Source organism: Myotis yumanensis, unplaced genomic scaffold (genome assembly GCF_028538775.1).
Source record: "Myotis yumanensis isolate MYYU_CA2020_CCGP unplaced genomic scaffold, mMyoYum1.0.hap1 SCAF_1, whole genome shotgun sequence".
Lineage (NCBI taxonomy): Eukaryota > Metazoa > Chordata > Mammalia > Chiroptera > Vespertilionidae > Myotis > Myotis yumanensis.
The window spans coordinates 8,758,783-8,828,388 of record NW_027223752.1 but is presented as its reverse complement, the minus strand read 5'-3'; the positions used below and the strand labels follow the sequence as shown (position 1 = coordinate 8,828,388).

At 55.6% G+C, this 69,606-nt stretch overlaps 2 protein-coding genes across 5 annotated transcripts; one reads left to right on the top strand and one right to left on the bottom strand.

Moving 5' to 3' along the window:
* Positions 1-29,113: 29,113 nt before the first annotated feature.
* Positions 29,114-31,393, top strand: LOC139001639 (protein FAM181A-like). The gene is made up of 2 exons (XM_070403152.1): positions 29,114-29,289; positions 30,007-31,393. Exon 2 carries the CDS (start codon positions 30,093-30,095, stop codon positions 30,969-30,971), a length of 879 nt encoding a protein of 292 aa, XP_070259253.1. The 5' UTR covers positions 29,114-29,289; positions 30,007-30,092; the 3' UTR covers positions 30,972-31,393.
* A 2,257-nt stretch (positions 31,394-33,650) lies between these two features.
* Positions 33,651-68,827, bottom strand: LOC139009234 (ankyrin repeat and SOCS box protein 2). Of its 4 annotated transcripts, none has more exons than XM_070413385.1 (10): positions 68,497-68,827; positions 60,141-60,418; positions 53,032-53,124; positions 49,810-49,976; positions 48,823-48,978; positions 46,270-46,515; positions 42,977-43,148; positions 37,989-38,553; positions 37,014-37,167; positions 33,651-34,277 (listed from the first exon to the last, which is right to left on the bottom strand). In XM_070413385.1, the coding sequence occupies exons 2-10, from the start codon at positions 60,344-60,346 to the stop codon at positions 34,141-34,143; spliced, it is 1,896 nt and encodes a 631-aa protein (XP_070269486.1). In that variant the 5' UTR covers positions 60,347-60,418; positions 68,497-68,827; the 3' UTR covers positions 33,651-34,140. The 4 variants fall into 4 exon arrangements, with proteins under 4 accessions (XP_070269486.1, XP_070269504.1, XP_070269495.1 ...); XM_070413403.1 differs by having other exon boundaries at positions 60,141-60,382; XM_070413394.1 differs by lacking the exon at positions 68,497-68,827 and adding an exon at positions 68,170-68,449.
* Between the last annotated feature and the right edge of the window lie 779 nt (positions 68,828-69,606).

Here is a 69,606-nt window from a genome sequence, read left to right as displayed (position 1 = left end):
ACAGCCACTGGCTTCATGGGAGCCGATCCCCAGGGTGTGGGCTCCGACCCAGAAACCAAACAAGCCCGATAGCTCCTTGGGCAATTCAAAGTGGCAGGAGGAACCGGGGGCCTTTAGTAAAGGGACAGGAAGGAAAATCTCTTGCATTTAAGCACCTCCTCTTCTTCTCGTCCCTAAGGCCACAACTGAGAAATTAAAATAAGACTTTGTTATTTTCTGAGATGGGGGATGGCAGAAGAAACTTGGGCTCCCCCATCAAAAATAAGTAAAAAGGAAGAAGTAGTGAACCGGATCTGTTGGTTCCAGCAGGTAATGGCTCAGAGGGAGCTGCCTGGATTTGTTTTCCAGAAGACAGGACCAGGGCGAAGGGTTAGAATCAGGAGGGAGGCTTCGGTCCGCCCACAAAAGAACATTCTAGCAAGAACTCCCAAAGGCGGGTAGGGCTGCCTTGACTGGTAGTGAGCTCCTTGTCACTGGAGCATGCAAGCAGGAGAAGGGTGGCCACCTGTCAATGATGCCGTGGAAGGAATTCTTGCTCTGAGAGGGAAAATGAACTGAAATGAACCACTCCTCTGACTCTTTCATCTGGGCCTGAGCATTAATCACCTTTTATATGTTCAAAACTCCCCAATTTAAAATTCCAGCCCAGATCACTCCCCGTAGCTCCACACCCTGCCAGTCTTCTCCAGTGAATATCCAGGATTTACAGCATCTAGCACAGTGGTTCTCAACCTTGGCTGCACATTAGAATCACCTGGGAATCTTTTTAAAATCCTGATCTCTGGGCCTCATCCTCTGGAAATGCCCAGAAATCAGGATTTTAAAGATTCCCAGGTGATTCTAATGTGCAGCCAAAGTTGAGAACCACTGATCTAGCACAGAGTTGATGTTCAGTAGATATTTCTGAGCAATTGGATGAACCCCAGCCCCCTCACGTCTCTTCTCCTTTGGTTCTGTACAATCACCACTTCGGGGATGCAGCCCGCCTCCAGCCAAGCGTGACCCACCAACCTCACACCAGCGGAGCCATCTTCCCTCTCCTCCACTCCTTACCTCCACCCAACGCTGGGACTCCCCGGGGTCAGTCTATGCTGCTTACCCTTGCGCAGCAGCCCGTCACTGTGCGTGTCCTGTCCCCTTGTGTGTCTGCCTCCCCCTGAGACTGGGAGTTGCTGGAGGTAGTGGTTCTCCCTGAGTCATTCTTGTGTACCCAGCGCCCAGCCCAGGCACCAGCATAAAGCAGGCGCTCAGAACCCGAGTTTTGCATCCAATTGGGACATTCCCAGGTGGGCTGGGCTGGCTGGCCCCCCTCACGCTCCCGCCAGTAGAGCATGCATTAATTTAATGAACTAGCTCCTCCAGTGCTAGGAAATCTATTTCACGTTAATGAAATCCAATTAGTGCCTTCACTGTGGAGCCCTGGGCCCTTTCAGACTAAAGATGTTGAATGAGGTGACACCTCTTCCTGTAACCCAGAGGTGCCTCCCCGCCTCCATCTTCCTTCCAGGAACAGCACTGCCAACAACTATTTTGCAACTTCTTTTATCTCCAAATGCACATCTGTTTCCAACATTTCCCCGCCTCAGGATTCTTCGAGTGTCCTCGGCAGAGTAACACAGGGAGGGTATTCTTTCTCTATGCATCACTCACCCATCTTCCCATTCTTCCACTTACTCATCCTCCTATCTACCCACGTGCCCATCCACTCACCCATCCTTCCACTGAACACTCATTCATTTACCTACCTGCTCTCCCAAAGACACATCCACCCAATTATTCATCCACCCGTCAATCCATCCTCTCCTCCATCCATCTATCCAACCATCCACCCTTCAAACCACCCAGCTGTCCACTCATTCATCCACTTACCCATCAACTTATCATCCATCCATCCATCCATCCACCCACCCATCCATCCATCTGTCCATCCATCCATCCATCCATCCATCCATCCATCGATTAATCCATGAGAACACACCCAATAAACATTTTCTTGAAAGCCTACTTTATGTGAAGTCCTTCACCTGGTTCTAGGGAAACAAAGCTGACCAAGATTCAGTTTCTCTCCTGGGAAACCGCCAGTCTAGCAAGAAAAATCTGACACACAATGAAGATCTGGGGTGAAATCCCACCACTTAGTAGCTCAAGAACATGGGAAAATTGCTAACTTCTCTGTGCCTCAGTTTCCTCGTCGCAAGGAGTGCCCACCTTTAGAGTAATTGTGACAACTAAGCGATATATTCATATAAACTGCTTAGTCTGAATCCTGGTATATATTAATTGATCAATAATATTACTTATAGAATGGTTACCATATCATGATCCATGCCCTCATACGGGATTTGATTATTCATGCATGTAATGGTTAGTTCATACACTCAATGAATATTTATAGAGTATTTACAACGTATCTGAGCTTGTGCCTCAGGAGTTTAGAATCTCGTTGTATAGACAAGACAGATACACTTGACAGAGGCAGGTGGGAATAGTGTGCTGGAGTCCCAGGTGCTGGAGGTTCCAGCAAAGCCCAGAAGCTCAGGTGGAAGGAGGTGCCCTTCAGGTGGCGGAAGGCAGGTCAAGGGCAAGTGCAGGTGCTTTGTGTCGGATCCATCAGGCTCCTTCTGGGTTCCAGGCCTTGGAGGAATCTGTTGGAACGTAAGCACCGACCCCTCCTCCCCGGGAGACGTGCCCAAGGCTGGTCTCCTTGGGACCTTCCTCCAGGACAACTAGTTGGAGCAAGTGACAGAGTGTGGTTGGGACCTGGGAGCTGACTGCAAATGCCACCCTGGGCCCACGTGGCATCTGTGGCCGGACCCCCGCCGCCCGGAAGCCTTTCCCCCACCCCCCGGCTTTGTAAGTAGCAGGCTGGGGTATTTCAGATCCAGCACTTGCTTCTGCGGGTGAGTGATGAGGTCGCCCCAACAAGAGGGCTGTCTCGGGTGGGCATGACCAGGGTCAGGTGACAGCTGAGTGATGAAAATTCCTCGTCAGTGCGCCTGTCACTGTCACTGTCACTGTCACTGTGAGTGAACAGCTCAGAGACCTGCTGCCGCTCCTGTGGCCTGTTCATGGCCTTTTTATGAAGACTGTGACCTTGGAGGGTGAGGGCAGCACTTGACAGGTCTCTGGCTCAGCAAGAACACCGTGTCACCATCGTGGCGGTCTGAAGTTTGTTCAGGGACATAGAGCCACCGCAGGTGGCATGGGACCAAGGGCTGCATTACAGGAGGGAGGCTTGCTGAGTGAGGGAGCAGCTGGGGACAAAGAGGACGGGAGACAGAGTCACCCTGCCTGAGCCCCAGGCCCCAGCCCCAGGGAGCGACTGGGGAGGCCCTGGAGTCCAGGGCAGTTGGGGAGGGCCCCATGTCTAGGTGCCTGGGAGACCCTCCAGTGGGTGCTCATGGGGCCGGCTGAGCAGCCCTACTTGTGAGTGAATGGTTGGCCCCAATGCTCAGGGCCCCTCAAGAATAATGGTCAGCCTCCAGTCTCATGGTGATGTCTAACAGGAAGTGCACTGGTTCCCTGGGCTGTTGGACAGCACCACAGACCAGGGAGCTTACACAACAGAAATGTGTTCTCTCACAGTTCTGGAGGTTGGAAGTCCGAGATCAAGGTGTGGGCAGAGCTCGCTCTTCTGAGGCTGTGAGGGCGAACTGGCCACTCCCTGAGCTTCTGGGCTTTGCTGGAGCCCCTGCAGAAGCATCACCCTCATCTCTGCCTTCATCCCATTATGGTGCTCTTTCTCCCAGTGTGTGCATGTCTGGGCCCAATGTCCCTTTGTATAAGGACATCGGTCGTATTAGATTAGGGGCCCACCCTACTCCAGTGTGAACCTCATCTTAACAAATTACATCTGCAAGGACCCTATTCCCAAATACAGTAACATCCTGAGGGCTAGGACTTCAACATATGAATTTTGGAGGGACACGATTTAACCCAGCGGTTCTCAACCTGTGGGTCGAGACCCCTTTGGGGGTCGAACGACCCTTTCACAGGGGTCGCCTAAGATCATCGGAAAACACATATATAATTACATATTGTTTTTGTGATTAATCACTATGCTTTAATTATGTTCAATTTGTAACAATGAAAATACATCCTGCATATCAGATATTTACATTACGATTCATAACAGTAGCAAAATTAGTTATGAAGCAGCAACGAAAATAATTTTATGGTTGGGGGTCACAACATGAGGAACTATATTAAAGGGTCGCGGCATTAGGAAGGTTGAGAACCACTGGTTGAACCCATAACAGTTGGGGCTTCTAGCAAGAAAAATTCCCAGCTGTAGACAGATGTGCTGATGCCAATATGACAACAGACAGCTAGCACAGAGCGGGAAGACGTTCCTCCCCATTCTTTCATTCATCCATCCATCCATCCATCCATCCATCTATTCATCCATTCATTCATTCCATCCATCCATTCCATCCATTCATCCATCCATCTATTCATCCATTCATTCATCCATCCATCCATTCATTCCATCCATCCATTCCATCCATTCATCCATCCATCTATTCATCCATTCATCTGTTCATAAGATGTTTACTGAGTGCCTACTATGTGCCAGGTTCTGTGTTTGTATTAGAGACACAAAGGTGAGTTAGGTCTTCTCCCTGCATTTGTCCTGAGTGTGAACTGACAAATAACCAATAAATTATAATTTATGACAGAGGAGAATAAAGATGAGCAGTGGCTTCCCTGAAGAAGAGCCTTGCAAAGGAGGAGGCAGAGTTGGGGGGAGAAGGGAAGGAAAAAAGGGTGTTCCAGGTGAGTCACCAGCCAGTCCCAGCAGGTTAGGAGAGGCGCAGGTAGAGCGGGGTCTCTGGAAGACAGAGTCCTGCATACGGTTGGCGGTCCTGGGCAGAGGTCCGGGGTGGGGGGAGTGGGGACATGTGTACCACACCCCTCAGCCTGGATTACCCCATCCATCTCAGCTGGAGGCTAAGACCAACAAGTCATAATTACGCAAGAAGCCCTTTAGAAGGCTAATGGACTTTGATATTCAGCAGGGCTGAAAATCAGCATAATATTGCTCTGGCAGAGGAAGCCAGGTGTCCAGCGTCCTGAAGACGATGGTCAGTGCTGGGGGCCAGGCAGGTGGGCCAGGGCTCCGCGTGGTGGGGTGGGGCTGGGGAAGAAGCCAGGTGTCTGGACCGGGCTTTTTTCTTTTTATTGATCTCAGAGAGGAAAGGAGAGGGAGAGAGGTAGAGAGAAACATCAATGATGAGAGAGAATCATTGATTGGCTGCCTCCTGCATGCCTCCTACTGGGGGCTGAGCCCACAACCGGGGCATGTGCCCTGACCAGGAATTGAACTGTGACCTCCTGGTTCATAGGTTGACGCTCAACCACTGAACCACGCGGGCCGGGCTTTTTGATGAATGTTTTTTTCATAACAGAATCCCAGCCGGCGACAGGAAAGGACATGGGCGATGGGCGGGCCAAGGAGATGGCTCAGGAGGAAAACAGGAGGCGCAGGCTCTGGAGGAGGCACTGGGGACTGTTCCTGGTGGTCGCTGTTCCTGTTACTGGAGCGGAAGGGGGCTCAGAGCAGGTGGCAGTGAATGTATTTAAATGTATATGCAAATGAGTCTGGCCTGGAGCAAACTTTTCGCAACAGGAAGGAGGTGGGTGTCAGGGGAAGCCTGATGATGTTCACTGGAGTTCGGATGGCGCTAAATGCGCGGCTTGGGGAGGCAGCCGCGCAGTCATCTTATTGAAAGTGAGTTGTCATTCTCCAGAGAATGGGAGCCAGGCACCTCACTGGAGAGAAATGGGACGCCTGGGCTGGCCCAGCAGGGCCGGCTGAGCGCCTCCACGCCTTGTGCCCAATGTGTCCCTGGGCTGATCCATACCCGGGGGACGTGGGATGTAGGCCGGGCCCTGGGGGAGCGGATGGGACCCTAGCCCGGTGCTGGGTCCCTGGGACAAACCAGAATCTCTGCCCCGGGTGCTGTGAGGAGGGTTTGTGGGAACGCCCCTCCCTGCCCAATTCTATCAGAAGATGACCAGGTTGAACGGAACCCAGTCATGGGGGGTGGGGGGCCCTCATGGACAGTAAAGAAGGCAAACCCCAACAGTGCGATTTGGAAAAGGCTGGTGGGCAGGAACCATGATGGGTAAGGTTAGAGACTGACCTCTTCCAGGGGACCCCCAATCACCCTCAGGCTTGGCCTGGGACCCTCTATCCTGGGAGCCTGTGTGATGCTTCAGGGGTGCACATGCCCCGTCTCTTCTGTTCCTGCGAGGGTGAGAGCGAGCCCCTGACTGTGCAGTCGGCAGAGACTGCCCTGGGAGGTCCCAACTCAGAATTCCGCGAGCTGAGCTGGCAGGCTGGAGGGGGCCTCTGAGAGCTCCCCCAAACTCTGGGTGTCTCTGGGAGTGATAGAAACCTCCATTCCCGTGTCTGGTCCAGACAAGCCAGCCAGAGCAGCAGGGGGCCTAGGACAGCTCAGGGCCTTTGGAGGCCCCTGCCCTGGACATGACCGTCTGATTGTTTCTCCCTTTTCGTGTGGGAGCCGCTGGGAAAGCAGTGTTGGGCGGGGAGTGGCGAAGGGTCCTCTGTGGGCGGCAACCAGATGCAGGTCACCGCAGCATGCTTTGAGCACCAGTCCCTGGTGGGAACAGTACTTTCTATGCTGTGGTTGGAGCCCAGAGGAGCCCTGATGCAGCCTGGAGGCGGGGCTCAGGATGGGGTCGGCCCCCAACTGGGGCCCAGAGCATCCCAACAGGGTCCCAGCAGAGGCTGCTGCCTGGGCAGCTGAGAGCGCACCCCCCCCCCCTCCCCCGGGCACTGGTGCCCAGGACAGACTCAGCTGAAGTTTGCTGAGCGATTCTGTCCTGTAGAATGATCCCCACCACCTGTCCTTCCAGAGCTACGTATTGTTGCATCGTGACGAGCTCAGCGCAAAGGAATGAATCCCTAACGGGGGAAATCCCGGGTCCCAGGCCAGCCCGCCCTTCCCTCACTCTGTGGTCTGAGCCTGTTTCCCAAGTCAGCCGAGAGAGTGGAACTAGCGGAGCCCGCTCAAGCCTTTAAAGAAAAGTGTTCCTGAAACCCAGGCCTGTTTGCCTCTTCCAGGCCCCTGGGGGTTCATTTGCATTCTTGGAATGAAAATGTTGACTGTACATTTAAAGGCTTTTTTGAGGTTTATTTTGGAGAAGTAGCTCTCAGGAATGCTGGCAGGACGGGCACCACTGCCTCCCTCTGGAGAGGCAATCAGCCCCCCACCGCCCTCCATCCAATGAGCGCCTCACCCCAGGGGCTGTCTGGAGGCTGTGGGGAAATGTCTCATTTTTATACGTAAATAAATTCTTTCTAGAGAGCGCTCTGCTCACAGCAGGCTGCTGCTGAAACGTTTTAAGTGGCTCCTTGGACACCGTAAACTTTGTTAAGCATTATTCTCAAGTTTGGTTCTGTTTTCCTCTGCTGATTTCATGGGATCATCCACTCTGGGCTTTGCTCAGCCTGTCCTGCCGCTGCACCCACTGCATACCTCTGGGGGCAGAGCGCTCCCCCTCTGCAGGCCACCCCCTCTAGCTGGACACCACTGACCGGCAGAAAGGGCTCCGTCAGTGAGCTGGAGTAGAAATTCCCAGAGCTGTCATCCAGCTGCCCCTTGCTGTGGCTTCACAGACCAGCTCTCTCCCCCTTCCCTCAGCCGCCCTCTGAGGACTGGATCGGGGCTCTGACCTCCCTGCTAAGGTTGGTAACATCCTGCATCACCTGGCCCTGGCCCCTTCCTCGCTCTCATCTGTTCTCCCCCTTACGCACTGTGCTCCCTTGGGCACCTGTCCCTTTGAGAAGGCTAAAAGGCTAATTCCAATGTGACCCTGATATTTGGGGGGGAGGGGCAGGGCTAGCAATCTGAATCTGTGCCAGCAAGCCCAGTGTACATTCCTGATAACCTATAAGTCATTGCCCCTTTCGCCACAAACTGGTCTTGCAACACCTGTTACCTAAATGCTCACATTTTACAGAGGCCATAAACCATGACACAGCTCCCGGAGCGGGGTTATCAGGCCAGGCCCTTGGGTATGGTCTCAAGACCCCCAACACCTGGGGATTTTTGCAAAATCCACGAAAGGTCCAGAAGTATAATCCATATTTGGGGAACAAAGACACCAAAAGGGGATAAAAGAGGGGCTTCCACTATATTGGTTTGCTCAGAATTTGAGAGGCAACCTCCACTGAATCTGCCGGTGTAATAAAGCTGTATAACTCCATTTCTCTAAGCATTGCTTGGTTTTTCTCCGGTCTTCTTATAACACCTCAAACTCACAAAATGCAGGCTCCTCTCGGGGCCTTTGCACGTGCTGTTCCTGCTGCCACAATGCTCTTCCTGCAGATTTCCTTCGGAGGATCCAGCTCTGACGTCACCTCCTCTGAGAGGCCCGCCTTGGCCATCCTAGGCAAAACGGCCCCTAATTCCCACCACTCTTTACTGTATGTTCCTATGTCATTACCTTCAGGACATGGGATATTATTTGACTATTGTTAGAAAACAAAACAAAATTCAGTTGAGTAAATGTTAAGACCTTATTGGCTTTATTCGGTGATTCACCAGTTGTGCAGCATCCAATCTAGCAGATAGAAAGGAGCTCCAAGAAGCTGTAGAGAATGGAGAAGTTTTACAGCCACAAGGGAGCAGACCAAGGAGTCACACCAGGCAAGAGCACGTAGGCTGCTGCAAGGCCACTTTCCCCGTAGAGGATGTCAGGGGCCTATCAGGCTGGTGACCTGCTAGTGCTGATCAGGCGATTCCTGATCGACGAGGTGGCGACTGCATCCTGGAAGAGCCGAGACGGTAGTTAAGTCTCAGTTTAGTGATGTGGGGCTTAGCATGAGCGACTCCAGTTGGGGGCTTGTTGTCTTGCTGTCAATAATGCGGTGCAATATCTCTTACTTACATGTTGCCATCTGCCCCATTAGGATGTGAGCGCCTGAGGGCGGGTCTTTGTCTTGTTCTGCTGCTGCCCAGGTCTAGCACACAGATGCCCAATAAATGCCTGTCCTAGGAGCGTGGTGCTCATGTCTGTAGAGTCTCCTTGTTGCTGGCTCCTCGATGGTCTCTTGCAAAAAGTGGGTTCAAGGTGCTCACATCCACAGCCTTCAGTCTGGACTTACTTCCCTCCGTTCACATCAAGAATGTCCCGACTCATCAGCAGCAGCAGCAGCAGCAGCAGCAGCAGCAGCAGCACTCCCATGGACTCACCTAACTGCTCCCCAAACAGAACCTGAGCAGCAGCCCAAGATGTGGAACAGGTGACCAGGAAGGTAATCTGGCTGAAGTGGGGGAAGGAGAGCAGGGTCCCCTCACCCTTTGGTCCCCTGGCTCTGAGTGTGGTCCCTCAGGCACCTGCAGAGATGTCGGTTTTCAGCACCTGATTTTCCCCTGAGGACCCCACCCCCCACCTCCCTCACCAATTCTCAGGCGGGGATTCCATCCACCAGACCTGGCCAATCTGCCCGTGCCACACCCTAGCCCAGTGGTCGGCAAACTCATTAGTCAACAGAGCCAAATATCAACAGTACAACGATAGAAATTTCTTTGGAGAGCCAAATTTTTAAACTTAAACTATATAGGTAGGTACATTGTTATTAACTTAACTAGAGGCTCGGTGCACAAATTTGTGCACGGGTGTAGTCCCTCGGCCTGGCTGGCAATTGGGGCCAATCGGGGCTGACGGCCAGGGGGAGGGACCGCGGGAGATGGCAGGCCATGGGAGGTTGGCTGTGGGAGCACACTGAGCACCAGGGGGCAGCTCCTGCATTGAGCGTCTGCCCCTGGTGGTAGGTGCACATCATAGCGACCAGTCGACCAGTCGTTCAGTCTCTTAGGTTTTTATATATATAGATTAGGGTACTCCTAAGCTGGCCTTTGCTAAAAACGTCCTCATTTTATAATAATAAAGCCTCCAACACAAAAGAATTACAATTCTTAAATTGATGACAAAAATACCTGTAGAATTTGCAGCTGGTTGGAAAAATACAGGTAACTTTATGCTTCGAGTAGGTACTTTTGTCACCCGCGCACAATTTGCGGACGCGACTAGCACTAACCACTGTACAATGAGACTGCTGACTGACTGGCTCACTCAACTCGTGCATGAATCACGCGCGCCTCCCCCGAGCTGCGTAACCCGTGGCCCGCCTGTGCCGCGTCTCCGTCGCCTGACCAACTGACACCCCCAACTTCTTCTAACGCCACTTCTTCAAAATAGACTCGCCCGGGCCGAAAACCGACTTCTGCGCATGGGCCACAAAGTTTCAATCGCACTGTACGTGCACGCCCGCATGTGGTATTTTATGGAAGAGCCGCACTCAAGGGGCCAAAGAGCCACATGTGGCTCGAGAGCCGAGGTTTGCCGACCCCTGTCCTGGACACACTGAATAGAAGTTTGCTCTTGGTGCTGGGGTTGCTGGGCAGGTTGAGTGTGAGCCAGGATCTGTGGGCATCTGCCGGGGAGAGCCTTCCCCGTAACAAAGCCAAACAGGACACAGGCTCAAGAGATGGAGAGGAAGTGAGCAAGTCCGAGTGACCTTGTTTGGACGCCTGTACCGGCAAGCCCTGGGCTTTACGGTTACCTGAGCCAGCGGTTCCTACTTTGCTTAAACCTGTTTGAACTGAGCATTCTCTCACTTATAACGGAAAGAATCCTGACTGCTTCATTAGGGCCCATGGAACATGATTTAAGAACCACTGTTCTATGGCATCCGTAAAGCCAGGCAGCGTGCATTTGACGCTTTAATTCCTGCTAGCTTGTTTTCATGGGTAATTAATAATTATAATGGAAATGACAGAAATGCCTCTGCAAGAGTTTTCAGGTGTGACAAACATCACAGAAATGGATTAATATTCTAATTACATAAAGAGCTCACATACATGGGTAAACAAAACAAATAAAAAACAGTCCTCCAGTACATAAATGAGCAATAGAGAGCTGACAAGAGAAATGATTCAGGAAATAAATAATGGGAAAATATTCAGGCTCCCTAGTAACCTAAGAAATTCACATCGAAACAAGAAGATGCCATGCTTCTCATCTTTAAAAACGAGCAAAGATTCAAACAAAAACAAACCTCAACTGCTCATCTGCCTGTGGAAAGATCGACACGCTTCCGTGACAATGCTTTTGAAAAGAGTTGGTCAAAAGCATGTCCAGAACAGGGCTTGGCAAATATTTTCCTGAAAAGGGGCAGAGAATAAATATTTTCAGCTTATTGAACCCCATGGTCTCTGTTGAAATTACTCAATCTACCATTGTAGTTTGAAACCAGCCATAGATGATGTGTAAATTCACGGGCATGGCTGTGTTCCAATAAAACTTTATTTTTAAAAACAGGAGATGGACTGCATTTTCCCTGCAGGCCATGGTTTGCCAACCTCTAGTTTTAAACATTTATTATTAGATTATTATTAAAATGACTAGAGGCCTGTTGCACGAAAAGATTCGTGCAATAGGCCTTCCCTCCCCCTGGCTGCCAGCACCGGTTTTCCTCCGGCACCCGGGACCCAGCCCTTCGCTCTGGCCAGAGCCGCCTTCAGTCTTCTCGCCTACGTATGCAAATTAACCGCCATCTTTGCATATCTCGCTGATTAGCCAATGGAAGGCATAGCAAAGGTATAGTCAATTATCATGTTTGTCTATTATTAGTTGTCTATTATTAGATATGTTGTAAAAACATATACTTACATGGAAACACATTTTGGATATAAAGTTAAGTGAAAAATACCTGGCTACCCAATTTCATATAATCATAGCTATGCAAACAAGACCCATAAACAAATATAAGAGCAAATGTACCTGAATTAGTTAGCTATGGCTACTTATATAAAAACCTTAATTTTAGGAGCTTAAACAACCAATATTCTTTCTGGCAAGACTATGGGTTGGCTGGGCTGTTGTGTTGGTCTGTGCCAGTCCTGGAGTGGCTGGGACAGGCTGGTCTGAAATGGCCTCAGCAGGATGGCTCATCTCCATGGCACTCGGTCACCCACCCTCCAGCAGGCCAGCCTGGGCACACTCTCCTAGGGGTGCAGACAGTGGTCCGATAGAGGCACTGCTGCTTCTGGGTCAGCGTTCTCAGACCCCTGGGCCCCTGGAGGGGCTCCTTCCAATGGGCTGCCCACCCGGAGGCGCACGTGTGCCTGCTCCACTTTAGTGGCCTCTCGGGGGCACTAAACCTCAGTGTCCCTCCCAGAGTTTAGAGATTTCCTGTGTGTTCACATGGCTTCCCCTCTTGTTACGGTCTTGCGTTGGTGTGGTCCATTTGCTAGGCCTGATGAGCCAATCTTGAAACCTATTATTAACTAAAGTCCATCGTTTACATTGAGGTTCACACTGTGGTACATTCTGTGGGTTTTGGTAAGCGCATAATGTGGTGTATCCACCATTACAGTACCGTGCAGAATACTGTCACTTCCCTAACCCCCCTACTCCATTCACTCATCCCTCCTCCTTCCCCCGAACCCCTGATAGCCACTGATCTTTTTTAGGGTCTCTCTAGCTTTGCCTTTTCCAGAATGTCATATAGATAGAATTCTGTAGTATGTAGCCTTTCAGATGGGCTTCTTTCACAGGGCAGCATGCATGTAGGGGTCCTCGCGGCTTAATAGCTTCTTTCTTTCTTTCTTTCTTTCTTTCTTTCTTTCTTTCTTTCTTTCTTTTTACTCATTTCTTTTTATTATTGAACATCTCATTGAATGGATGTACCACAATGTATCTACTTACCTTTTAAAAAACATTATGATTTCTTCTAGTTTGGGTGACTTAGGAATAAAGTTGCTATAAAAAATTTTCGTGGGTTTTTGTGTAGACATACATTTTCAACTCCTTTGGGTAAATACCAAGGAGCACAGTTGCTGGGTCATATGGGAAGAGTATGTTTAGTTTTGTAAGAAACCACCAAACCGCCTTCGGAAGTGGCAGTGGGGGACAGTTCCTGCTTCTCCGGTCCTCGCCAGCATGTAGTGTTGTCTGCGTGATGGCTCTGGCCTTTCTGACAGGTGTGAAGTGGAACCTCGCTGCTATTCCAATTTGCATTGCCTGATGATGACATACGCTGTTGAACATCTTTCACGTGCCTATTTGCTATCTTTTTATGTGTTTTGCGGAAATGTGTTTTCAGATCCTTTGCCCATTTTAAACTGGGTCCTTTGTTTTCTTATTGTTGAGTTTCAGGAGAATATGGGTCTTTCATCGGGTAAATGTTTTGCGATTATTTTCAGTCTGCATCTTGTTTTCATCCCCTTAACAGGGTTCTTTTTCACAGAGCAGGAGCGTTTCATTTTAATGACGTCCAATTTATCAGTCTATTCTGGCACGCAACACATACTTTTGGCGTCCTATCTAAAAAGTTATCACCAAACCCAAGGTCATCCTTGCTACCTCTAGAAGTTTTATACGTTGGTTTTACATTAAGTCCATGATCCCCCCCCCCCCCCCCCCCCCCCGCAAATGTGGATGTCGAGTTGTCCCAGAACCATTTGTTGAAAAGAACTGTCTTTTCTCCATTGTATTGCTTCTGTTTCTTTGTCGAAGATCAGTTGACTATATATGTAGGGGTCCATTTCTTGGCTCTGGTTTTTGTGCCTTTGACCTACTTATCTCTTTTCTCACCAATAAAAACTGTCTTGGTGGTTACAGCTTTATAGAAAGTCTTGATGTTGGATAGTGTCAGTGCCCTGATGGTTCTTCTTCAGTGTTGTGTTTACTGTTATGGGTCTTTCCTCTTTCCAAATCAACCTTAGAACCAGTGTGTCATTATCCAGAAAAGAACTTGCTGGGATTTTGACTGGGATTCTATCGAACCTATAGATCAAGTTGGGTAAATGTACCTTTTTGCAAATGAAACCAGGAAGGCCCAGAGAGGCAAACTGACTTGTCTAAGGTCAACATAATTAAGACTCTTATTTTATTGATTCTGATGCACATGTTTACCATCTGTGAAACAAGTCTTCCAGTTGATGCTGACAAGTGACAGTCAGAGTTGTCATTGCCCGCACACGCACATGAAACCTTGCAGACTGTGAGCAGTGGCTTGGAAACAATCTTGGAGACGACAGTGGAGCCCTCTTTTAGAGCCGGTGCCCACAGTGGCCAGAGCTGACCTGCGTGTGTGGGCAGCGCGCACATGGGCGATTCCGAGGCAGACTGGCCCCCGAGTGTGAGGACTGGGAACACCTCCATTGACTTCTTTTGCTTATGTTCTCCTTTTAACGTACGCACAAGGGTGATACATGATTTTAACAAGACTCCAGGTCTAAACAAGCCTCACAGTTTTTTTATAAATATGAAATTAAAAAATTTTAAATGAAAGGCAAGTGTCATCATTTATGGGTCTCATTTGTGCCATCATTGGGGCAGAGGCTTATTCTTTCTTAATGGGACATAGAAATAAGAGTGCAGCTTACAGTGGATGTCCCTGCAGTGTGTGACCTACAGTAAAAGTTGCATCCGTCGGTAGCACACGACATACGTGAAAGAGGTCGTGAGTTTGATTAAGGGGATATTTGTGAAGTTGTGGGCAGGGCGAAGGGGAATCAATGAGGGATGGTGCAGGGTCTCAGGGCTGGCCAACCCGGGAGATGCTGCCACCTCCAAGCCTGAGGGCAAGAAGGGAGCAGCTCCCCAGACCTGGGGAGAGGCTGTAAGAGAGGGCAGCCGGATGGGAGGTGCCACCCTTGGTAGGAAAGGAGCCAAAGGAATGAACACCTAACTTCACTCCGTTCCCCCGATCCTGTGCCAATGCCCATCCCTGTGGGAGACACTGGGAAACTGAGGTCAAGAAGGCGCTGAATGCACCCAGTGGTCACCCTCCTGGGACCCCAAAGAGCGCGGAGGGTGGGGCTGGCTCTGGGGGGCACATTCCAGTGTGCCTATAGCTCTACCGCCCATGGGCCTAAGCTCCGCACTTGGGCCCATGGGCAGTGCCGGTTGACCAGATGGACCTTGAATGCCCTTGCTGTTGAGGGGCCCACTCATTTCGCTCCACCGTTTGTGGGCTGTCGCTGCCCCCGCCCCCGCCCCCAGTGCTGTCTGCTGTGTGGCCAGGCCTGGCTGTGGACAGCGCCTTCCCCCTCCCTGCCCAGCACCTGCTTGGTGGGGAGATGAACATCTGCTTCGAGGCTGACACTTGGCTCCGGGATGCAGACGTCAGCCAACAGGCCGATGATGGGCAGTGGGAACTTGGATCGCGGTGGTTTACAGCTTATAAGGGTGAGTTGTGTGTGTTTCGTTTTTCAGACGTGGCCCAGATGCCTGCTTGCCCTGTTGGCTTGTCAGGAGGGGTCTTGTCTGAGTTAAAGCTCTGGATCTGCCAACTGGATATTCGCAGCTAACTCTTGTTTGCCAAATCTCCCGCAGAGACGGGATCTAAGGCTCCGTGCCCATCAGAGCTGGGTCACCGCTCGGGCTCTCTCTCTCTGTACAGACCAGGAAACTGAGGCCCAGAAAGGGAAGGTGCTGGCCCCAGGCCACAGCACCTGGGGTGGAGCAAAGGGCCTGGGGGTTTGGAGGTTGTTGCCTGCATTCGGGGCTTAGCTTGGCCTTTCGCTGTGGGATGTTGGATAACATCTTCCTGTCCTCAGTTTCCTACTCTGAAAAATGGGGGTAAGAACGAAGCCCATTTCACAGGGTGGTTGTGAGAATCCAATGAGCTATGAGCCAGGCGGGCTGTGAGCAATTCTGAGTAATTCCTGGAGCTGCCCCGCCTCTGAGCGCTCGCCCCCGGTTGGCCTCAGTGTTTGTTGAATGACCTAAGGAGCGCAGAAAGGGAGTCAGAGTCTGCCAAGTGCGGAGAACATGCTACTCATTATGTTAATTAGTGCTCTGAGGGGGCTGGGCTTCTGCAAAGCAATCCGTCTCGCCATCCTTGTCTGTGGGCTGGAAAGTCCTCCCCTTGCAGGTGCCTGCTCTACTCCGTCTGCACCTGTCCCTCCAGAGCCCCGGACTGTGCCCCAGGCTGGGCTGCACAGGCTCCCAGGGAGTCTGGCTTGGGGTTTGGGATTTGGCAACTTCTGGCCACCATTCCCACTGGGCTTCTCACCCATTATCATCATGATAACTCGGAGGCAGGTGGCTATGAACACACCTGTTCACAGGTGAGTGAGGGAGGTTCAGAGATAGGAGGTGACATACTCAGGACACATGTAGGCCTCTCCCTCCAGCCCCTGTGCTCCTGGGCCTTCTGAACATTTAAGACCCCAAGTTTCCGTGTTGGACTGGGAGTGCAGCCTGGCTGTTTGAACCATGTTGTGATTGGCAGTGCCTGGCGCCACCTGATGGCGGCTCTGGGAACTGCAGGCGGGGTCCCCAAGAAACCTTTAGTGGCCTGACCTGCAGCAGCCCCAGCTCCTCCCACCTGTGTGGCCAAGGCCCCTCCATTTATTATGGTGACAGGTGTCTCCACTGAGGCACCAACGCCCAGTTGAGGGGCTCACTCCCTTTGATTCGGGTTTAGAATTCTAGAGTCCCTGAGCAGGGTCTGGCTTGGCTCCAAGCAAGTGAGGACCCCTTCGGGCCTCAGTTTCCCCACTTGTCAGTGAAGAAAGAGGCTGAGCTAGATCTCTAGGGAGTCCTCACTATGATATGAGTAGGGACAACTGAGGACACGTTGATGGGGCTAATGGAATCCTTTTGCAAGACTGAGTTGCAGGATTTGGGGGGAGGGGCCAGACCCCTTGAGTGTGGGAGGTGCTCTGCCCACTTCCCGGGGAAGGAAGAAGACAGGCGGAAGCATGCCGGCTCCCTCCTGGCCTCGGGTTTCGAGGATGTTCACGTTAAAGGCTAATGGAAAAATGAGGCTGCAGCTCCAGGATGGGGTGGCTGGACCTCGGGGTGCGGGCTGCTGGCTGCTGGCTGCTGGCTTAATCCGGTGGCCGACAGCCATTCCGTCTGCATTAGTAACAGGCGCACAGCCTCCGGAGAGCATCCCTGGGGCTCGGACACTTAGCAGCTGACAGGGCTCTTCCGTTTTTGACAACAAAGCCCACCTTTGCCACATGTTTATCTGCTCCGTTCCCTGGAGCGAGATAGACATATGGGCAAAGGTGGGCTTTTTCTTCTTCTCCCTAAAAGCCTGGAGCAGGAAAAAGCTGCACCGATTTGTAACCTGGGAAGAAGGAGATGGTTTATCCCCAAGAAAGCTCTGCCTTAGGGGTCTGAGCCCAGCCCCTCCCCTGCCTGTCCTAGAGACGGGGCCTGCTTACATGGGAGTCACCCCTGCTCTCCCTCCTTCTCCCCCTCTCCCACCCTCTCTCTCTCTGTCTCTCTCACACACACACACACACACACACACACGCTTTCTCCTCTTCCTGATCCTCTCTCATCCCCTCCCCTTTACCAAACCGTGCAGGGCAGGGGCACCACCGAGATCCTGGGGGGCAAAGGTGAGGGGTGGCTCTGGACTCCGCCCTCCCCCGAACGCTGGGTCCTCTGGGCTCTGCCCGAGCCCTTCGCTTCACTGTAATCTGGGGAAATGTGACAAACAGAAACATTCTGATAGGAAATTGACAATATCACATGCCCCCACTGTTAACATGTGACACTGGCATTTTTGCTTCCTGTCTTTTTTTTTTTTTTTAAGAAAAATCACTCTCTTCTTTTTTTTAATTAAAAACGATGCATGCTCTTTCCAAAAGTAAAGGTTAAACCAGCACCGCCCAGAACTGCCTATTGATGCTATTTTGGCGTATTTGCTCCCAGTGGCTTTGTTCTGTGTGTATTAAAGAAGCAGAACAAATAGCACATAAGTATCTTCTCCTCCAAAAATTAAAACATGATTTTGTAGTAGGACTCCCTTTGTGCACCCCCTTACCGCTGACAGTCTGCGGTGTGCCCTTTGAGTCCAGGTAAGATGCATTTACATGCAAGTATGAATTCAGAGAAAACACGCGGCAGCGTTTTGCTTTATTTCTATCATGTGGTGCTTGTCATTCTCCACTTGCTCCAGTCTCTCAATCCACCCTGAACTCTATTCCTGTTGACCTGACTTCACATCATTCTCTCCCTTCCCTCTTCTCCCCCTTCTCTCCCTCCCCCTCCTGCCCTCCCTCCTTTATCTCCCCTTCCACCCTTTCCTCTCTCTTGCTCCTCCCCTCATGGCACAGAGACATGCTCCGGGTGGGTCTGCTGGGTGTCAGGTGGGAAGACCTGGGAGCAGGGGCACCTGGAGCATAGACTTGGGAGGAGCAGAGAAAAGAGCCCAGAGCGAAAGAAGGGGACAGGGGTGGAGGGACAGGCTGGGGAGGCCGTCAGCCGCAGCACAAACCCCCCAGGCCAACGCTGGTCCAGCCTTCAGAGCACCTGTCTCCACCGCCCTCCACTGCAGCCATTCATTCTCCGAGGCCACAAGCCACCCGTGCCACCCGTTACTCACATTCTGCTTGAAGTCGACTCTCTTTTTAACTCAAACACACGCATTTGGAAAAAAGCCACATCAAACACGAAATCACTGTGTGTTGGACTATGAAGCCCTGTGCCACACTGCGGAGGCCGGGCACAGCCGCTGGCCCAGGGGCCTCTTGGTGGGATGAGGCTGCTGCCCTCTGTCACCCCTCCCTACTCCACGGGGCCTCACTCGGGCCCCCATGGCCTGGCCTGTGTCTCCCCCGCCTGCCTTTAGCACCCTGCAGGGGCCTGAGAGCCCAGCTTCCCCACCCCAGGTCACTGGAAGCTTTTTGACCAACTCCAGTGGCTCGATTCTGCTGTTTGAAGAGGTTCATGCGCCCTCTGCTGGCAGTTGGCTGAGTCCCTGTCTGTCAGAGCGACAACTAGGAGGGAAGAGAGGAGAGCCTGGCATCTGCCCTTGTCCCTCCTTCCCCTGCTCTGTCCCATCAGCCACCACCTCCCACTGCGATCCCTCAATTGCACTAGATGCCCACATCTGCCCTCCTGGGATGTGTCTCGCCCACAGGACTCCCCCTCCTCCCCCCAGTCCATCTGATGCCCCCAATCACCTCCGAGACTGCTCAGCACCTCCTCCTCCTCCGGGAGCCTCCCCTATTTCACCCAGGGAAACCGATCACACTGCTTCCGGCCCCACTGTCTCTGAGCACCGTCACGCTTGTCATTCCGAAAGGTCCTCATCTGCTCACATGCCGTTCCCCGTGGGGACCGGGTCTCCTCTGTGCTCAGCACCCAGCTCAGGTGGGAAATGTTGGTTGACTGAATGATTTTTGTGTTGACCTATTTCAGAGGTTCTGAGCAGGACTACTCTGAGGTGGGTGTCCCGGAGAAAATATCCTATATAATAAAGAGCTAATATGCTAATTAGACCGAACCACAGAACTACCATCCGGACGACCTTCCGGACGAGACGAAGCCGGGGCTGCGAGGGCCGAGCCCCTTGCATGAATTTCGTGCACCAGGCTTCTAGTATATCTATAATAATAAAAGCATAATATGCTAATTAGACCAGATGAAGCCAGGGCTGTAAGGGAAGCCCCAGTCCCAGGTGTCAGAGGGAAGCCAGTGCCAGCAGCCAGGAGAAGGAAGGCCTACTCTTGCCTCTAGTATATATAATACTTGGGACAACAACATTCTACATACGTATGTGCTCATTGAGAAAAAAATCAAACAATATATAGAAAAGTTTATGCTGAAAAATAAACCTCCCTACAGCTCTTTCCCCTCGCAGATCCCTTCACGAATCGCCAGTTACCACGTTGGGGTGTGTTTCTCCCAGGCGTTTCCCAGCATTCCCTGTCACGTATTTGAGCCGTTCCGCTTTCTTTTTTGCTTTTCACGTAAATGGGCTCCTACTGTGCACATAGTTCTGTACTTTACTTTTTCATGAAATGGTCCATCCTGAGTCCCTTCTAGATCAGCACCTGCAGGTTTATGTCACTCCTTCTAGCTCAGTGGTTCTCCACCTTCCTAATGCCGTGGCCCTTTAATACAGTTCCGCATGTTGTGGTGACCCCCAACCATAAAATTATTTTCGTTGCTACTTCATAACTGTAATTTTGCTACTGTTATGAATCGTCATGTAAATATCTGATATGCAGGATGTATTTTCACTGTTACAAATTGAACATAATGAAAGCATAGTGATTAATCACAAAAACAACATGTAATTATATATGTGTTTTCCGATGGTCTTAGGCGACCCCTGTGAAAGGGTCATTCGACCCCCAAAGGGGTCGCGACCCACAGGTTGAGAACCGCTGTTCTAGTGGCTCTAGAGCAGCCGCACCCAGTCCGACCGCACTGCGTCGCGGCCAAGTCTGGTTTTCTGTCTTTGCTTTTGTTTGCTTGCTCTTTGCAGTTGCAAACAGCATTTCTGCGCCATCCTCACGCCAGATCTTTGTGCTCTGCGTCTCAGGGCAGGCCCATTTCGTATTTTAACAGATACAGCAAAAAGCCCTCGAGAAACCAATATCAGTGTACACTCCCTCAGCAAGGCTCAGGTGCACCTATTTCTCTACGTCCCGGATAGCACTGGGTGTTGTTAGACTTTTAACGAATTCCGACGTACCTGCTCATCTCCGCCTTCAAGTTCCGCTGAGATCTGGTGGACATGGGCCTTGAGGAGCCATCGAGGAGAGAGGTTTGGGGAGGGAGCTCAGCAGGTACATGGCCTCCAGCCTCTCATAGCGGCCGCTGGCAGAAACCCCTCCCCCCCCCCTCCCCGGCCAGGAGGGAAAGTCTTTCCCCAACCCCTGCTGAGCCCTTGATCCTGGACTGAGAGCCCAGGCCCCTTAGCAGGTGCCCACCCCCCGGGAGAGGAGGGGTCCTGGGCCAACCAGAGCCCAGTGATACTACTGGCTTCTGGCAACATTTCCCACGTCCCTGGGGGAGACCCCCGTGGTTTCCAAGGACCCAGATCCATCCCGCTCTCGGGAGGGAGAACGCTTTTGCGGAAGCCAGGGAAGTAGACACCTGGCTGTGCACAGCGAGGGAGGATGCTCACAGCGGTCCATGGAGGGGCAGCTGGAGCGTCCGAGGGGCTCACCTCTTATCCCACCCCACCCCAGACCCGCAGGGCTCTGGAGATGAAACTTGGAAATAGCTTGTCATCTGTGTTATCTAAAAAGATAGAAAAGAGACGATGGGGGCAATGCCAACATTCAAACGCTGCCCTTCATCCCAGATTCAGGGTCGTCCTGGCCAGGGCCCTTGGGGGGCAGGAGGCAGTGTGCCCATGGTCGCCTGAGATCCTTTTCACAGGCTTTAATTTCCTAAGAGCCCAGGATGGCCTCCAGGGAGCCAGGCCTCCCTTCCTCCCTTCCTCCCTTCCTCCCTTCCTCCCTTCCTCCCTTCCTCCCTTCCTTCCTTCCTTCTTTCCTTCCTTCCTTCCTTCTTTTATTCTAATAGGCCCTACTATACAAGGAACTTAAAGTGGCTCAGGGGAGAGCTGGCCAGTTCGCTCAGTGGTTAGAGCATGGCCTGCAGCCATTCTGGTCAAGGGCATGCACCTCCGGTTGCAGGCTTGACTCCACCCCCCCCCCAATCTCCCAACCCCCGTGCAGGAGGCAACCAATCGAGATGTCTCTCTCACATCGATGTTTCTCTCTCTACCTCCCCCTCTGCCCTCCCCTCCACTCTCTCTGAAAAAAAATCAATGGGAAAAATATCATCAGGTGAGGATGAAAAACTGGTTCAGGGGAAAGTCCTGGGTGGGGGGGGGCGGCCTTGGCGGGGTCACTGTGGAGCCCCTCGAGGACTCTTGCTCATGACACAGGAACTGAGTGGTCTCAACATCGCGTTTGCAAGCAGGTCACGTGAGGACGTGTGTGTGCGGAGACGAAAGCTGGAAGTTCACTGGGTACAGCCGGAGGCCGGCCAGTGCCCAAGGAAGACAGACACACCGCGTGCCTCTCCCCGTGCTGGCATTCCGGGGTTCCAGCCACTTCCGCTCGGATTCCCTGTGTGTCTGCCCCTCTCCGAGGAAGGTATGCAGGGTCCTTCCCACTTTCAGATGATGCCCAGGGAGGGGTGCTCACCTCAGGCGCGGGTCTCCCCTCGAGGGTCTCCCCTTTGCTGGGTCAGCTCTTTGCTTCCTTTAGGATTCAGATCAGGGGCCACGGCCCTGAAGCCAGCAGGCCTCCTGCCCTCAGCCCCTCTGCTGCTTTCCAACCAGCACACGGCCCGTCGGTGTGTATTATAACTAAGTCCCTCCCCACCAGCGGCACCCTCCAGGGTGTGGATTGCCTGCCCTCTGCCGCCTCCACCTTCCCTGGCCTGGCCCATTCCTGCCGGCAGGCGCTGAGCAGGTGTTGTGGCTGGACGGATGGGAGTGTGGGTGGATGCTAAGAGGCAACCAAACAACGTAACTGTACTCCTGAAGCCACTGTGAAATCCCTGCTGGCCAGAACCAATATGGGGTCTCAGAGGATCCCCAGTCTACTCACAATCCTGGTGGGGGGGGGGGGTGGTAGAGGTTGGAGGCAGGAGAGGGGAACGAGCAGGGGCTCTGGGATACCTCCAAGGAGCTGGGGTGGGGGTAGAGGTTAGAGGAGGGCGGGGGCGGGAATGAGCAGGGGCTCTAGGATACCTCCAAGGAGCGGGGGTGGGGACGTCTCATCAGAACGCAGAAGGGGCAGGAGCGTGGGCTTCCGGCCTAGGAGGCCCTGAACGTTGGCACAGACGGAAGGAAACCCTGACCGATGCCAAGGGCGCCCCCTTGTGGCTGTTTGGGACCAAGGATTCGAGTTCAGAGAAGAATCCTGCCAAGTTGCAAAACTTGGGCTCCGAAGAGGGAGGGGGTGGGAGCACGGGTCCTGGAGGCTGGCCGCTGGTCCTGACCCTGCCACTAACTCACCGCTGCTCAGTGTCCTCGTCTGGGGGTTGGATGACATGCGCAGCTCTTACGAATGGAAGTGCTGACGGCAGGCCAGTCCTGGGCTAAGCACGTGCCGGTGTCACCTTGACCTCCTCCCAGGACAGGCGGGGGGTGCTGCGGACAGGGGACAGGAGGAAACGGAGGCTCAGAGAGCGCAGGGACCTCCCCTTGGTCTCCCAGCTGCTAAGTGACAGACAGGGGCTTGACGCCAGGTCCGTGACTCCAAAGCCCCCTCTGCTGGTGTTCCTCACGGGCTGCCGAGTCCCTGCAGCTCTTTCTGTGGTTCGGGGTGTCTTCTGGAGAGAAGGGGTTCCCAGGAGCCACGGGTCCTGGCAGGCAGCCAAGACCGGAAGTCAAGGACCAGAGGCAGAACCTTCAGACCCAGAGCAGCCTCCTATGCAAAGGGCACAGATGTTGTAGGAGAAAAAGTACGGCCCCCACCCTCTTAGCCATCAAAGCCATGTTCTCCAGGACAACTGCTTACCCGGGAGCAGACCTGGCGGGCCTCGGGCCTCAGCTCTCCTCCGCTGGCCCTGCTGCCTCGGTTTGCCTGGCACACCTACATTTCAGGGGATGGCTGAGTGATGGGCCCTGGGGGTGACTTGGGGATGCCAAGGATACTTGTTCCTGGGGCCGGTGCGTCTCTGAGGGCTGGTCCTCCCCAAGATACGATGAGAAGAGGGGAGGAGTCTCCGAGCGCAGGTGGGTCTGGGTTCAGATCTCAGGTCTGCCGGTTCTAGCTGCGTGAACCTGGGCCAGTCACTCTGTGCCTCGGTTTCCCCTCTGTCAAGTGGGGTTACTCAGAGGATCCAGAGCGCAGTTAGAGGATTTGGTGCGTGAGCGTGAGCGTGAGCGTGAGCCCTGCCTGTGGCCGTACAGTGAATGCCAGGCTCTTACTGGCCTTAAAGAGCAGCACTCCTGGGGCCGTGACAGGGCTAGATGGAAGGTGGGGGAGGGGGGAACAGGGGCCTGCAGACGCTCCCTGCACTGCCCCGGGGTCCCAGTGGGAGTTAGAGGCCCGCCCAGCATTCAGGTTTTAGACTCTCTTTTGGGACCAGACCTTGGACATTCCCTCCAGATGAGACGACCACACGACAGGATTGAGGGGAAAAGGAGAGGGACTGTTCCCCGGCGTCCCCCTGGGCACCGTTCATTAACGTTTGACATCCATTTTAATTCCTTTAAAATTATTTTCATTTAACGCTTTAATCACTTCTAACTAATATTTTAACGGAATTTGATTAAAATTGAAAATGAGCCCTGTCATTCTGGTGAATTGCACCTTCACACGGAAGCGCTTTTCTGTGTCGAGTGAGTGCTATCATTTCTGCGCCCCCGTCTGCTTTAAAATGTCTATTTTTTTTAAATATGAGGATAATGTCATGAAATGGAAGAGATGTGGGGCTTCCCTGAACCCAGGCTGGGCGTTTCTGGGGACTGTGTCCATTCATGAGGGACTCAGCCTGCAGGGGTGAGACCCGGTGAGAGATCTCCCAGGGCCCCAGCTCCGTGACAAGGGAAACTGAGGCAGAGGCCCAGGAGTATGGGCCAGGCCAACGCCCGGGAGTGTGAGAAGTTATTTCTGAGGCCCGGTCCAGGGTGCTGGGACACAACATGAGCTAGAGTGCAAGTCCTCGCCCTTGGTGGGAGTGCCATCTGGTGGCAGCGGACAGACAGACAACAGGGAGGTAAGCGCGTGAATATCCCGAGTGCTTCGTGGAGGCGAGTACGACAGAGAAGAATAAAGCAGGCAGAGGAGGAGGATGGGATGGAGGGTGAGAAGGACGCAGAGGAAGACAGTTGGGTAAAGACATGACAGAGGTGGAGGAAGGGGTGAGCCCTGCCATTGACCAGGGCCAGGGGTGGCAAAACTTTTCAGTAAAAAAGTCAATACTTCAGGCCTGTGCGCCCTCTGCTGCCTCAGTGGATAGGGCATAGCTGTGTTCCAATAAAACTTTACTGACCCAAACAGATGGCCTGTGGTTTACCAACTGATGGAGGGGAAGAGAATTCCAGGAAGAGGGAACAGCAGATGCAAAGGCCCTGAGGTCGCCGCATGCCTGGTGTTTGAGGAACAGCGAGGAGAGCAGTGGGGCTGGGGCGGGGTGGTCCAGGAGAGCAGGTAGGAGAAGAAGCGGATCTTGCGGCCCCTGGAGGACTTCCGCTCTGAGTGAGATGGGAGCCGATGGGGGAGGGGGATCAGGGGCAGCTCTGAGCCAGCTTCTCTTTTGAAAAAGAGCACAGGCTGCTGTGGGCAGACTCAGGAGCCCAGTTAGGAGACAAGCAATCCAGGCGAGGTAAGAGGTGGTGGGGGACTGGTCCTAGGGGGGAGCAGAGGAGAGGGTGTGACGTGGTCAGTATGTAGTTTGCAAGTAGAGCCCAGAGGCTGTGCCTGGGTCAGAATGAGCTGTTTCCAGGGTGTGGTGACACTGGCTCTTGGAGTTCCCAAGATGGCCGAGAGCCAACCAATCGTGTTACTCCACGTTTCATTCATTCATTCATTCATTCATTCAACGGGCCTTTACCGTGTGCCTGCTGCTTGCACAGACCCATGGAGGACAGCCTTTCTTCCTAACTTTCTCGCCCCACTTCCTGCAGTGGCCTCTCCTCTCCATTGCACCGAACTCACCACAGTCTCCATTCTCCAAAGTGCCTACCACCCCCAGTCTGTTTATTGAACTGAACTGATGAGCTTTGCCTGGGAAGTGGGAGCACCTGCGTGCCTGGGGGAGTCACTGCCCTCCTCTGGGACACTGTTCCCTTGGTTAAGATCTCAGGGCCGGGTTACAAGGAGGCCACGCGTCACCCTCCTGGCTCCGCATCCTGTTATTCTGAACGGGACTCGGGGGTATCAGGCAGGTACAGTCAGCCTGTCCCACCCACACCCACGGAAGACAGCACTAGCCGATCCCGAGTCCTGCCCGGCCCTCGGAATCTTTCCACGGGGCACCCGCCAGCCATCACCAATCAAACCCGAGTTGGCAGTTGAGATTAAACCGACTTTTCATCCCTGGCTGGTGCCTGGGTCGGTGGAGAGACGCCTCAGAGAGGCAGGCACCTGAGGACGCGTGAAGGTGACGGACGTGTGGCGGGCGGCAGGCATGAAACGGGGCCGTGGTGGGAATGTGGGGCCGTGCGGACACCCAACAGGGACACAGAGGCTATTCCTTCCAGGGAGATGTGCCCAAGTGGGGCTTCACCGCGGCAGCTTTGGGGCCCAGAGGGGAAGAGACGGGGAGGCATCGACTAGGAGGTCGCCGTCCCTGCCGATGGGCTGTGACTCCTCTGGGTCATCACGAGGCCCCCGAGGCCCCCGGCTGCGCTGAGGGCACAGCCGAGCTGGTGTTAAGCCGCCGTCCTGAGGCGAGGTCCCCGAGGCAGGAAGCCCTCGGCCTGGCAGCCAAGGGGTTTATTTCAGCCCTTAGCCTCTGGCGCAGGGAAGCCTGTTTGCTCTGACTGCAGCGGACAGGACAGGGGGCCTCGGGCTGGGCTTTGGTGGAGACACTCCCCTTACATAAGGGGTGAGTTACATAAGCCGCCCGGACGGTCGTGTCCTGCGCTCATGGAGGCGCTGGTCAGGCTGCTGTGTCCCCGAGTCTACTGGTCAGACCTACCCCTGCAGGGGGGCAGGCCGGGCGCTTCTGCACCTCTGGGCCAGCGAAGCCCTGGGAGGGAGCGAGGGTGTGTGTGTGTGTGTGTGTGTGTGTGTGTGTGTGTGTGTGTGTGTGTTGGGGGGAGATAACTGTTGGTGGGGAGAGCAGCAGGCAATGGTTGTGACCGAGGGCCCCGCTCTGGCTGCCAGCATCCCCCTCCCAGCCCTGCCCTTTACTGAGCAGGGACCTGGGGCAGGGCTCCTGGCTCTGTGCCTCAGTTTCCTTATCCATTCAAGACAATATCCTGACACCTGGGAAGAAAAAAATGCCTTAATACGTGTTACGGACATCAACCAAGCAGTGAGTGCTGTGTAGGCATTTGATGACTATCCTGAGGTTGCACGACAGGCTTTTAAAAATGACCGTGTCAGCTGCCTACCTCCGTAAATCACGGTTTTCTCCATATCCTGCCATCGAAACAAGGGATGGCTGGTGCCAGGCCACCACCCAGGGTTCTGTCTCACTGGCCGGTGGGCAGGAGGTGGCTGCTGAGTCACCAAGACCAAGCCCATCTCCCCGCCAGCAAGTGGCCTAGGACGGAGGAGCAAGCCGCGCGGGCCCACCCGCACCCTCGGGTCCCTGACACACAGCAGGTGCGGAGCGGAGTTGCCCGGAAGCAGGGCATCCCTGACGCTGAGTGGGGTGGATACACTTGGGGTGGGGTGAGCACAGCTGGAAAGTGGACGATCTGCAGGCGGTCCCAGCCGAGTTGGGAAGGGATCCTCAAGTTCAAGTCCGCACAGCTCACGTGCCGTTATGGAGCTTTCTAGAAGCCCTGCTCTGGTGCAGGGGATGCATTTGGGAAGCAGGGCCTCCTGCTCTCCAGGCACCCACAGTCCCAGAGAAACACAGACGACGGGCCATCAAGCACCACCTCAGCAACCGCAAGGGCTGCTCCGGGCCAAGGCCATTCTAGTCACCGGAGAGGCAGAGCCCTCCGGGAGCTCACACAGAGGGCTGGGTGTGTCAGGAGGCAGCCGGAGCCGTGATGGGAGATGTGCCAGCCTAACCCCATGACCTCGGCACTGCCCCCAGCAGCGTGTGCGCAGTGGTTTGGGGCGGAAAGGATGCTTCCTGCCTGCACTGGTCAGGGTGGGCTGGGTTCTGCTGCAGAAACAGGTGACCCCCAACACTCAGGGGCTTAAGGCCGCACTGGTTTGGCGCTCATCCACGCACAGGCTTCTGTGAACAGGGGCCACGCTCTCCAGGCCTTGTGGCCAATGACCCAGGATGCTCCAGTTCAAGGTCACCTCCATCTCAGTCCACGCTTCCCCCATCCCCACAGCAGGGAAACGGGGCGTGGAGAATACGACCACCACTCCCCAGGATGGGCTCTCTCTGCCTGAGCCCTTCATTTTGCCTGCAGGGACCCTCGGGCCGGAGGGGGAGGTGGCTTGGAGCCCTGTCACTGCGGGCAGGCGTCCCCTGAGGTAGCAGCTGTCTATTGGCCAGCAGGAGGGGGTGGACCCGTCACTCCCGGGTGAAGCCTGGCCCCTCCCTGTCCGTGCTCCCAGTCTGGGAGGGGTGCTTCAGAGAGGAGTCCCTGGCATTTCAGGTTGTGGTGCAAAGGTGTGGGTTGGTGCATAGAGCACCAGCCATTTGGCCAGCCAGGGCACAGAAGGAGGAGGTGGTAGAAAAAAGAGGAGGGGAGGAAGAGGGAGGAGGCGGGGGGGGGGGGGACAGGCAGGAGGTATAGGGGGTCCACCAGGCTGGCTGGCACGGGGGCCTCGCCCATCCATATTTCCCAGGCAGCCTCCCTCTGCCGCTGGCCTCACCTTCCCTCTGGCCAGTTGGTGGGCAGGGCCCACGGCCGGCCCTGGGCTCCCTTGCTCGCTCAGCGCGGCCCTGCTTGTGGCCCCGCCGGCGTTGGCACGGTGACAGTAGCCAAGTGTGCAAACTTGTGCCATTGTCCCCGGGCCAGGGGGAGCCATGGAGACTGGCTAATATGACACAGGAAAATGTTTGCTGATGGCAATTCTATGGGCTTTGTCCACCTCTTTCTCCATCATGACGACTCGATTTAAGTCCCTAACTGTTTGACTACAAATGCAAGGGGACCGTGCAACGCCAACCTTTTGTCCGGCCGCACTGAATGGGCAATTCAGGCTTTGTGCCGCTCAATTGAGGAAGCAAACATAAAGACAAGATTCCTGAGAGCTGCGGCTGCCTTCCCATGGATATCCCAGCCCCTCGTTAGAGAGTCCTTCCCCGCTACCTTTGCCTCACAGGCCTGCCTCGGGGAGCGGGGTGGGGAAAGAGAGAGGAGAGGAGAGAGCCACTCAACACTCAAGGACGGCAGGGAAGGCCGCCTGCCCGGCTTACCCGTCCGTCCGATTGTCTGCACTGGAGCATGGCAGCCGCGGGTCGGGCCGGAGCCTGTGGGAGGAGGGCCAGGCCGTCTCTGGGCCCAGCCCCGCCTCAGTCCGGGACTTTTTAAACACACCCCTCACCCCCTCGAGAAACCAGGGAACCGAGGTCAAGGGGAGGAGGGCGTGGAGGCCGAGGGGGGGAGAGGGGCTGAGAGTAGAAATTTACCGGGAAATGATTGCATTTGGGAGCTGTCTTTTTTGTGATGGTCCCCATGGTGACAATTTGTGACGGCAAAGAATGTGGGAACGGGGCGCTGCCGCCTGATTGGGATGCTTTGTATCTGGAGAGGCGCTCCTGATTGGCCTGAGGGGCCCCCCAGCTCTGGGGACTTGTCCTCCATTCAGCCCACTCGAGGGCGGCACAACTGCTTCCAGCCGGACAACCGGAGCTCGCAGGCCGCACAGGCCTGACCCAGGTCTGCGGCGGGAACCAGCCGGGCCACGTTGGCCGGCCGGGCCCGCACCCTCGGTCAGTGTGGAGGCCCAGGCGGCTGGGCCCAACTGGGTGGGGGCGTGGGGCTGGCTGGGGCCCGGGGGAGGGGCGAGGGGCTGTGGGAGGTGGCCCAGGAGGCATGAAATTGCTGCAGATGCTTCTGCAAGGGTGTTCCCGCTGCCACAGCCTGAGCTCAGCCCGCCAGGCAGGCCTGCGCTGGAGTGCCAGACAGGGGTCCTGCCCGTCCTGCAGGAGAGCTGGGGGTGGAGCGTGGGGGCCGAGGAGGGGGGCTGCCGCTCGCTTGCAGGGCTGGGGCGGGGGTGGGAGGAGGAGGGCGCCACCAGGGAGACAGGGGCTTGGCATGGGAGTGGAGCCGTCACCTCTGCTCAGAAAAGAAAAACCTGGCTGGCAAGTGTGCACGTTGGCAGCGTGGTGCGTGGGAGACAGTGGGCTGGGAGCGAGGGGACCTATACTCCAGACCCACGTATGGCTGGGTCACCTTGGGCAAGTCACCTGACCTCTCTGAGCCTCAGCTGCAGGGAGAGGGCAACCGACCCAAGCAGACTAAGGTGTCTGAGCCTGGTCCATCCCCGATGCTCAGGACACTCTGGAATGGGTGTCCCACTGCCCGGGACTCTGTCAGGGGCAGAGGGGGGCCGGGGCCGGGGCCACTGTTTGCAGCCACGTGGCCTTTGGGGGGGTGGGGCTGAGTTGGCGGCTTGGAGAGACTCCAACGGTCGGTGTGTCCCCCAGGTCAGCTCGGTGCCCTTCCCTGGAGCTGCCCGCCACGAGCAGACCACCCTCTTCATGGAAAGCCCGGTGCAGTGGCCCCCCTGGTGATGGCATCCGACAGTGACGTGAAGATGCTGCTGAACTTTGTGAATCTGGCTTCCAGTGACATCAAGGCGGCTCTGGACAAGTCGGCGCCTTGCCGCCGCTCTGTGGACCACCGCAAGTACCTGCAGAAGCAGCTCAAACGCTTCTCCCAGAAGTACTCCCGGCTGCCGCGGGGCCTCCCGGGCCGAGGGGCCGAGCCTCCCCTGAGAAGGGGGCCTGAGGACCGCCCGGGGAGGCTGCCCCTCAATCCCGGCCCTGACGCCAGCCCTAGCAGTGGTGGGGACTGCAAGGAGAAGGCTCTGGGGAACCCCTACAGGGAGGAGTGTCTCTCTAGGGAGCAGACACTACAGGGGCAGAACCCAGGAGCTGCCAGGCCTGGCCAGGTGCCCATGAGGAAAAGACAGCTGCCCGCTTCCTTCTGGGAAGAGCCGCGGCCCACCCACAGCTACCCCGTGGGGCTGGAGGAGGTCCTGGGCCCCAGAGAGGGACCTCCCTGCGAGTGTAAGAAACACTGCAGGGGCTTGGAGCTCTTCGGGCCCGACATGGCCCTGATCCCCATGTCCCCCAGGGCGCTGGCTGAAAAGGAGCCACCCAAGTTGCCTGGGGTCTCCCTGGTGGGCCGTGTCAATGCCTGGAGCTGCTGCCCCTTCCAGTACCATGGACAGCCCATCTACCCGGGCCCTCCAGGGGCCTTGCCGCCAGGCCCGGTCCCCAGCCTGGGCCTGTGGAGGAAAAGCCCGGCTTCCCCCGGGGAGCTGGCCCATCTGGCCAAGGATGTGGATGGCCCGGGGCAGAAGGTATACAGGCCCGTGGTCCTGAAGCCCATCCCCACGAAGCCGGCCATGCCCCCGCCCATCTTCAACGTCTTTGGCTACCTCTAGCGGGGCTGCGGGCCTCGCTCCTGCCTCCGGCCTGGGGCATGTGGGGCCCCAGGAGCTCCCCTGTGAGCAGGGGGCCGGGCAGCGGGCACCGGTGTGGTGTGGCCTCTTGAGAACCTTCCCTTTATATGCGTGCGGGGCAGGGAGGGCGCGATCGGGGTCCGGCCTTCTCAGGCCGTTGCCTTGGGAGCTGCGGGGCCGGGCTCAGCGGGTCCCCCTCCAGGCCAGAGCCCGACAGATCATCCCCCCATCCCTGTGCAGACCTCGGGGCTTCGCCCTGGTCAGCCAGCCACCCCCGAAGCCCAAGTTACACATCTGTTATTCTGCCACCCACTCTGTAAGCCAATCTCAGTTCTGTTATTTTTGTTCTTTGTAAATATTAAGAAGGTTTAAAGAATAAAGGCGTTTCTTTTGCAGTTTCCACACCTTGGGTCTCATGAAGTTGAATGGTCCCCAGGCCTAAGAAGTGCTGGCTGCACCCAGGAGGAGGGCTGCTCATGGAGGTGACAGCGGGGGGGAGGCCAGCAGTGGGAGGGGGCACTGGAGGCCAAGCGCTCAATTCGAAGGAGGGAGGGGGGACGAGCCACCAGGGAGGATGGTGCCAGGGGGCGGAGCTGTGTCCTGCGTGGGATGTGGGGCTGGGCCTCCCCTCAGGCCTTCTGGCCCCACCTGCAGAAGGGGGGTGGGAGGGCAATGGTCCCTCTGTGGTGCCTTCCACTTTGATTAGGACTCAGAATCCTTTCTAACGCGAGGCTCCGGATTAGCGATGGCTATGGGACTCTCCCACCTGCCCATTTGTACCCCAGGGCTCCCCTAAGGCCCATCCACATGGACGGGCAGCCCACACTGAGGAGTGGTTTGTGTCCGCTGGTCTTGGAGGACTTCAGAGCCACAGAGGCTGTGCGGCACAGGCAGCGTGGACAGCGAGTCCTCAGCCAGGACCCTCCCCTCAGCTGCTCTGGTCTTAAGCAGGGAGGGGACCAGTAACAAGTGTGTGGATCCATTCTGATGAGGCTCAGCCCCTCCACACAGTAAAGCAGAATGTAAAAAGCACTAATCTTTTACATTAGTGCTCTGCCACCTACTAGCTGTGTGACCTTAGAAAAGTTACTCAACCTCTCTGTGCCAAAATTTCCTCATTGGAAAAATGTAATTGAAAATAGGCCTGCTTCGTGGGTTGATGTAGGGATGATGCGAGTACTGCTACCCAAGTGGTGAAAAGCTGCACAACCAAAGGCCACCTCTCCTGGTTATCGGGCAGTGTCTGTAGGTCCTGCCATGCTGGTATTTCAGTGATGCTGTGGACTGGGCCATCCAACCTCCCCCGGCCCTGAGAAAGAATGGAGCTCTGGGAGCTCTCTCTTCCCCTCTCCCCTCTCTCTCTCCAATAAGATTTTTTTAAATAAAGAAAGTAGCCCGGCCGGTGTGGCTCAGAGGTTGAGCTTCAACCTATGAAGAGGTCACAGTTCAATTCCCCTTGGGGGCACATGCCCTGTGTGGGGTGTGTAGGAGGCAGCCCATCAGTGATTCTCATCATTGATGTTTGTCTCTCTCTTTCCCTCTCTCCTCTGAAACGAATAAAAATATATTTTTTAAAAAGAAAGAAAATCCAAGAACGCAAATGTGGCACCAGGACATCCCAAGCCCAGGGTCCCACATCCTATAAGCAAATGGTGCCAATGGGCAGTGGTTGAGCCCTCCTTCCCTGCGCCTCCCACCTCCCTCTCAACCTCCCCTTCTCCGGGGGGGTCTCACTAGACGGCCCCGGGGTGCCTGGGGCCACCGCCTGCTCGGACCCTCTGAGACCTAATGTGACCAGAGATGAAGAGTTTGCCTGACAGCCAGCCCCACACCAACTGCACCTGAACATCTTTCTGCTCCAGCCCATCCCTGACTGCCCCCCGCCCCGCCCACCAGGGTGGATCATCCTCAGTCTGGGAGGACCGGGTTTCCATGGGTTTTTCCAGGACCACTGGAGCAAGGCAGCGTGGGACCGCGGCCAAGCACTCGGGGCTGGAACCCCAGGGACGCGCTGTGTGTGCCGGGCCCCGCTGCCCGCGAGGGAGTGGGCACAGTTCTGCCGACTCCCCTCTGGCCGTGGCTCTAACGTGTTGCTCGGAAGGCTTTTCCTCTCCAGGCAGACCCTGGGACTGACTGGTTCTCTGAAGAGCCCGTATGTAGGAGCTGGCAAGGCCCCGAGGGCCACAGCGATGAGGATCCCGAGGCCCCAGAGGAGCGAGCTAGAGGCAGAGCAGAGCGTACAACCAGGGCTCCCCACACCTGTCCAGTCCCTGGCTTTCCCAGGCCTGAAACCAGGTGTGACCTGGCCTAAGACTCTTCCAGATCTCGGGGCAGCCGGCACAGGCTCTCCTGCCCTGGGTCCCCTCCATGCTTTCATCACACCGGGGAAGAGAGCTCCGGGAGCCCCCGCGGCGTGCGTGAAACGGGGCGTGCTGGTCTCAGCGCAGGGGACTCAGCTTTCTCACCTGCACCATCGAAGGTGGCCGGCAGCTCCTGCCTGCCTCACCCCACAGAGCCACATGGGGACTGGGGCAGCGCAACCAAGGAGACCCGTGTGCCCTGTCCCCAGCCCCCACCCCGCCCCCACTCCCACCACGAGCAGGGCTGAGGGCCCCAGGCCCTGGTGCGTCTGGTGAGTGGGACCACGCTGGGCAAGGAGGCATCTGTGCAACATTTATTGTACCAGGAAGCCCTCTGGGCCCGAGGGTCTCCCCAGCCCCCCAACAGGCCATACCTGTGGAGGGGTTCACAGAGCAGAGGGGCAGGGGCAGGGCTAGCTCCGCAGTGAAGTTGTCCAGAAAGGCACACGCAGCCCTGAGCGCTCCAGTGCCCCCGCCCCACGTTCCCACGTTCTCCCCCGCCAGCCGCCCCGCCCCGGAACAGAAGTTCCTGCCCTTCCTGATGGCAGAGAAGGTCTGGGATCTACTCGTCGATTTGCAAAGAAACAAGATTTTCCTCCTCCTCGACATATTCCATTCTCCGCTCTGGGCACAGCTCTGGCCCAGAGACCCGGTGAGGTCACGGCGGCTGCCCCAGCTCAGGGGGAGCAGCCCACAGCCTCGCCCATCACCAGGTCCCCTGGATTTGGGGACCCCGCCGACCTGAGATTCAGTGAAACAGTCTGAGGAGCACTCCTTCTCACGCGCCCTGGTTACTGGGTATTCTCGTACTTCAGGTACCGAATCAGCCTGCCTGGGAGCGGCAACGTGTCCAGGAGTTTTAGACGGTATTTGCCAATGGCCTTTCGAACCTGCAGCCTGCAGAGGTGAGCCAGAGGTCTCGGCGGTTCTGGGAAAAGGACAGAGAGATGCTGACCTGTCATATGCAACCTGGGAAGGGTTTGCTTCTTCCTCTGCATACACAGCCTGGACACTCAACACAGCCCTTAGCAAGAGGCTAAGGAACCTGAGCTGTTAAATGCCTCCGTGCAGGCCATTCAGCTCGGGCTCCGGGTGGTGCAGAGACCAGGGCAGGGACTGGGCAGGGACTGGACAGCTCCCAGCAGGTTCCAGGTTCCAGAATCACACCTGGTGCCTCGCTCCAGAGGCCCCCGAGGATGGCTCCTCAGTGAATGAAGGACAGTGAGTGGTCTCAGCTGGTGGGGGGGACGGGCTGTGAGGTAAAAACAGGGACCAATACGACTAGTAGTGGGGTCATTTATTTCAGCCCCGGGCACAAGGTCTGGCACAGGGAAGGTGTTTGTTGAATCAAAGAAGGCCATTCATTTACTCATTCAGCAAACGCATGCTGACCCCTTCGCTGTGCCTGGCTCTGTGGTCAGGCCTGAGGCAGCGAGGTGCCGGCCAGGGACCTTTGCCGAATGCTTTCACACCATACGCTGCCATCTGAGGGGGGACTTGACAGTTGGGCAGGAATTTGCCAGGCGAGGAAGGGAGGTAGGGGCATTCCAAGCAGAGGAAACATCAGTGTCAGGCCAAGGAGGCCCTGGCCGCCCAGGGAAGACGGGACACAGAGGGAACGTGGGGGAGGACAGAGGCCAGGCAGCTGCGGGGCTGCCTCACTAGGTGAGAAGGTGCCGTCGCTGCACTTCTGACACTTCCACTGCCTTTCGCTCTCCCTTAGGACAGAGCCTGCCCGCTGGGAAGCTTGGCCCCTTTCTCAGCTGAGCGAAGACTGAACTTGGTGGGGGAGGCGGGGAGGCAAAAGGCCACTGGTGAGGCCAAGGACACGGGGCCACCAGGACTGGGCTGGTGGCCTGGATAACTTAGGAGACTCTGGGGGTGTCAGGCCACCTCTCGGAGCCTCTGTCCACCCTTCCTCGTGAATAACGACATCAGCATCGCAGCCTTGAACGAAAAAGCACAGGGGGAGTGTCCTGAAGGTGAAGGGTCGGCTTTAAGGCCACCAAGCAGGTACTGGTTAGGAACTATCTGTTCTACCTATTACTAGGTGTTTGGTTCTGCTCATTTTCCCTGGGACGCTGTATAGTTGTAAGGGATTAGCTTTCTCTAGGGAGGAGAGGGGGAGGGGACAGTGAGGGGCAAGGCCAACATCGAAGCAGGGATTACTCCACCCTCGGGCGGCCGCGGAGGGTCATGGTGACAGTCACCAATGATTCGTGAACCCAGTGAAAGCTTATTGAGCACCCAGAGCTGTGCCCATCAATGCCATCCTCCCCCTGCTGCCGGCCCAGGAACTTTATCAAGGGTCTCAATTCAAGTGCTTCCCAGGCATTTGTCCAAATGCAAACTCTTGCAGTAGGTTTAGGTTCAAAGGGGCGTGGGGAGCAAGGAGGAGCCTGGCAAGGCAGAGTCGGGCTCTGGGACAGGGGGCACCTGGACAGGCAACGTGCCAGCGCAGTCTCACTGGGGAAGGCAGCAGCGGTGGGACAGCACCACTGGCTGCCTGTCAGTCTCTGTGCCACAGGACTGACACTTGGGCAGAGCTGGGGCAGCCCCTCGGAGCCAGAGAAAGGCTGGGGCAGCCGAACTCCTCTGGGCAGGCACCCAGTTCTCATTGGTGTCAGCACCCAGTCCCACTGATTCTGCCGCCTCACCTGCCCCGTGAGGTCTCTAATGCTTAAGAGGGATTCTCAAACTGGCTTAGCCAGGATGCCCCATCTACACTGCACACAGCAGCTGGACCCTGGCCAAACCCCACCTCACTGCACCAGGCACATCACGCCCCCTGCAGGCACCTCCGGCTGGCGCAGCTGAAGGGGGCGAGACATGCCCAAGCTCCTCTGCTCGGATGCAGATGCTGAGGCCCACGGCCACCTAGCAAGCTCCTGGCTCCGAGCTCAGGGGGCCTGCCTCCTACAGCAGTGCTGCTCCAGGTGGGTTTGTAGACCAGCAGCGCTGGCACCGCCTGGCGGCATGCTGAAATGCAGGCTCTCCGGCCCTGCCCAGACCTGCTGAGCCAGCTCCTGCTTTTTTAATAAGATGTCCGTGTGTTTCATATGCACTCTGCACTCTAGGCCATCGTTCTATCCTGGACCTCGCCGTACTGCCTCTCAGCGGCCCACAAACATGTACAACTTGCTCTGAACATCCGGATATCCCTTAGGGAGCTGGAACTGTTTAACGTGGTTCTCAACCTGTGGGTCGCGACCCCTTTGGCGGTCAAACGACCCTTTCACAGGGGTCGCCTAAGACCATCCTGCATATCAAATATTTACATTACGATTCATAACAGTAGCAACATTACAGTTACGAAGTAGCAACGAAAATAATTTTATGGTTGGGTCACAACATGAGGAACTGTATTTAAAGGGCCACTGGTTTAAAACGTCCTGTAAAGACTTAGAGGAAGACTCGAGTGGGTCAAACCTGGGTTTGAATCCCAGCCCTGCCACTGACTAGCGGTGAGACCCTGGCCCAGGTGACATCGTCTCCGCGGGTCAGTCTCCTCAATTACAAAACAAAGAATCACGAAGACACTGTGTGTGACAGCACAGAGCCTGGCACGGAGTAGGTGGTCACCAAGTGTTAGTAACAGTCACAGGCCCCCAGCCCGGGGCCCGAGTCAGGCAGCGAGACCTGCCAGCAGCAGCGACAGCCCTACCTGCCTTCTCCTTGATGACGGCCCAGTCCTCGTAGCTGTCAATGTGCTCCTTCAGCCGCGCGCACAGCTGCACGTTGCCCACGTAGTCCAGAAGGACGTCGATGATGGGCCCCGCCCAGCGGCTCACCTCGGGGGCAGACAGAATCTCGCAGAACTGAAAGGGAGCACACACCTCGCTGGGACGCCCAGGACAAGGGCACCGCCTCCGCCAGCTCATCCGGCAGGTGGCAGCCTCAGGCTGGCGAGGGCAGGGGACATGTCCGAGGACAGACACTGGGTATACCCAGCTAGGATCCAGTTCCCTCCTCTCATCAACACAGGCCTCTGCTGCCAAAAATGGGCGGTGGGCAACTTAGGCCAGTGGCATCACCTCTCTAAGCCTCAAGTTCCTCATCTAGAAAATGGGTATATAACACCCACTTCAGGGGTTTATGAGAATGAAAGTAGTATGAACATCACCTTCTTTGCACACAGTAGGTGGCTCATCAATGACGGCCATTAGCCACTGTAATGATCTCCGAGAGCCGGGTATTCTAACTTCCTTTTCATGTTAAGTTCTGACTTCTTAGGTCACCACCATGGACAGGTCCTGCTCTGACCTTGCATCTCACCTGACCTCAGACCCACCTGCTCTCACCTTCATCCGGATCCTGGTCATTCAACCCCCCTTTCCAGCCACAGGCTTGCCGGGGGTGATGACCTCTGGTTTTTGCAGAGTTCCCCACCAGCCCCCTGCCCCACTGTTCCTTCCTGAAATTCCCCAAGACAGCGGACCAGAAAGGATTTAATTGTTCGTGTGAAACACTAAGTTCTGTTGCTTCTGAAACAGTCTAACCACCCGGTTCTACTGCCACCAAAGCGCACTAACTACTAACCCACACGCCCTCCCAAGGCATTCACTGCGAGCCCACGCCGCCGCCGCCGCCTCCGAGGCATGCTGGCCTGGCCGCGTCCCCAGGCGTCCCCACCCCCTACCTGGACCACGCAGGGCGCCTTGTCGCAGGCGGGCACGTCGTTGAACCTGCTGGACGGGGGCGGGGCGGGCGGGTGCGGGCCGTTGCCGTAGGTGCAGGAGAAGCAGGGCTCGCCGTCGCAGCCGAGGTCCATGAGGAACTTGAGCAGCGACAGGTACTTCATGGAGAACATGATGGTGGCGGGGAAGGAGGTGGGGTGCGTGGCGATGTAGGCGTCGATGTTGGCGCCGTGGTCTAGCAGCAGCTGCATGATGCGCAGGGAGCCCTGGCGGATGGCCACGAGCAGGGGGCTGATGACGTCGCAGTTGGGGTCGGCGCCCGCCTGCAGCAGCAGCTCGGCGGCGTACGCGTTGTTGTTGACCACGGCGAAGTAGAGCGCGGAGCTGCGCCGGTCCTCGTAGAGGCGCGAGCGCTCGGGCGCCAGCGGCGCGTTCACGTCGAAGCGCGCGCCCAGCAGCGCCTCGAGCACGTGGTCGTGGTTGCGCTCGGCCGCCAGGTGCAGCGGGCTGATGCCGCTCCTGCGCACGCGCGTGCGGCTGGTCACCGGCAGCAGCATCTGCACGATCCTGCAAGGCGGAGCGCGCACGCGCGGGTCACGGTCCAGCAGGGGGCGCTGAGGGACCAGGCTCGGCCGCTCACAACTACTCTGGGTAGGGAGGCGCGGGCCTACCAGCAGGGGGCGCTGAGGAGCCGGCCAGCCTTCACAGTTACCCCTTTTGAAAGGGTGGGTCTGCTGCTATCCCCACTTCACAGAGAGCTCCAACCACCTTCCCAAAGTCACACAGCCAGTAAGCGGTGGAGCTGGGTGGCCATGAGGTGGACAGGGTGCCCCCTGTCCTGTAAGTCTCAGTGCCTCTAATGCTGAAGTCTGACTCCAGCCTCTCCCAGGCTCTCTGCTCTGCCTGTGGCCTGGGGTGGGTTGGTCAGCCCCTGCTGAGGCTGGAGATCCCTGGGCAGCTCTCTCCCGCTGAATCAGCACCTCACTGCCACCAACGTATACTAACTACCAGTACTATCAGCACTGCCTTCAGCACTTGCCCTGCGTTTATCTGTTACACCCTCCCAATAGCCCTATGAGGTGGGTGCTAGTATTATCCTCCTTTACAGATGAGGAAACAGAAGCCCAGAGAGAGTATGTGACTTGCCCAAGGATGCACAGCCAGTAAGTGATGGAGCCAGGATTTGAATGAAGGTAGTCCGATTCCCCCTAGAGAGAGGGCCACACTCTGAACCACCCCCTTATTTTTTGTGCAGCAGGTATGTCATGGGGCTTCGCCTGCTTCAGGATGCATTACTTGCCTGTCCCGTTTCACCTTCCCTGAGCCCTGTGGGGTAGCCAGAGCAGGTCTGTGGCTCCCTTTTAACTGATGTGGCTCAGAGAAATGAAGTGACTAATCAAGGGTCGTAAAGCAGTTCTGGGGGCTTGGCCCCAGCACTCTTGACCCCTTGTCTCTGCTGTCTTCCCCTGGACCCTTGCCACCTGCAGGAACAAGCTTCTGTCATGATTCCAGGCCCTAATCTGGCTAATCCTTGATGACAGGTGACCTCACGGCCCCATGGGGGCTCCAAGGAGGTGGCCATGGCAGGGCAAGGCGGTGCCAGCAGGCCCGTTCCCACGCCTCTCTGCCTCCTGGCACGTTGATTTCCCTGCTTCCTGGAACTCTGATGCCAGCAACCTCCGCTAGGGTCTCAGTGGAAAATGTTATTATTGTTAGTAACGCTTTATTTACCTAAAATCTGCGCCTAAAACCTCAAAAGGAAATTCACACATCAGGGGGACTAATTGCCCCCTAATTTCTGTTTGTGCCGGCACAGGAGGCCTGACCTTGCTCTGTAGAGGTGCTGGTCAAAGGCAGGGCTGGGGCCTCAACCTGGACTGAGGCCATTGGCAACAAATGCTCGCTAACAGCCGTAACCTGCCCAAGCTCGGGAAAGAACAGGAAGAGGGACTGCCCGGGGCCACCCGCCAGAGGGGCCTGGTATCTCTGGCAGTTCACCGCTGGTCTCGAGTGATCCCTCACTGAACGGAGAGAAAGTGGCCGAAGTGTGGGAACGTGACTGGACGCTGCCTAGGTTCCCAAAGCATCATCTTAACGACGTAGCGGTACCATCTTATTGTCCGCCTCTGTAGGACTTTGCCAATCTGAACACGAGTGTATGGTGCTGGACAGGTCTGGAGATCAGTGTGTCCAGCCGTCCCATTTTACAGAGGGTGAAACTGAGGCACGGGTGTGGGACGGGAATAAGAGTGAGGTTGGACAGGAGGTGGATGGCAAAGCCAGGCCAGAATGTATGTCCAAGGCTAGACCTTTCCATGATGCTCCAGTCCCCCTAACACAGGGGAGTGGCCATGGTGGTGTCCTACTGCATATCCATCCATATCATCACCTCTCTCCCCAAGCCCCTTCTGTGGGCTGAAGGACAGGCCGGGGCCTTCCCCCTTCTCCCACGGGCAGGTCCTGGGACCACAGAGGGCTTGCTGCTCAAAGTGCACCTTATGAAGAGGAACAAAGGTGACCATTGCCCGATAGAACCCTCGGTGTCTGAGGCCCAGTTCCCTGCCCCTCTGGAACTGACCCTGTGAGCTGATCTCATTCTCTCTCCGTAACCAATCAGCAAGGTCGACTGCTCCGCCCAGGTTACAAAACACAACTTAGTAATACTTTCACTGAGATTGCTGTTGAGCATAAAATGAGATCTTACAAGTTAAGCTGAGCTGCGTCTAGTAGGCACTCAATAAATGGTAGCTATTGGCATCTTGGCCACCAGGGCGATTGTAGCACACTGCCCTTCTGCTCAAGACCTGGAGGCGTCCTGGGTCACCAGGTCACGGTGCTGTGACCTTTGTCAGTGTTCAGGGTAACTTTGACTGTGAACTAGACTTTCACAAAGGAACCAGCCGCCCACAGACGGCTCCGCGGCCAATACCGCTGAGCTGCACTGTGTGAGCCCTGCCGTGTGTGAGTGTGTGTGTGTGTGTGTGTGTGTGTGTGTGTGTGTTGGGGGGGTTTACCTCTTCTTGAGCCCATGTGATGCTCATCCTGGAGCCAGCAAAGGTCCACCAGTGGAGCATCTGCCTGAGGGTGTTCCCAGGGCACAGGCCCCCTCCCCCCCCCCCCCCCCCCCCCCCCGCCACCCAGGAGTGGCAGCGTTTCCAGGGGCTGCTGGGAGCTGCAGCAGGAAGCAGGTCCTCCGTGAAGGAGGACGGGCAGGCACACAGTGGAGCTTGCTGAGCATGCACACTGCCAGTTCTCATCACAGTGCGACTCCGGATGACTCGGGGAACCGCTGGAAATGCAGAGTCCCGGGCCCTGCTGTCCAGGGGCTGACTCAGCAGCCCGGAGGGACCTGGGAGTCTGCTGCAGGTGACCCAGGCCCCGCACCTGAGACACACTGACCGGACGCCAACCCTCACCACTTCCCGCAGGAGACACAGGCAGCCAACCAGCTTCCTGCAGGGGGCGGGGTGGGGAATGAGGCCTGAGAGGCTCTCCCCTCTCATTTCCTGTGAGGCCTCGAGTTCTGAGCCTCAGTTTCCCTGGTAGTTCATGGGGATACTATCTGGCTTGTGAATGTGCTTTATTAGCTACATGTTAATTTAATTTACTAAATGTTCTCTATTCTGCCTTTTCTTAGAAAGAGTTTTAAATGGCTGGCAAAGATAGTATAAATTAAAAGTAAAACAGAAAGAATATTTAAGAACAAGGAGGTCAATCGCTTCTCGGCCTTTTGGCTAAGATCAAGTGTAAGAACAAGGAGGTCAAAAGTGAGTCCAAAATGCATGCCTCTGTTATATGTCAGCTGCAAAATGGACTCTAAGATCCTGATTTGCTGCCACAGCGATGTCCAACCGGTGTGCCACAAGAATGTTTAAAACATGCAATACCTGACTATTTGGTCAGGGCCACTGACCTCTTTCCCCTGAGATGGTCACATAGAAAAATGACCACAAACCAAGACAACAATAGCCGCCCGGTGTAAATGTATCAAAATCATACCTATTTTTAAATGTCAGATCAGCAAAAAACACACCATATTTTTTGCTGTGCTGCAGAACTTTAGTAATTAGTTATGTGTGTCGTGAGATGGAAAAGGCTGAAAATGGCTGCTCTACTGGGCTACACAGTTACATTGTCTGGAGGAGCCCGTGATGTGTAGCATGCACCCATTGCTGTGGTGTAAATACCCTCACCCCGGCCAGCTTCAGGCTCTCAACGTGAACCATTGGCTCGTGCAAGCCAGTACTGACCAGCTCTAGCACAGCTCTGCTTCCAGTGTGCCCTAGGACCACTGTGGAATGTTCTTTCGTTATGCCATGAATTCGTGTGTGTGTGTGTGTGTGTGTACAGACCTGTGCACCTCTCCTCCCACCAGGTCCCTCCCCGAGAAGTAAGCTTCTCTCATCTTGCTCAAAGTACCCACACATAGTAAGTGCTCAATAAAAGCTATTATCACTGGTACTATTAGTATTATTGTAGGCATCTTGCATGCTGGCTTATTGCCTTAAAGGTTGTTCTTGCATCCTCACCAGAAATAACCTCAAGTCCAGATGCATATCTGGTGCCTTGAGTGGAATTCCTATAGATGTGACACTGGGGATGGGTGAATTCCTACCATCTATAGGCTGTGTGACTTTGGGCAAATTGCTCAACCTCTCTGTGTCTCAGCTTCCTCATTTGAAAAACAGAGATAACAGTATCTACCTTGGTAGATTTGTTAAAAGGATCATTGAAAGTGGAATTATCAAAAGGATTAAATTAGTTCATAATGGGAAGTGGCGGTCAGAGCTGGTCTTTGCTTTATTACTGTCATTGCTGTTGCTGTGGGCATTCACCCTAGCTGGCCAGCTGCTGAGTGCCTTTCCTCCTATCCTCCAAAGGTGCCCTCCTCTCTGACCGAGCCTTCCCCATCCTGTGGGTGGGACATTCGGAGGCCCCCCCCCCCGCCCCCGCGGGTGGGTTGCGGGGTGGTGGCCGGGCCTTGGCTGACCTGTAGTTGCCCTTCTTGGAGGCGACGTGAAGCGGGAGCATGCCGTCCTTGTTGGCCTTGTTGGCGTCGGCGCCCTGCGACAGCAGAAACTCCACCACCAGCTGGTGCTCATTCTTGCAGGCCTCGAAGAGGGCCGACGCGCTGTCGCTGGCCTGCGTGTTGATGTCAGCACCTGGCGAAGAAGAGGCAGACCGGTGAGTGATCGGGGGGTCACTGTCCCTGATGGGGTGTCCCTGTTGGGCTGTGCTCACCTCCATGGCACGTTGGGTCCTTAGACAGGAGGGGTCCATCTGGAGGACCCCCAGCTCCCTCCGTAACCCCGAGACCCTGGGGCCGGCCTGCCTGAGCAGAGGCCGCTCGGAGGTGAGAAGCTGTCACACGGTGCCGGCATTTGGGGAGCACTTACTGTGTGCCGGGCACCGTGCTTTCCATGGTCGTGTCTTGGAATCCACAACACAACCCGTGTGACCAGCACTACTCTCATCTCTGTGTTACGAAGCACAGAGAACCTATGACACTTGCCGCAGACCCGCCAGCTCATAAGTGAAGAGTCAGAACTTGAACCTGAGTAGTCTGATGGCAGAGGCATGGGAGATGGCCTGATGGCAGAGGCCAGGCTCGTCCCCCTCTCTCCGTGTAAAAGGAGCCCGGCCCTGCCTTGAGGAAGGTCCTCGCGGGTCTTGGAGAGCACAGAGCCCCCTAGTGAAGAAGAACCCCAACAACAAATCCCAATCTCTGCCTTCCGTTTCCAAGAATGAACGAGGAATTACTTCCTGTCTCCCTTGAAAAAGACACTGCTCTATGCTGACAGGAGAGGAGGCAGGCCTGGTGGCAGTCTCCCCCAGCCCAGTCTCCTCCACCCCCTCCATCTCCTGGCGGTGAGGGGGAGAGCCGACTGCATGGGTTTCTCGGACTGTTCGCGCCCCTCTTATTCTGGCAGGAAATGGAACTGAGAGGCAGTAGCCTGTCAGGAAGGGCTGAGATCAAAAGTATCAGGTAACCACAGCTCCTCCCTCGGGCCCCCTGCTTAGCTCAGGTGTTCGGATGAGGGTTCATTTTTGATGACTGATTTCTGGTCTAGTGGACCGAGCACAGGCTCTGGGGACAGACGAGGACCGGCTGAAGCGTCTGTCTCCTGGCTTACAACCTCCGTGGCCCTGGGCAGCCTGCAGGAGCCTCGTTTCCTCGGCTGCTGATGGAATAATGGTACCCACTGATTGGGATACTGCGAGAATAAACAAATGCCTGCTATAGACGGTGCCCCCCGCCCCCAAATGCATATGTTGAAACCTAACCCCCAAAGTGATGGTGTTCGAGGTAGGGCCTCTGGGAGGTGATTCCAATCTGGAGCCCCAGGAGTGGGATTTGTACCCTAATAAAAGAGACCCCAGCCCAGCTGGCGTGGCTCAGTGGTTGAGCGTCGACCTAGGAACTAGGAGGTCACAGTTCAATTTCCGGTTGGGGTACATGCCCGGGTTGTGGGCTCGATCCTCAGTAGAGGGTGTGCAGGAGGCAGCCGATCAATGATTCTCTCTCATCATTGATGTTTCTGTCTCTCTTCCCTTCCTCTCTGAAATCAATAAAATATATATATATTTATATATATATATTTTTTAAAAAGGACCCCAGAGAGTCTCTCACTTTTCCAATGTGTGAGGACACAGTGAGGAGACAGGTGTCTATGACCAGGAAGTGGGCCCGTGCCAGGCACCAAATTTGCCAGGCCCTTGGCCTTGGACTTCCAGTCTCTGGCACCGTGAGAAACAGCCCCTGTTGTCTGTGAGCCAGCCAGTCTGTGGTCTGTTATAGCCGCCCGGTGCCTGGCACAGAGGACGGGCCCCGAAAATGGCAGTTCTCCAGGGTGGAGGGGGCTGGGCACAGGGACAGGTCCGGCCCTCCACCCCTGAGGGGGAGTGGGCGAGCAGCTCTAACACCAGCTCTCAGTCGGGCTCCCTGGAAGCTCGGACCCCACTGGCCAAGCCGGCTGCTCGCACAGGAAAAATATTTGGATTAAAGATGGACTCAGCCCACAGAGGGAGCAGGCCTTGACTCAGCGTCGGCGGGAGAGCTCCGCAGATGTGCAGAGTCCGCCGGTTCCCGCCCGCTGGGGCCCTGCCCTTGGCCTGGCCTCCTTGCCTGGCTCCCAGGCCCCTGCCTGCGCCCCTTTGTTCTCAAGCCGGTCCGTCAGGCTCCATCCCTGGCTGTAGGAAGTGCCGTGGGTCTGTTTCCCTAACTGCTCAGGCACATGGTAAGTGGATGCTTATCTGAGCAAAGTCCCACAAGGGCCATTCTCGAGGCCCAGTGGGGTGGCCGAGTGCAAAGAACATGCAGGCTGGGATCAGATGGATGCGGTCAGAATCCAGGCTCTGGCCGTGTCCAGTCATTTAACCTCTGAGCCTCAGTCTCTTTATCTGTAAAATGGGATGAGGACACGACTATGGAGAAAACCACATTGGCCTAATCTGTGTTCATGCTTAGTACAGTGTCTGACACATAGGAGGTCTTCAACAAAGTATTCCAACTCTGCCCCAGGGTCTGGCTTTCCTCTGGCCTCTCTGTTGCTAAAGGGAGGGTCACTTCCCAGCAAAAGAGAAAAAATAATCAAAAGTGTTCTTGGGGGAAATCAAAATATAAGGCTCTTTAACCACAAGGACATCTGCCATAGGCGATATTGTTTTACTTTCTCCATTAAGTGAAAAACAATTTTTTACGAAGAGTACAAAGACCTGAGTTCAAATCCTAGCTCTGCCACTAATTTGCTGGGTGCCTTTGAACAAATCACTTTCCCATGCTGGTCCTTGGTTTCATTGACTACAACGTGAGGAAGTGATCTGAATGTTGTCTGAGGCTCCTTCTGGCCGCGACGTGTGACATGGTGGAAGGAGAAGTGGTTGTGATATCAGGAGACTAAAAGTCTGGCTGGTTCTCCCACCAATTTGCTATGTGACTATAGAGAACTCACTTCCCCTTTCCGGGCCTCAGATTCCTCATTTGTAAAACAAGGATGTTGGGCTAGATTAGAGATCGCCAATATGGGGCTGGTGTTCCACTCCACCCCCACCCCCCCCACCACCAAGTTTGTGCCTAATTTCAGGCATCACTGGTGGATCTTAAAAGGTTTCCCACTGAGCCTAGACACAACCTCAGAACCCTCTCAACACAGCACTCCAAGAAGATAATCAGAGTTTGCCCACAGCATGACACTTAAACTTGCCTGCCCTTGGAGTGGCTCTCTGAGGACCTTCCTAGCTGTACCCCCGGGGACTCCATACCCAGGGATCCTTAGCACTCACCGTGCTTGGCCAGGAACCTCAGTGCCTCCAGCTGCCCGCTCTGGGCGGCCACGAACAGGGGGGTGATGCCGTAGGCATTCTTGGACTCCACCTTGGCGCCACTGCTCACCAGGATCTCCATGACCTCCAGGTCATTGCGAGAAACAGACTCATGCAGAGCTGTCCAGCCGCGGTTGCAGCGGTGGTTGGTGTCTGCGTTGTACTGCACCAGGATCCTCACCGCCTCCACGTTCTTGCGCTCACAGGCTGTGCCCAGGGAGAAGCGAGACGGTCAGCAGGGCCTCTGGCAGGACCTGGCCAGCCAAGACGTCGTTCATCTGTTTGTCCATTCATTCATTCACTCATTCACTCTTCAGCCATTCATTCAACAAGTATCCACTAGGCCAGCACTAAGTTTCAGTGTCTGCATGGGACAGACAGCTAAAAGTAATAGTAATACTGATTAGCATCAATGTCTGTTGACGTGCGTATAGCACTGGTTATGTGCCAGGCACTCTGTTCTGAGCACTTTACACGATTAGCTAATTTAATGCTCCCAGCCATCCCTGAGATAGGTAGCGTGATTATCCCTTTGCACGGAGGAGGAAAATGAGGCACAGAGAGGTTAAGTGACTTGTCCGAGGTCACACAGTCAGTAAGGGGCAGAACTGGGATTCAAACCCAGAATGTTGGGTCCAGCAAACCTCTGTCCCCGGGAGTGTCCCGGGATGCCTGATGTCATGTCCCTTCCCCGTGTTCCCCGCGCCAGCCTTCCACCTTGCCAAGGCCCGAGGAGGAGCACAGGCCACACTCCTGCCAAAACCCCTCCGCAGGGGCTGCTCACTTAATCTGGGGTAGAAGTGATCTCCTGAATGCAGCTCATCAAGTCTGGCTTAACCTGCCCCAACCTCCCTTTTAAGCCTCCTGTCTCTCTAGACCCCGAGTGCACTCTTTGCTCTGGCCGGAGTTGTCACCAGGGCGCGGGGGCACTTGTCCAGTGAACTACCCCTGGAGGCTTCTCCGGCTCAGCCAGGGGGCTGAGAGAAGGAACGGGGCTGCCTGTGTAGTGTTTCAGACAGGACCCCAGGCGAAGCGCCCCATCCCTCGAAGCCTTGGTTTCCTCGCCTGTAAAGCAGAGGTAACAAAACCTTCCTGAGAAGATGCTGTGGGAGCACAGAGCGAGGTGGTGCATGGAAGGTTCTAGCAGGGTGCTTAGCACATAGTTAGAGCTCTCGCAGGACCATGAGCTTTGGCTATAACTCACCCCACATCCTGGGAGCTCTTACCCCACATGCTGGGAGCTCTTACCCCACATCCTGGGACCTCCCACCCCACATCCTGGGACCTCCCACCTCGCATGCTGGGACCTCCCACCCCACATCCTGGGACCTCCCACCCCACATCCTGGGACCTCCCACCCCGCATCCTGGGACCTCCCACCCCATATCCTAGGGCCTGAGGCCTCCTACCTCACATCCTGGGAACTTCCACCCCGCCTCCCCAATCCTGGGACCTCCCACCCAGCATTCTGGGAGCGCTTTCTGGGACAGCTGAGGGTCCAGGTGATGGTTGTGGTGGCCAGTGGACATGGGTTCTGGGGGAGACACTTTGACTGCAGGTCTGCAGTGGTGTCTGCTGCCTACAGAATGTTCCAGGTGCTGGATACCAGACACATGGGAGATGGGGGATTGCTGTAGTTTTTGGGTGTAGAGGCCCTCTCACTTTTGTAAGACCCAAGGCTGATGTAGGCACAGACCAGATGCTTTATAGGGTAGGAGTTCAGAGCATGGAGCTGTCATAGCCCTTCCTGAGTTTAAATCCCAGGCCTGCCCCTGGCTGTGATCCTGGGTCTCATTGCAGGTCTCTGTGCCTTGGGCTCTCATCTGTGAAATGGGTATGCTAGCAGTGCCTACCTCATATGTAGATGGATGTGAGGGTAAATAAAAGGACAGTGCCTGGCCTACAGAAAGCTCTCAATACATGCCAGCTCTTAGGATTATTCGGATTTTGACTCTGGGCACTTGCTAGGGTTGCCAATGTCCTTGGATGATGTACTGATTCAGCCACCAGTGTTTGGTTTTCTTAAGCATCCCAGAGGCACAAATTCTCTCCCACACCTCTTTGTCTTTGCCTGTGTTTTTCCCATGCTGGTCCAGCTGGCAGATCCCTCCTGTTCAGGCTCAGCCCAGGTACACCCTCCTGTGGGTGCCCTTCCCCATGTCAGGGCCCCTGCCCTGTGCTCCCAGGTGCCTTGAGCCATGCTCTTCACCGCCCTGAGCTGACTGTTATGTGAGGCGGTGCCCACTGGCCTGGGAGGAGACTCAGGCATGGATGGTTCTTTCCATTCTGAGCCCTCAGTGCTCCTCGGCCTGCCTACCCCAGGGAGGACTTGGGAAATGTTGACCGCATACAAGCACGAATGAGAGAATCAGTGGCCTAAGTCATGCATCCGAGTGAGGCTGCCCCTTCAAGTAGACCCCGTGGGGCTGGGGGCATGCACCTCAGGAGCAATGCTCCCAATCGCCCACCTCATTTCTGGACTCTTCCTCCGGGAAGCCCACCAGGGGGGCTCACCTTTGTAGAGAGGTGTCTCTCGGGACTTGTTGGAGATGTCAGGCTCGGCCCCCGCCTGCAGCAGGGATTGAAGGCAGTCCAGGTGTCCCCTGCACGTTGCCAGGTAAAGGGCTGTTTCCTCCTGCAGGGTGCGCTGGTCGATTGTTGCTGGGTATGCTGGGGAAGACAGACTGCATTCATCCAAGAGGAAAATGCCTGCCTCTCCCCTCCGCCCCCCGCCCCACCCCAGCACAGAGGTGGTCAGAGTTCCCTCCCAATTCCAAGGACAGGCTTATGTGGCATCTACCTAAGTTGACCACCCAGCTTGCCTTCGTCATCTTGGCCCTGGATTCAGTAGTTTTCACAGGGCTGTTTCAGCTTCCTGGTCATATGCATCCAGCTCAGATGACACCTCCTCTGGGAAGCCTTCCCTGGTTGAACCTCCTCCTTCCTCGAATGACCCTGACCTTCCCTTACAGTCCCAGGGGCCACTGCTGGAAGCTCGGTCTCATGCAGCTGTTTCTGCCCTGGAGTACGGTGGGCTGTCTGGGGCCTGTGCTGCAGGAGGTGTTCCCCACCCACATCTGGCTTGGGGGGGAGCCGAGGCTCAGAGAGGAGACACGATTCGCCCAGGGTCCCACAGCTGTGGGGGACGGCCTTGGAAGGCACAGGCACAGCTGCAGTATTTTCCACACCAAATCAGCCTCTGGAACATTCTAGAACAAGCTGGCAGTAGCTGTCCCCAAAGCCAACCCCGACTCCTTCCTTTTCTAGGAATTAGGCTTTCCTGTCCTGGGAGGTCCGGAGAGGTTGGTGGGTGAGAGGAGGTCGTTGCGTTTGGGGACAAGTCATTTTCCCTCCCCCAACTTGGAGACTTTAACTCAGGAGTGAACCTGGCCGTGCCCTGTCACCCAGGCTGTGGGGCAAAGAGCACAGAGCTGTCGGAGGAGGAGCCCTCGCCCTGAGCCCCACTCCCAGGACCGGCGGCACCCAGCGTGGCGGCCTCACCTCGGTGCAGGGCCTTCAGGCAGCTCAGCTGGCCGTAGTACGCCGCCTCGTGCAGCGGCAGCCAGCCCTCCTTGTTGGCCTCGGCGAGGTTCCTCCCTGCCTTCATCATGGCCTTCAAGGCCTCTTCATCGTCTTCCTTGATGGCCTTTAGCACCGGGTCCACGGGCCTGTGAGAATGAGGGGTGGGGCCTCCTCAGAACACAGGGGGGCACAGGCTGGGCCAGGGGGCCTCTCTCCCAGGGGGAAAGCAGGGCCTGCTGGTGGCCAGGAGCGGTGCAAGCTGTGAGGTCATCTGCCCTGCTTGTCCCTGCTGGTCTGGACAGGTGCTCCACCCTCTGTAGCCAGCGTCCTTGGCAACAAGGAGAATAATCCTTCCTAACCCACAGGGATGCCCTGGGAGCTCGGCCCCGACCTCGGCCCTGACCTTGGCCCTGACCTTGGCCCCTCCAGACCTCAGCTCCACCACCGCTTCCTCGGCCTGCCTGGCCAGGTCAGCCTCTCCCTGCCTCCAGTCATAGCCCTCATAGAACCACTGGCCTTCACATGTTTTTGAATGATTGTTTGACCATTGTGTGTCTCCCCCACCGGACTATGAGCTCCAAGAAGATGATAACTGTGTCTTTCTTTATTTCTCATGATTTAATTCCCAGGGACAAATCAGTGGCTGGCCCATAATAGGTGCTAAATAAATATGTGCTGAAAGAAAGAAAAAAAGAATGAAAGAAAGAGGAAGAAGGAAGGAAGGAAGGAAGGAAGGAAGGAATGAAGGAAGGAAGGAAGGAAAGAAGGAAGGAAGGGAAGAAGGAGGGATGGAGGGAGAGAGAGAAGGAAAAAAAGGAAGAATTCAGAACCTGGGAACCCCAACAATTATTTCACACCTTCATCCCTTCTGTTTCCAAAAAGATAGCCTTTTTTTTTTTAAATCAGAGTTTTGCTTGTTTCTTGGGGAATTTTATTTACATCTTGCTCAAAACATTTGTGGCAATGGCCTCCCTGGGGCATCTGGAGGACACACTGGCCTACAAAGGTGGGCGTGGGTCCGGATCAAGCCTCGCCAAGTTCACTCCCCCTGTGAGCATGCTGGGCGTTTTCGCAGCTTTAATCTCCAAACGCCCGCCACGTAGGGAGACTGCTAGAAACGGCTGAGACATGGCAAGCTCCTCCACTTCCACAGCTGGACACGGGGTCCCTTTTAGACAAGGCTCATTGGTGGCTGGAAGAGCATTAGGGGACCCCCCCTGTCCCTGTGGCTGTTAGTGGCTGCCTCTGGTGTTACACCAAGACCACGTCCACTGAGAGGATTGGAGTGTACAGTGCCGGCCTCCAAAGGGATGGAAGACTGACCCTGCGGGCGGTGTTAGCGACACTTCACCCCCTTCCCTGAGCGCAGGGCTCCCACACTGACCCAGCACCTTCACCTCTGGGGCCGATTGCGCCTTGAGCAGCTCTGAGACGAAGGCACAGACCCTACGAGGGGGACTCTGCTCTCAGCAACCCTCTTCTTGCCCCTGACCCTTATCCTCACCCCAGAACTTTTAGCAGCTGAAAGATTTAAGTTCTAGAAGGATTAATCAATCTGATTAATCAATATATTTAAAACTCTGAATGTCAAAAAGAATCCAGAGCTAATACAAATGATAACTTCTTTGCTTGGCTCATTAAAGTGACTTCATTCATTCATTCATTCATTCATCCATTCATCCATTCATCAGACATGCATTCAGAGCTCCCTCCCCCCATCCTTGGAGAGTCAGTGAAGACCCATGATGCCTATGACTCCCAGATCTCCTCCTGGAGAACATTCTACAGACGTGGCCCCACTTCCCAGGTGGAGAAGTGACAGGGCCCCACCCCTGTCCGAGGCTGCGATAGGCCCTCAGGGTCTCCAAGGCCAGCCCCTCCACCCTCCCACTGCTTCCTCCAGCCTGAGTGAACTTCCCCCTGACTCTCAGCCTCTCGGTTATTAATAGCTTGGGAGCTTAGATGCCAGTTAAGTGACAGACCCAGCAAGGATGATGGGTAACTGACCAGATAAGCCCTGGAATCCCCATCAACGCCATCACTGCCGCCCTGACGAGTTCCTCTGATGAGCGGCCAGAGCAGCCCCAGAGGGGTATGTGTCCCGTCTCCCTGGAAGGTCTCCTGGGGGCCCCGGCTGAAGTGGAAAGAGGCGGCCGGCTGTTCTTGTGGCCTTGGGCGGGGCGGGGGGGCGGGGGGCGGCATAGTGAGAACACTCTCGGGGCGCCACCAGCCTGGTGTCCTCCCCCTGGAGCCCAGGATGGCTTCTCTGTGAGCCCAGCCAAAGTCCCGCCCCGAGGGTGGGAGTGGCCGCTGGGGTGTCAGGCCCTCAGAAACTAAGGACCTGAACAGGACCGTGGAGGCCGCTCTGTCCTCTAACCTCACAGCGACTCCGGGACTCCCGGGCAGTCACAGGAAACCGCAGCAGCGCTGAGACCAGAACCCGGGTCTCCTCCACAGTCAAAACCCCACCTGCGGCACCGCGGAAGTCGGGGCTCACAATGGGCTGGGGAGGAGGAGCGACACATCGGCCATGGCCTCCTCCCCTCTCCCCAGCACAGCGGGGCAAGCGGACAGGGTGCCAGCGATGGCCCTTCTTTTGCTTTTAGCTGCTTCTGGGGTCCATATGGGGAGAGAGAAGCAAACGGTACAGAGCTATTTCCCACGGACACACCTAGCCCAGCACCCTGGTGCCGGGCTAACACATCCTCCGGTAATCGAATCGGTAACTCGATTATTTCTGGATTTTAGTGCCTGGCACTTAACAAATAAAGGCAACAAAGCGAAACAAACCCTGCCCCCCGCAGGGATGACAAGGGGTGGGGGAAACTGAGACAGAGGGTGTGGCTGACTTATCAGCTCCGGCTCCTCCGAACCCCTCTGGGCTTCAGAGGTTCTAGGGCCGGCTCTCCTGCTGGGTCCCCAGATTCAGAGCCCACAGCCCCCCAGCACACAGGGCTCATTCACATCCATCAGTCACAGCCTGGCCATCGCTTGAGGGCCGAGTCTGTAACCACCAAGCCCAGCTCAGCAGAGCACTGGGTCTCAGGGGGACACCCTAGGGAGGGGTGTGCCTGGGAGGTCTCCCCCAGAGTGCCCCCCCCCCGCCTGGGGCCTGGGGGCAGGCTTCCCACCCCTCTCCCCACCATCCCCAGTTGGGAGAGGAGCCTGGATGGTCTCAGGGGCAGGCCCGGGGTCACTTACGCCAGCTGGGAGGCCTTGTTGCGGTTGTATTTCTGCATGACCCCCTGGAACAGGCCCAAGTGGGCCGAGCTGCTCTCGGGAGGCGCCGTGGACCTGGAGGGTGCAGGGCAGGAGTGAAAGAGGGAAAAATACTCTGCATATGAGAAGCAGGTCATGGCCAGAGGCAGGTCCGAGGACAGAGGGAGCTTGAGGGGGAGAGACTGACAGACAGACGCAGGGCTCTGAACCAAAGCAGATGGCCCGGTCCGCTCTGTGCTGGACACAGCTGCTGTGTCTCGGATTATTTTTGGCCCTTGGAGGAAGCCCTGGGAGATTTAAATGACCATATAAGACAACAATGAGGTTAACCTCACCCCACTCCTGCGGTCCCCTTCCCCAGCCAACCACACAGGAGGCAGATATGAAACAAGGTGACATTCTTCACCCGGGAGGATGTGAGACTGTCAGCGGCAGGTCCCGGGATGAAAGGGTCTCAGCCTCAGGGCTGGCCAGGCCCCGTCCTCACCGCGATGGACAAGAGCTTCATGGGGGAAGGGGCAGGGGCGCGGAGCTGAAACCAGGCTGGTCTTTGTCCCCACCCCACCTCGCTGGCTCCTCGTTAGCGAGGCCTGCGTCCCAGGGTTGGGAACATATAGTAGAAAGGTGTCAGCAGCCCGGCTGGGGGGGGGGGAGGGGGGGGGCTCAGTGGTTGAGCATCGACCTATGAACCAGGAGGTCACGGTTCGATTCCCAGTCGGGGCGTGTGCCTGGGTTGCGGGCTTGATCCCCAGTTGGCAGCCGATCAATGATTCTCTCACATCATTGATGTTTCTATATCTCTCTCCCTCTCCCTACCTCTCTGAAATCAATAAAAAATATTTTAAAATAAATAAAGGTTTTAGCAAAAGGATGCGGAGGAAGGTCCTAGGGGCCAGGGCGTGGAGTCGGAACAATGTGGGTTCAAACTCAGGCTCTGGCACCTTCTGGCCACGTGACCTCGGGCAGGGTGAGCCTCGCCGGGCCTTAGTCTCAGGGCTGGGGTCTCCGTGAGTGGACGGTGGGAAGTGCTTAGCAGAGGGCCACGCACAGGGGTGCTCCGTCGTGTCCACCGTTCATTTTAACATTGTTTTGCCTTTCGGAGCCTCAGTTTCCCCACCCCACCTGGCTATTCTGAAGATGGGAGGGGTGAAAGGAAGTGCGGTGGCCACTCCAGGAATCGGGTTGGCTGGGGTTGTGGTGGGAATGGGACACGTGGCCCATGCTGGCCCTCCTTCCAACAGGTCAGCCCTGGGACCGGGGGCACCCCTCTAGGGGGTGCCCTATGGGATTGGGGAGGACATTGTTGTCAGTGACCAGCACCCTGTGGGGCATGGAGGTGCTAGAAACTTGACCCTGAGTAGGACCCACACTTCCAGGACAAGCCAGGCTCTACAGACTCTGTGAGTACCTCAGCGAGGCCAGGACACCGTGGGAGGGGTGAGTGGGCAGAGAGAGAAGGACCCCTGATTCCACTGCTCCAGCCCATCTCAGGGGGCTCCAGGTCACCCCTTCCTCATCCTCATCCCTGATACCACCGTCACCTCCTTCCCTCCCTTCTACTTGTCACCACCTCCTTTCTCCTGGGTACCCACTCCTCATTCGTTAACGCTGGGGGTGGGTGCCAATGTCACAGCCTTTTATAGACGAGGAAACTGGGACTCTGCCAGGTGGGGGGCTACCCACTCCCCCCTACCACCCCCCCCCCCCCACACACACACACAGCTGCAGCTGCTGAGGGAGCAGAGCGCTGACACCACCTCCCCCGCCTCTGAGTCCTCTCCAGCTCTAAGGCCGCCCGACAGGCCCTGCAGCTTTGAACAAGGCCCTGCCCCTCTTTGTGCCTCAGTTTCCTCCTTTGCAAAATGAGGAGGTAGGACCCAGCCGGCCTGGCTCAGTGGTTGAGCGTCAGCCTATGAACCAGAGGTCAAGGTTTGATTCCCGATCAGGACACATGCCCAGGTTGTGGGCTTGATTTCCAGTGTGGGGCGTGCAGGAGGCAGCCCATCAATGATTCTTTCTCATCATTGATGTTTCTTTCTCTCTCTTCCTCTCCCTTCCTCTCTGAAATCAATTTTTTAAAAAATGAGGAGGTAGGACTGGGCCAGGGGCTCCTCGCTGCTGTCGTAGCCGTGGAGTCTTTGCTGAAATGAACTCGTGTGGAAAGTCCGCGTGTCAAACAGATGAGAGACCAACCCACTGGCCCTGAAACCCCGGGCTCAGCGCGATTATCTGCACTTGCTCCTGGCCCTGGCAGGGGGAGAGCGCTGGGCAGGCTTCGGTCTCCACAGGATCCAGGGGTCCCAGCCGCCCTCAACATCGGCCCACGTGTGGTCTCCCATTTTGTAAATATCATTTGAATTTTATCACAGGTTACTAAGCTCCAAGGCACGTTACCCTGTGCTGTTAACGACAGAAACGCATCAAGGTTCTCCAAGTCTAGCATTTCCCTCTGCTGTTCAGAGCATCCGAGCATCAGTGAAGCAAGAACAAAACACCGCGTGAAGATCCAGCCCAGGCTGGTCAGCGGGAACAGACCAAACATTTTCCCTCCCAGAGCTGGAACGTGTTCAGCAAGGTGGTAAGCACCGGTCAGGCCCCGGACCCCACCCCAGGACGAGACCCTCTCTCTGGTGGCATAATAACAGCGCCAGCAACCGTGAGACTGTGCGGCCAGTGGGCGGCAGTGAGTCGGCGTGCTGACAGCCCCTGGGATTGTGCCTCATGGCCACGCTCCCGCCACCAGGATGGAGGCCGGGGGTGTAGTGCTCTCACTTCACAGAGGAGGAAACGGGCAAACGGAATTAGTTCAGCAAGAACCTCTCAGTTCCTGCTCGCTCACGCCCTGTACCAGCACCTGGGATGCAGACCAATATGGCGCTTCTTTTTTTAATGTATGTTTGTATTGACATCAGAGAGGAAGGAAGAGGGAGAGAGAGATAGAAACATCAATGATGAGAGAGAACCATTGATTGGCTGCCTCCTGCACGCCCCCCACACTGGGGATCGAGCCTGCAACCCGGGCATGTGCCCTGACCGGGAATCGAACAGTGACCTCCGGGCTCAACCACTGAGCCACACCAGCTGGGCCAGGGCTCTTCTTTTCGTTGATCCTCAGGATGTTCGGGGGCCAGCGGGACGTGAGACAAGGACACGCATACACAACCACAGAGCCGCAGGGGAGGAGCTGAAAAGGGGGCAGGAGGACTTGTGCTGGGAGCCCTGACATTGTGGTTCGCTGGGTGTTAGGGGCAGGCAGGGCGAGTGCTCTGAGCTACTGAGTCTCAACTCGGCTGGAGGGGGAGCCGGGCCCTGACTGGGTTCGTGCTCTCTCTGCTGAGGCTGTAGCCCCACTTCCTTCCCAGGCCCAGCGCAGGGGAAAACCACGGGCTGACTCATCGGACGTGAGAGGAACCTGGCGGGATGTGGGCGCAGGTCATGCCCTAGAAGAGGCCCAGGTAGGGGCCTGTCCTTCGCGTGGGCGGGCAGCGCGGGGGTCAGGAGTGCAGCACCATCACCAGCTCCCCACTGCCCCGTCCTGGCTTCCGCCTTGGGGAGGAACTGTGATGCCTTGATGAGAGAGAGAACCATTGATCGGCTGCCTCCTACAGGCCCCACACTGTGATGCCCACTGGCTTCTCGGTGAATGAGAAGCCTAGCTGCCCCAGGAGAGGGGTGACCTTGGGCAGGACCTGGCTGAACGCAGGAGGCATGCAGGCATCTTAAAGGGAGGAAGCTCACAAATTCAAGAGTCTGCCCTTGCCCACCACTGTGCCCAGACCCTATATCTGTACTCTCATCTGGTCCTCATACCCATCCTATGTCAAGCACAGGTGTCATGAGTACAGCGCCTAGCACACAGTAGGCACTTGATAAACTTAAATGAATGAACCAAAACAAACCGAAGCCTTTGGAGGGGTACTACCCCATACGGTAATCGCAGTGTTGGGTGGCTGCATGCCAACACCTCAGATTCCTGGAGACCCAGCCCTGCCCTCTCGGGTACAGAGAGGAGGGACTCACACGGCATTGCCACCACCATTCCCACAGGTCTTTGGGATCAGCCTACCTCCCGTGAGAATTCTGTTTCTCCCTCACTCATTGACCATGCCATCCTTTCTGGGCTGGCCAGAGAGGAATCATAGAGAACAGGAATTCCAGCTGCCATGTCTGCCTTCCCACACACACATAGCTGAGATTGGTTGAGCGCTTGCTATATGCCAAGCCTTGTGCTAGGTACATGGCCCAAAGCATCTCATTTCATCCTCGAGTCCACTTTGTGAAGGAGATGCAATTAGCCCCCTTTTGCAGATGAGGAAACTGAGGCTCAAAGAAGTCTGCTTCCTCTACCCTGCTTGGTGAACTCCTATTCATCCTGCAAAGCCCACCTCCTTGACTAAGTGAAAAGACCCTTTCTGTGTCCCTCGGAAACCGAGACAAGCCACTTTGCTACACCTTTCCTGTTGGGTCATTAGGTACTTCTGTGCCTTTTATACGCATTAGACTTCAAGCTTGGACAGGGCAGGGACCAGGCCTGATCCACATCCAGGTGCCAGGAAGCTGGCACCTCAGAAGTGCACCGTGAGTGTGGATGGACTGATTCGAGTTGTTCACAGTGCGTACACATCAGCCCAAGCAAGTTCCTGCTTCATGCTTTCCTTGTTTGTCTTCTCAGAAATGCAACCTTAAATAAAATGCAGAAGTTCAAAGACTGAAGACCCAGCTTCCTGGTCCCACTCTGGCTGGTCCACCCTAGTAACCTTGGGGGCGCCCCCTGTTCTGTTCCTCTCTGGCCAGCAGTGCACGAACCCTACTTCTCCTCCATGGGATGGGAAGTCAGACCCGCCTTTCAGGGAGCCCTCGGAGGGCCAAGGAAGATGATTAGCAAAGAAAAAACTCAGACACAGACCACAGTACGGTGATTACCAGAGGGCAAGGGGGCGGAGGGAGGTAGGGAGGGCAAAGGGGCATAAATGGTGATGGAAACACACTTGAATCGGGGTGGTGAACACATGATACAATATAAGGATGATGTATTACAGAATTATACACCTGAAACGCACACAATTTTATTAACTAATGTCACCCCAATAATTTCAATTAAAAAAAATTTTTTGTGGGGGGAGAGTGACAAGATGCAGGGCTGAATTCTTCTCCCCTACATTACCTGTACCTGGATCGACAGTGAGGGTCACATGACTTTGGATAAGTCATTTTACTTCTCTCTGAGTGTTTTTTTTTTCTCAGGAGGCTGAGTAAGTGTTTACACTGGCCTCATGGTGTGTCTCTACTTCCTTCTCCACTAGAGGAAGGAGGAGGCCAGAGTCTGGGCGCAGGACTCCCGGGTGGGGCTCCCGCGCTGGGAGAAGGCTGCGAGGCCCGGGATGCTGGCTTGTGCTGAAGGCTCCGTGGGAGGGAGGCTGCTCTGCTCTCTGATCCCTCCTGAGAAAGAGGAAGCTGTGGTCTGGCTTACGCTGAACGAACTGGCCGGGACAGAAACCAGAGCAGCCTGGAGCACAGGTCACCATGAGTCCTTGGCTCTGGGCTTCTGTTTCTCAGGTTGAGTCCCCAGATGGCATGTCCTCAGGGGCAGCTCCATAACCTGGAGCCTCCCAGCTGCCCAAGGAGGCTGCCTGCCTTCCCCTTTAGGAGGGACTCCCTGGTGATAGGCCTCCCGGGCCTTTGGCCAGCCTGCCTCGCAGAGATGGTCCAGCCTGGGCCAGGGCCAACGTCGCACCATCACCTACCTTCCTCCCTATCAGCTGGGGCTGGACACGGGAAAAGTGTGTTTATTATTGTTGCTATTATAACTGGAAAAGGGGACTGTGTTTCAGAAAGGTGAGGTGACTTGCTCAGGGCCACATAGGGAGTCAGCTAGCTGCTGGAGACAATGAGATCTGAGGCCCAGGCCCAAGATGACACAGTTGCAGCAGCCACTCCCATCCCCGTCACCCACTTCCCAACACACACTCGACTTGGACTCCTGGTGAGCAGGGCATCTTTTAAATGTGTGTATTTCTTTTCTAAAAGCATCTAAGGTCCAGTGCTTAATCATGTTCCCCACCACCACCACCACCACCACCACGACGGTGTCCTTACGGCCGCCACTGCTCATGTGGGGAGTCTGAGTCGAGATGCATGGTGAGTGCAAAAGACACCAGATTCCAAAGACTTAATATGAGAAAACAAGAATGTACACATCTTTTTTTGTGATTTTTTTTATATTGATGACGTGGAAATGATAACATTTTAGGCATAAGTTAATTTCACCTGTTTCTCTCTACTTTGTAATGTGGCTCTTGGGACATTCAAAATGGTGCATGTGGGGTCCAGCTGGCGTGGCTCAGTGGTTGAGCATCGACCTATGAACCAGGAGGTCACGGCTCAATTCCCGGTCAGGGCACCCAGTGTGGGGCGTGCAGGAGGCAGCCGATCAATGATGCTCTCTCATCATTGATGTTCCTATCTCTCTCTCCCTCTCCCTTCCTCTCTGAAATCAATAAAAAATATATATATATTTTAAAACCACAAAAACATGGTGTATGTGGAATTGCAACTGTGGCCTGTCTCAAACCTCTGTTGGGGTGGCATGGTGCTGCGCTAGCCGGTCCTGCTGCTGGGAGGATGGGGTCATGCTAAGATAGAGGTGCCAGAGCTAGGGGGCAGGATCACCTTACTGGGAAGACATCATTTGCTTCTCAGACACATTTTCCCAGGGAGACTGCAGAGATGGGGTTGGGAGCTCTGGGCAGACTAGGGTATCCATCCACTGCGTTCAAACATGCAGTCAGCAGTGCAAGGCCCGGCCACAGCCCAGGCTCTGCAACACCATCTCCTCGCTGTGTGGTCTGAGACTAGTTACTCTGCCTTGAGCTTCGGTTTCTTCATCTGTAAAATGGGAATCTAGCACAGAGCCTCCTAGAAGGTTCCTAAGAGGGTTAAATGAGGCAAAGTGCATATAGCACCTCACCCAGCCCCTGGCGCTGTCAGAGCTCAGGAAGTTCAGTTAATAAATGTAAATCATTTTGGATTTGGATCAGTAGCACTTGGGATCGGCACCTTATGAACGGCCCAGGTGACCTCTCCGGGCTTACCTGGTCCATGGGTAGAAATGGGCAGGCTGGCGGTTGGCACGTGCGGACAGGGAGGCCTCAGTAGTGGTTGGGCCCCGGGTCTTGTCAGCCAGACTCTGCTCAATGGCCATCTGGACCAGCTCCTCCTCGCTCAGGCTGCTGTACAGGCTGTACTCCTCGTTCCCAATGGCACGCTGTGTGCCCGGAGCGCTGATCTCCGTGGCCATCGCTTGCACCTCTCACCCCGGTCTCCAGAGGAGACACTTGGTGGGGAGGAGGAAACAGCCAATCAGAAAACCCTGAGAGGAGACCAAAACATCCTGGTCGCTAACAATTTTGCAAAACATCTATGTTTACCCACTGGGAAGTCTCTGCTATCTTCTGGCATCCACGAATCTATGAACCAGCCACCCATCTGTCCTTGTGTGCATCCCCCCATGCACCCATCTGTCCATCCAACCACTCATTTATCCATCCACCCTCCCATCTGTCCACTTAATCCATCCATTTATCCATCTAGCCACCCAACCATTTATGCTCCTATCCACATACTCATCTGCCTATCCATCCAGTCATCCAACACCCACCCATCCCTCCATTATCCACCCTCTGATCATTCTGTCTGTCCACCTACCCATCCATTTTCCATCCCTCCTCCCATCCATCCAATTATACATCTATCTCACCAACCATCCACTCACCCACCATTCAGTCTTCCATTCCAGACAGCCTCTCGCTGTGAATGCACGCACCATTAATGAGGGATTACTTATTGAGCACTGACTCTGTGTCAGGCACTCGTCTAAGCATTGGTGCTACAACAATGATGCCAACCAGCAAAAATCCCTGTCCTCACGGAGTGTTCACAACAGCGCTCACATTCCTTCCTTCCAATTACCCAACAACATCTTCTCCCAGCATTGTTCCATTTCTCGGCACTGCGTGCTAGGGCTCCTACATAGGCCTGTTACTTAAAACCTCGTGAGCTAATTAAAATCAATTGTTTAAAAAAAATTGTCATGTTAATTCCAGGGACTCTCTTTCAAAACAACAACACACAAACAAACCCACACATGCCTCAAGGAAAAAGGAACACTGGTTGAGTCAAACTGCTTTTAGGAAATAAAGTAAAATTAATTAAGCCTGATTTTCGTTTTGACTGGCTGACAAGCAGCGTGACCGTAGGTCAGTGGTTCTGAGCCCTGGCTGAACATTAGAATCACATGAGGTCTTTTTAAAACTATCCAAAATACTCGTGCTATAATTTGGTTTGCTTGGCAAATGCTCGCCCCTCTCCCTGGAGGCAGAGTATCCCCTCTCCTCTCCCCATCGAGACTGGGCTTGGCCATGAACTGGCTCTGGCCAGTGGATGCTGGTGGACGTGATAAAGCAGCCACTTGTGCTGTGGAGCCTGCTCTTCTGCCATCGCCGGGAGAAGAGCTCCCCCTGGAGGCACTGCCCTGCGCTGGGCCCCGGAGTGAACACACCTGGGGCAGCCTGAGCCCAGCCTGCACAGAGGAGCCCGGAGTGAGCTGAGCGGCAGGGCCTGCACCTGAAGCTGAGTAGCCCAGCCTGGGCGGCTTAGATCAGCCTGTGTGCAGATGAGAATGAATGATTAGTGGGGGTGCTTTGTTTGCAGCCTTCTTGTGGCTCTGGGTGAAAGCAAGCATTTGATGGGGACCCTCCAGGCCCTCACCCCAAGGCGGTCGTTGGCCGATTTGGGCTGATCATAGGCATATGGACAGCACTCAGCTGTGTGCCTTTCCCTCACCAGATGCTCTGGGACAGTGGTTCTCAACCTTGGCTGCACATTAGAATCACCTGGGACTCTTTATAAAATCCTGATTTCTGGGCCTCATCCTCTGGAAATTCTGTTTCTTTGTTATGGGGGTGAGCCATAACATTAGGAACAAAGAAACAATTTCCAGAGGATGGGGCCCAGAAATCAGGATTTTAAAAAGACTCCCAGGTGATTCTAATGTGCAGCCAAGGTTGAGAACCACTGCTCGGGGAGGTGAAGGCAGCAGGTGATGGTCACCTGGAGCAGCCAATCCCCTGCAGACAATTCCAGACTTGCCAGACCCTACCCCGTGTCTCGGAAGGTATTCAGATCTTTTCCATTTGTCAATTATTTCATGGCATTGCCCCGACAGCAGCCCTAGAAGGAAAGAGTGCTTTTTGTTGAATTAACTGGGACTAGTTCTGCAACACCTCCACTCCTTCCAGGAGACTTGATGCTCCCATTTTACAGATGAGGCAATTAAGGTTCAGGGAAGGGGAGGGAAGGGGAGGACACACACATGGGATCTGAGCAGGCGGAGGCAATGTTGCCACCTCATCCAGCCGACCATCTGGCCTACACCTGTGCCCATACAGATGGACGAGGTGGGGCCGCCCTTGAAGGGGCGTGAGGGCGAGGGCTCTGCCTTTGAGAGGCGAACTCCCCCACCCCTCGGAGGGCTTGGCCAGCGCTTGCTTTCCTCTCAGATCCTCCGTTTGGGAGGATCCTTGGGTAAGTTCCTCACCTACAGAATCCTGATGCACAGAATGGAGACACTAGTAAATGCTGTTGTTATAGGGTTTGTGGGAGAATCAGGAGGGCTCCGTGTGCTCAGGCTGAGTGCTGGGCCTCACGTGGTGCCGGGCCCTTCAGGAGGGGACTCCCCGTCACCGGGCCTATGCAATTGCAGGCTGGGATGTCTGCCAGGGATGGGGCCTCACCCGAGAGCAGGGCGGGCAGTTCTGAAGTCGCCTGTGGGGTCAGCGTGGCCGGGTTCGAATCACAGCCTTACCGTCGATTAGCCCTGTGACATCTTAGAACCTTAGTTTCTCCGTCTGTACAATGGGCACAATGAGAGTACCTATGTCATGGCGGGGTGAGGGTGGGGCTGGGTCAGAGGTCCTGCCTGCCTCCTCTTGTGGCCTCAGTTTCCCCTCGTCTGCACGCTGCTCAGCTTGATTTCTGGGGCCTCTGCCTGGGGCTGGGCCAAGTTCCAGGCCTGCGTCCTGGAGAGAGGCCAGCCGTCTCAAGGGACCCCCTGGACAGCCAGTTGGAACAAAAAATAGCCTTTCCCAGGGAAAGCGGGAGTGCAGTGGGCTTTGCCCCTTTAAGGCCTGCAGAGGGAGCGGTGCTCAAGGGTGGCCAGTCCACAGCCAGCTTGCAGCAAGCAAAACTGGGGCCACCTCTTTTGCCTCCTTCAGAGAATCCCAAACAACGGCTTCAGGAGAGCCCCACCTGTCCCAGGTGGCTTCTGCAAAATGGGGGTAACAGTGGCTGTGACAGGCTTCCCCAAGTTAACGCCGGAAAGCACTCAGAACAGTGCTCTTTTATGCCGGGCCTCAGTCTCTACATCTGTGAAATGGGCATAGAAACATGGGCCCTGCAGAGCTGTGGTGAAGATTCAATAACAGCGTTTGAAAAAGTGGTCCTTCCTGCCCCCAGTTCCTTCCCCTCCCCACAAATCCAGGCTCGCTGACAGCCAGGGAACTGGTAGTGGGGCCTGGCACCAGGGGAGGTGGGACTCTGTGACGGTTTGAGGGTTGCAATGGGAAGAGTGGCTCCCTGAGTGTCTTATAAAAAAATTGGGGGAGGTATGGAACATGGCTGGGAGGGCGGGGGCAAGAAGGGACTGGCAGCCATCCTCCAGGACCCGAGCTCCCCCTCAGCCAGGCACTTGGGTCAGGAGTGTGAGTCTGGGTCACTCCTGCAAGTCGACGGCACACAGGCTGATCTAAGCCACCCTTCCCATCCTTAGGCTGTTTATAGATGGAGCCAATATCACTGCTCATCTCCCTTTCCTTCCCTTCCCTGTCCTTCCCTTCCCTTCCCTTCCCTTTCCTTTCCTTCTCTGCCTTGTCACCTGGCCAGTCATCCTTCCAGATGCAGTTCATGCGTCTCCTCCACCAGGAAGCCCTCCTGATTTGATGGCTGAGGCATCCTGAGATGCCCCAGGGGCACCACTCACATTCTGCTGCTCTAACTGCCTGCTATGGGCCTGTCTCCCTACAGAGTCGGGAAACTTCTGAAGCGCAGTTTATATAAAATTATCTATCATCCATCCATCTATCTATCTATCTGCCTCTCCCCAAAGTTTCAAGGTCTTCCAACCATCACACGGCCCTTACTCAAAGGCAGTCCTAACTGGCAGCTTGGGCTCGCCTGGGGTACGTGAGGAAGTGGGCACTGGCCTGGGCGGTTCCTTGGCCCCCCAGGGTCCTCAGCCCTATCCCTGGAAATGCCCAGTGAGTTTATAACGAAGCTTATCTTTCTGATCTGCTGCGCCTCCCCTCTCCAGAAGGGTCCTGCGAACTCTGAGGAAGCACTTCTAGCTGGAGGGCTCCTGGGAGTAACCATTCACGAGCTCTCTCCCCTTCCTGGTCCCATTGCTTTCAAACCCAAACCACAAATACAGCAGGTGCGTGTGGGTCCCTGCACTGTTTCTGGCCACGTTCATGAAATGCACCACTTGACCTTCTCGGTTCCCTGGGGTGGGCATGGGGGTAAGATTCTTCCCATTGGCCAGATGGGGAGACTGAGGCCCAGACTGTGAGGGGCAGCGTGGACGGAGTCAGGCCTGCCTGCCCCTCTTTTCATCGGACCCTCTGACAATGAGAATTGGGCAGTGGCCAGGGGTTAGTTACTCTGGAAGTTTCTGCCCTGGCTAAGGGATGAGCCGGCCTTGGGAGAGTGGAATCCAGGCCACCTCGTTTGACCCACACACAGGGGCCGGTCAAAGCCGCAGGTGGGCCTTTGCCAGGGGCGGTGCTGGCAGGCCTCGCTGCTGGTGTCCAGGGCTTTGCAGCTGCTGGGAGTTTAAGCCTATTGTCCAGGCTCTAAAGATGCTAAGAGCTCCTCCCAGCATCACTAATCCCAGACTTTGATGCTGGTTAAAGCTCTGGCTCCCCGGGCGCCAGGACCTTAGGCCTCCGGGCTTGGGCCAGGGTTGCTGATGTTACCAGGGAATCTGCTCAGGGCTGCAGGCCTCAGCTGACCCCACACACAGGCTCTTCTCCCTGGAGGCTGGGGGCGGGGGCGGGAAGCTGAGGCCCAGAGAAGGGGCATGACCTGCCCAAGGTCACCAGGTGGGAGGTGATGGCCAGTGATTTCAACCTGTCAAAGCTGGCTCAGCTCCCACTCCCATGCCCCCAGACACTCTGTGCCCATTGGGGGGTGGGGAGGGTGGCATCGATCTAAGACTCCATCTGAAATGGAGGTGCCATGAGTACCAGCTATGAAAAGCCTCAAAGAATGTCAGCTTTCCATTTTATTTCTTTGGGACCCAAGCTGTTGACTCTCCAGGTCCCTGAGTCACCTTCGCCTTCGCTTCCCAAGCGGAGGACACTTCTCTCCCCTCCTGGCCCTGCAGGGTCTGGCCCAGCACAGCTGCCCCTCCCGCGCCTCCCCTGGCCCACCTCCTGTCCTCCTGGGGCACCAGGCCCATCAATGGGGTCCGGCCACATGCAGGTCTGCACACAGGATTGCAGGCCCCTGGCCCAGCTTCTGCCCAGGGCTCAGGGGACGCCAGGCTCTGCCATCTGTGCCAACGGCCCGGATGGGAGTGAGGCGGGGCGGGGCTTGCCAGTCCAGCCTGAGCTTCCAACAGCTCTGCCCCCGCCCCTCCACAGCCCAAGGGCAGCTTGCCCAGCCCTGTTCTGGGCACCAGGAGAACATGGCCCCTCACCTAGGCCCCTGGGCAGCAGACGGTTCTGGAAGCTCCAATCCCAGACTGCAGGCAGAGTGGGAAGGCTCAGGGGGGCGGGCAGGTAGGGGTGCCCCCCAAGCCCCCTCCCCACTCCCTACCCTGGGGCCCAACCGAAGGGCCGGCTGCAAATCTTTTAATGGAGATCACAGCAAAGTCATCTGAGATCTTTCTCCTTTCTGTCCCCACCCCCTTCCTGCCTTTATTTAGATCTTTTCCTTCTCCTCTCTCTGCTTCCCTTCTCTTTCGTGTCCTCTTCTTTAGAAAGTGCAGGCAGGTAAGGAGCCACTTCACTTTCACGTCACCACCACCAACCCCCCAAACATTCCCCTCAACCACAAGGCTCTTCACAACTTCATTATGTTCCTGGGCATTAGTCCAAGAGCAGGTGCTAAGGATGAAAAGTCACAGTACAAACCTGTCCTGTGACAGCTGCCTCCTCCAGGCAGCCTGCCCCCTGCAGCTCGGCAGTGAAAGGAGATTTCTGTGCCTCCTTTGGGAAGGGCTCTCTTGAGTCTGGCCTGTCCTTGATATACAGGCATCTGATGACCCCTGCCTGTGCCAGGGACGGGTCCCCTTACTGCTGTGTCAGTCCCCCGGGCAGCTGCAGGAGGCCGTAGCGTTGAAGGTGGGCACTGGAGGCTCATAGACCAAGAGGCCAGGATTTGATTCCCAGCGTCAACACCTCCTAGCTGTCTGGCTTTATGCAAGACCCTTAACCTCTCGGAACCTCAGTTTCCACATCTGGAAAATGGGAGTGACAATCACCTCTCACTCATAATGCCCTTGAGAAGAGTCAATGAGAAAAATGGCCACAAGCACTGGGCTCAGTGCCTGGCTCACAGCAAGTGCCCGGCGAGTGCTCACGGGAGTTCATTGTGTTTTATCCACTGTGAGGTCTCCAGGGGTGGCTCATATGGAGGGAGGAGGAAGAGGAGACCTCCTCCCCACGAGGCACTCATGGCACCATGAGTCAGAGGTGATTGTCACTCCCATTTTCCAGATGTGGAAACTGAGGTTCCGAGAGGTTAAGGGTCTTGCATAAAGCCAGACAGCTCGGAGGTGTTGACGCTGGGAATCAAATTCTGTTTGTGCAAGAATGGATGATGCAAACTAGAGTGGTGCCAGGTGGAGGCCTCTGCCAGCTCCTCAAGGAGGGGGTGCTGTAAACAGGCCTGCCACCAGCTGTCGGGACCCATCGACTGTTTTGGAAGTGATTGGCGCATCTGCCCCTGGCAGCCTCGCTGCGCTCTGCCCAGGCCGCTAATGGCAAAGGTCAGGGCTGTGGCCGGTGTGCTGGCCCAGCTGGCTCTGCCGGAAGCCCTGTGAACTCCTCCGGTCCCAACCTCATGCATGAGCTGAGCTTTCCCTTCATTGAGCTACTCTCTGCCCCTGCAGGGGGGAAGGGAGGGGCTCGGCCCCTACCCAGCCTCAGGTCTCCATCATCTACCTGTCCACCCTCAGTCGCCCCTCCCTGCCTCCTCATTCCAGTCCATTCCCTTGACTTTCTGAAGTCAGATCCTGCCTGCTCCTCCTCTGCTTGGAAACAATTAGAATGTGTTCCATCTTCTTTTTTAAAATATGTTTTTATTGATTTTTGGAGGAAGGGAGAGATAGAAACATCAATGACAGAAACACCATTGGTCGGCTGCCTCCTGTATGCCTTCCACTGGGGATCCAGCCCGCAACCTGGGCATGTGCCCTGACTGGAAACTGAACCGGTGAGTGGTTCATGGGTCGACACTCAACCACTGAGCCACACCGGCTGGGCTGTTCCATCTTCTTGACTGACCTGGTGGGATCTGCATCTGCCTCCAGCCCCCCCCACCCCCCCCCCCCCCGCCAGCCTCACCTCGACTTCTGACCTCCACGGCCCTTTGCCGTAGCCACACTGCACAGTCCACAGAGCCCAGACCCACCTTGACTTGTCTGCCTTTGCCAAGCGGTCCCTCCACCTGCAGTCCCTCTCTCCACCCCTCTGTCTGATGCCATCCCGACCGTCCTTTCAAAGACCACGTCCTCGTTGCATGTGTCCTCATGCTCACACACACGCTCACACGTATACACACACACACACACACACACATGCTCACATGCACACACACACACATACACACACACACATACACACACGCGCGCACAGAATTCCTGCGTCTCTGCATTCCCACATAATATTTCTCATTCTTTATCTTGAGCCCTAGTTTTTGTTTCCAAATTCTATTTCCTCTCCTAAACCCCAGGCCATTGCAGGCCCAGCATCCTGGCACCCTGGCTGCTATTGCCCCACAATACCGGGCACACATAGACACTCCATGAAATTGATGCCCCCATGCATGAACATATCTATTCACCCGAAATAAAAGCACTTCTGAGAGTCATTTGTCTGACACACATTGCCCAAGGCCTGCGAAGCAACAATAGCATCATTGATAACTCCTTTTGCATTTCCATTTTTAGAAGTGCACCGCAGACGGGCATTCTGAGCGAGAGTCCTCACAAGGATGGATGAGTACATGCAGACGGCTGCTCCTCCGTCCCCCAGATCTGAAATGAAAGTCACCGGCATGCTCCATCACCCAAGAAAGCAGGAGAGAGAAGAGGGAGACGCAAGAAAGCAGCGTGGCCAGCCAAACACCCTCGCTCGCGGTCTGCATTGGAGCGTGGAAAGCACGCATTACCTGCTAGGCTCTGCCTCAGGGGCCGTTCAGGGGGGATGCAAGGATTTTCCTGAGAGTGTCTGAGTTCAGCACATGCTCCCTGCGTGTTCCTTCTGCCCTGGCCCTGAGCGTCTGGCTGCTCCGCCTGGCCGCTCTGAAACGCTGTCCTTTGAAGCAGGGAGTTTATTTCGGGCCCACCGCATGACCAGTGATGCAAGCCAAACTATAAGATGTTATGGAGCTCAGATTTCCTGTTTGGAGATTGCACGGCGGAGGCTGTGGTCCTGCCTTCAGCTCCTCCAGGGCGCATCAGCTGCGGGCTTTGCTTGGGAGCGCATCTCCGAGCGTTGGCCCTCACGTGACGTCATCATTTGTGATCCTTGGCATGGAGGCCATATATGGGTATGTTTCTGGAACTACCCCGGAGGGAGCGAGAGGGGAGAGAGAAGCAGAGGGTAAGAGACGGACAGGCAGGAAAAGAGAATGGAGAGAGAACTGGGAGATAAAGAGACAAGAGCAAGGGAGAGGGACAGGGAGGGAGAGGTGAGAAGACGAAGGAGGAAGGAGAAAAAGAGGAAACATGAAGAGAGATGATAGAAGAGAGGAAAGGGAAGAGGGTGGAAATGAGAGAGGGTAAGGAATGAATGTAGAGAAGGAAAGAAAATTATAAAAAAACATGAAGACCAAGGCAGAGAGAAATTGTGACCATTTAAGATATGAAAGGGGGGGAGAAAAAATAAAGTAAAAGAAAGAGAAAAAGGAATAAGAAAAAGCATGAATTGAAAGAAAGAGAGGGGGAGAAGGAGAGTGGGGGAGAGGGAGGCGAATGGGAAAGGAGAGAGGGAGGGAAGCAAAATAAAAGGAAGGAGGAGAGACAGGGAGGGTGGAGAAGAGAGAGAAGGGAGGCTGGGAGCTACTTAGAGAGAAAAAGGGGAATGGAGGGAGGCAGGAAGGAAGATGGGCTGAATGAGAGAGCGGGGAGAGGGGGACAAGGATGAAGGGGTTCCGTGTAAACGGCCTCTGCAGAACTCGCCGGGGCGCAGCAAACAGCGGAGGCTGACATTTGCAGGTGCCAGGGTTGCAGCCACTGGCTGCTGTGCAATGAGGCTGGATCCACAAAGGACAGGGGAA

What these genes read in the sequence shown, in the direction of transcription:
- LOC139001639 (XM_070403152.1), top strand. Translation starts at nt 30,093, where the DNA reads ATGGCATCCGACAGTGACGTGAAGATGCTGCTGAACTTTGTGAATCTG.
- LOC139009234 (XM_070413385.1), bottom strand. Translation starts at nt 60,346, where the DNA reads ATGGCCACGGAGATCAGCGCTCCGGGCACACAGCGTGCCATTGGGAAC. An exon ending in AGAGACACCTCTCTACAAAG is followed by an intron (nt 46,516 to 48,822) that starts GTGAGCCCCCCT and finishes CCCTGGGCACAG; the next exon opens with CCTGTGAGCGCAAGAACGTG. An exon ending in GAGGTTCCTGGCCAAGCACG is followed by an intron (nt 43,149 to 46,269) that starts GTGAGTGCTAAG and finishes CTTCTTCGCCAG; the next exon opens with GTGCTGACATCAACACGCAG.